Below are 72,089 nucleotides of genomic sequence, written 5' to 3' on the forward strand. Positions count from 1 at the left end.
CACAAGACGAGAAAATGAATCCACAAGTGAATCGACTCGATCGTGCACTGCATGATTCGCAACAGGAATCGTGACATGAGTCGGCCTCGAGCACACCCGCGACCAGATCTAACAGTGGATCCATAGACCTCACGTGCCGATTACCGTATTTATTCTAATTATCGCCCATATTCTAATAATCGTCCAGTGTGTGTTAGCGATGACATAAATAAAAAACATTGATACCTCTAACTATTGCCCATGCTGCTAAAAATTCCCCCCAAAACTTACGTTTTCCTCCGTGACAGCATGCCGACGTCATTGTGCAAGTTTAAATATGAGATTTGACAGCACGTCGAATGTCCCTTTTAAATTGTTTTTCTCCATAAACTATGATACAATTACACTCGTCACTCCGCTACAATATCCTCACACAATTACGTTATCGGGCCGTGCGCTCAAACAAGACGATCGCGATAACATGACGTGGCAACATGTGATGTGCAACGGTAACGTGTCGCATCGATGGCGCGTCAATTGACGCACCCTGCTGTTAGAGGTAGATCAAAACAGCCACTGTTCTAGTGTTAAGAACACCAGTGAGATGCAGGTATTGCATACTACATAAGGAAATTATACATATTATCGCCCATTTTAGTGCCCTGGGCGATAATTACAATAAATACGGTAGCTTGAGAATCCTTTAAAGATGGAATCGCGGTCCACCGGATGGGACGAGATGAGCCACTTCATTATCTGGTGGATCAGAGGATTGACCAAAACTACAAATGGCAACTCGATGAGCTACTCAACTCAACGAATCGTCAACAAATTGTCAAGGATCTTTTTTACCTGCCGGCCGAGTAAAAACACCTGTGACTCAAGCCAAAGTGTGGCAGGGCTTTCAGGCACTGGATCTGCATTTGACACTGCTAAAGAATCACTCACGAGAGATCTGCTTGGTGAATTGGGCAATCCGCCACAGACAGCGTGTTGTGCGTGTTTTGTGTATGTGCGCGCAAAGGGTGAAAAGACAACAAGTGTTTTCGTGGTGTGCGTTTCTGGTGCAGCGGAAAGCGAGGAACGCGCTATGCGTGAGACGCCTCGCGGTAATTGTCCCTTCCTTTGTTTTTGCCGCTTTGTTGTCTTGCGTGCGTCTGTTGAGTGCCATCAACAGACGGACGGAGGGAGGGAGGGACGTCGCCCGCCGCCATCTCCTCGCCGCCGCGTTCTGTTTCCTAAACTGTTTCCCATCACGCCGACATGTTTGTCATTCAACACGCCGACAGGAAGCGGCCGTGGCATTACCGCGGCAACCACGTCACCATCCCGCAATGTGCATGACAGAGAGAGAGTAAATGTGTGTGAGAGTATGTGTGTGTATGTTTCTGTGCATATGTGTGAGAGGGAGGGGATGTGTGAGTGAGAAAGTGGGGGACAGGAAGGTGAGTGTGTCTCTGTGTTTGTTTGAGAGCGTGTTTGTGTGCGTGTGTAATTGTTCTGTGCATATGTGTGAAAGTGTCTGTGTGAGAGCGTGTGAGATCATTGTATGTACGCGTCCAATATTCTGCACCGAGAAAACTCCAGAGTAAGCATTTTTTTTAAGAAGAGTTTCATTGTAGGTTCAAATGATTTTCATATTGATCATGTTTCCATACCTCATTCTGCTCGCTGTCCAAGGGCACTGGCAAAACTCTTCCAAGCAGCAACTCGCTTGCCTTAGCCTGGCAGCTAGCTTGCCTCAGACTAGCAGCTAGCTTGCCTTAGCCTGGTGCACACATCACAATAAAGTAAAATAATGCAGTGAATCCCAGTGCCGAAACTTTCACACACGGAAGAAGCTGCATGGTGAGTGTGCTTTTCTGGCCATAAGTACTTGCCGAAGCCAAGCAACCCGCAAAAGAAAAGAGCAGAAGATGACGAAAGGCGCGCTTCCAACATACGAGCAAAGACGACAAGGTGGCAGTGCAGGACCACACCGTCCCCTCCACGCGTACAAACAAACTATGGCGGGAAGAAAAGGTGAATGTGACGATAAACCCTCGACCCGAAAATGGAACACATCCAAACGAATCACAGGTTGCTAGAATGGATTGTGCTCCATATGATAAACAATTTAAATCTGATGGCGGGAAGACGGCGGCAATTTACAGCGTCTTCGACAACAAACTAGTCGGCGGCAGCTGCTGCTCCTTGAAATCTCCTACGAAAAATACAACATCCTACGTTCAGAAGAGCAAATATTAAAGATGCAATAAAATCTAAAAAAGAAATAATTGCAATTGGAAACTATTACCAAGTTTAAAAACATGATGTCCATCCAAAGATATCACCCCAAATATTCACAGAAAATAGCTTATCTTATCTTATATAACTGGCTTGAAAACAAAAATGACTGCAGAAGGCAACATTTGAAAGAAAGAAAGAAGGAAAGAAAGAAAGAAAGAAAGAAAGAAAGAAAGAAAGAAAGAAAGAAAGAAAGAAAGAAAGAAAGAAAGAAAGAAAGAAAGAAAGAAAGAAAGAAAGAAAGAAAGAAAGAAAGAAAGAAAGAAGGAAAGAAAGAAAGAAGGAAAGAAGGAAAGAGAGAGAAAGGCCTTCGCAGAACGATGCATGCACGTTTCTAAAAACGCAAAGAGCAGAGCAACAACAAGCAGAAGCGAAGCAAAGCATAGCATAGCATGTCCATCTTGCAAGTAACATTCTGCCCCCCACCGCCTTGCCATCCCTCCCATCCCCATTTTGTGAAAGTCCTTCTCGTTCTTTCTAGAAAGTAGTCGCTGTTGTCCGGTGTTAATGTTTTTTTTTTTAATGTTCGTGCACCCGATAGTGCAAAATGGATTTGCTCACTAACAGACATTCACAACGTCTTCTTATTTCATATGAACGAGAGGTGGCAATCACCGTATATTAGTAAACAGACAATGTTTTGTTTCAGGCATAAAAAATAAAAATAAAAATAATAATAATAAAACTGAAAAGATAAATAAATATATCTTGAATTCAAACAATATTTTCCCGATATCATTAATAATAACAACTTTAAACATCAGTTTAAAAATGTTTTTCGTACATCACGTTATTAGGGAATATTTTGATGCCCAGTAAAAAAAAAAAAAAAGGTGCTCGGTGATGTGTGCAAACGTTGGCTGGTTGCCTAAGATCAAATATCTCAATATTTGGCTCCATTTTTAGTTGTTTTCCTGAGCACGCAAATCGGGAGCTATTGGGAAAAACAATTCATCACTTGCGTGACGATATATCGACGCGAATCAAAAATCAAAACAAGGATGAGGGAAAAATGCTTGATTGTACAAGCAATCACAAATCCTGTACACAAAAAAGGAAACAAAACCTCGATGGTCTTCTCATTGACCGCTTGAAGGACAACAAATTTATCATAGCCAAAGTCTAATGGAGGAACACTGCATGCAGCAAATTGTGGGTTTCTTTTTTGCTCCAGTACGTCAAAGTGTTTGAGCCGAATTTGCCCACCACTGTCGCTATTATGAAGCATCTATTTCAATTATTGCAATTGATTATGTTAAAGTATGACGATACGTTTTGGAAGCATCAAAATCATTTTACGGGCGTGGGCGTAATAGCGTCTTAGGGCGCGCGTGCGCGTTCGTCACGTTGCGTGGTTATTTTTTTGTTTTGGTCTCGAGTTAACGAAAGATGAATTCGTTGAAGTGCGCTCGCTTTTTTTGCTTTCTAATGGTCTTAAATTACATTTTTTTTAATCGCCCATGAGTGTGTCTGTGTTCATTTTCTGTTTGGTCTCACGCACGTGTTGTTATCTGTGCTTTCCTAAATCCGTGTGTGTGCGTGTGTACGTGTGTGTGCGCGCGCTAACCCTGCCCCATCCCATGCAACAAGCAAGACGGTTAGTGTTGCACACACGCGTACGCGCGCATACAAGCGCACACGCACGCTCGCAAGGACGCAAGCGTAAAGCAGTGGCTTCTCTCAGGCCGCCATCTAGTGGCAGTGAACGTCAAAACGTGTGGTCCAAACAGTGAGGACATACGTTTTATTAATTGTACTACGGGTATTTGTGATACTTCAAAAAATGTTAAATACAATTTTTACCACAATGATCATAAATTGTGGGAAACCCGAAACATTTTGCGTTTTGCGTTCTTATTTTGTTTTGTCTACTTATTTTATTCAAGGACTTTGTAACTCCGTGTTGAATTCTGAACGTTTTCACTTGCTAGCAATACTTTAATAAGTTCATTTATTTCATAGTTTTTTTTCAAAAAAAAATTACTCTCATTTTAAATGTTGATGAATCCAAGAAGAAACATTTGTTTGTGTAGAATAACATAAATAGGAAGAATCAAATGTAAATGTGTACTGTCGAGCTCATTCAGAGACCGACTCTCCGTTTAAAGGGTTTCTTTTCATTAGTATAAATCAGCTAATTTAGTTACAGCAGTACAAACAACGTCATGATCGTTTTTGACTTGGTTTCGAGTTAGAATTTCGTTTCTTGGAGAGGTGTCTTACTTGGACTTTTGGTCTTGTCACAACCTTGTTTTGATTTGGACGTTTCCACGGTGATCCTGCTAGGTTGTTTTTTTTCGGCAATTAATGCTTTAGTGTAGGGGTGGGGGGAGCAACAACAATGGACAGGTCGCAAGTGCACCCAGGCACTTATAAAAAATGGAGTGGTTGCCAATCCTAAAACAAATGACAGAATAACTAATGACAGAATAACTAATAATTTATCTGATTACACGCAAGCACAAATTTTAAAAATGTATTTATTCACTCAAATCATTCACACACTCCTGATAAACAATGAATGACGTTGTGGTAGTCAGACCATTGGCAAATTGCTACAGTGATCCCTCGTTACTTCGCGTTTCGTTTATCGCGGCCTCGCTACATCGCGGATTTTTTTTCCAAATTAAAAAAACAATTTCAAAGTCAAAATAAAACTTCTAAATTGAGGAAACCTGTGTCTAACCTTTAGGACAATGTAGTATTGCTCCAAATGTTTGTTTACATTCCTTTATTAGTCCGTTTTCACGTGTTAGCACGCTCGCGAATTAGCATATTTCCGCTAACTCGTTAGCCTGCTCAGTACTTTCGGATTTCACTTATCGCCGGTGTTTTTCGGACCAATTATCCGCGATAAACGAGGGATTACTGTAATCCAGTGCTTCTCAAATAGTGGGGCGCGCCCCCCTTGGGGGGCGCGGTGCTATTCCTGGGGGGGCGCGTGTGACCCTGGGGAACAGGCTTTTTTTTTGGCAGTACTAGAATAAAGTGTAATTGCGCGTTTACTACAGCAGGGGGCAGTGGCGCTCTCATTGTTACTTCTGTCACGTTTGCGACAGTGCAACATTTTACGACTTACAAGACAAGTTAGGATAGTCACGGTGGGGAGGGGGGGCGCGAATAGTTTTCTTCTTGCTAGGGGGGGGCGTAACAGAAAATAATTGAGAAGCACTGCTGTAATCTGTTAGGACATCTTTTCAACAAAGTTTTGTTGTCGTTTCATCCGGTTTGTCATTTTAGTGCTAACGCCTAGCGGATTACTGTGACAAGCAGCGATACGCTTTTGCTTTAGTTGGAATGAAACGTGACTGCATGCCATAAGGTGGATGCTAACAAAAGACGAAGAGAAACGAGAAAGGCACCGTTAGCATAGGATGCCAACAGTGCTAGCACATGGGTGTTTGATGGCAGAGAGTCAACAAAGTTTATCTTACAAACACATCGAGACAAGCTGCTACCAGTCGCTTGCTTGTGTCGAAATCAAGTGGTACAAGAAAGAAAAGGCGGCTGCTTGGCACGACACTTGCTGTCCGTTTTGTCCCAACTTCCTGTCTGTCCCCATCAATCTTTTGTTTATAGTATTTCTATTTTCTGTTTGTTTCCATCTACTTCTTGTTTTTGCATCAACTTCCTGTTTTTCCCCATCCGTTTCCTGTTGTTTTTGCGCCAACTTCCTGTTTGTTCCCTTCCATTTTCTGTGTTTTCTTCCTGTTGCTTTCAGAGTTCGCTGACACGCTCGCTCAGCGTCTCCAGCTCGTCCCCGCGGGCCAGGTAGAGTGGCGCCCCCTGCTGAAAGGCGTGCGCGTGGACTCCGGTGAGCCTGGCATGCTGATGCCAGCGCAGGTCGTCGCTCTCGTGCGTCACGTAGCGCTCGTCCACGCGCCTCTCCAGGCTGCGCAGGTCCAGCCACATTTGGTAGTCCTGCAAAGCAGCGCAAGCAGCCTTGGCTTCTTTCACTTGCTCATTCCTCCATCCGCTCACATTCACTAACTCACTCATCCTGCACGCATTGTCACTCTGGCGCGCTCAAGCATTCACTCACCCTTTGTGCATTGGCACATGTCATCACACTCACGCTTTCACTCATTTATTCACACTACATAGCTCATGCTATGTAGCTCACCCATTCAAATATTTCTTCAGGTTTCGTCACTCGCTCGCTCAGTGGTCTGACCTGCAGCCATGCGTGACTGAGTGTTTTGTCAACGCTGTAACGTTTCCTCATCTTCACCTGCAGTAGATTGTTGATCAGGTCGATGGCTGAAAAAGGAGAATGGTGGGGGGAGTAGAGACTGGTGGGACAAAGGGGCGCTGTAGCCCTATCATAAATCTGCACTCTTTAGTCCCACCCAGCATTTTAATTGATATTGTAAAATATATTCTTCAAGAAAGCCCCCTTCAGCTTCGTGAAGGACGCCATCTTGGAGCTATGAATGCAGAGGATGCGGGGGCCCCCTCCCCATGCACGCTCCTTCACCCCACCCGAGTGAGGGTCAGCAGAGGCTAATGAGCTAAGCTAACATGATGTTAACATTTCTTCAGGGGTCATCGGTCTGAGCGGCTCCAGCAGCGCAGGGCCCCGAGTTGGGGAGGCGGCGGGGTCCAGTCACAGGAAGGAGGGGAAGCGGTGGGGCGGGGTGGGCGAGGCTCCATCGCTTGGCATTATGCACATGAATGCACCCCTGCTTCAATAGAGTGCCCCCTGCAACTGCACGCATTTTTCTGTGCTGTGAGGGACAAGCACACTTCTTTTTTTTTTTTCATTCTCAGCGCCACATTACTGCTGACATCTGCCGCATCAATATCTCTTTGAAACTTCTTGCTATGGAATAAACAAAAACACCACCATTGTCTAGTTTGCTAACTGACTGACTGACTAACGCAGGTCCGATCAAAGGCACCCGAAAGACAAGTTGAACCCAAGCGGAGGTCTTCATGGCCGCCTAAACAAAAGCAAAGAAAGTCGTCTCAGCGGGACCAAGACAGAGATGAAGGCGTGAGCGTAATGGCCATCGACAGGCCGCGTGAAATGGGCTAGCGCACTAACGCCAACCGCGCTAGATGTGAAAGTTGCTCATTAAAGCCAGCGGGAGGGAGGCGGGCTTACAGGAAAGTCTCAAGCGTCTCGCAGTCGACGCTTCCATTCACATTTCATTCCTTTGCTGACTCAAACGTTGTGCGTGATTAGCTTAGCATCTCAGCAACAAACAAAAGCACTAGCGCGAGTCGCCATGTCAAAAGCTACATACCAACACGGGAGGTCAAAATAGCGCAACGCACGAAACATGGCAGGAATCCAAATGCTGCATTCTGGAAAATAATTAGAAAGGGGGACAAAGTGCACATACCTTCGGGGGAGACGTTTTTCCAGGGGTGCGGCGGGTACATGAAGTCGGCGTTCTGGATTTGATCGTTGATGTCTTCGTCTTCGTTGAACGGGAACGTTCCGCTGAGACTGAAGACAGTCAAAGACGACACGCAATATGAACAGCAGCACCAAAGACCGGCCTCGAAACAAATCCAAAAGAGCATTAATCCGACTGTGCCGCTGGCAATTAGTGCAAGAACGACCCAACGACACTAGCAATCGAACATACAATGCCCCTAAATGACCATTATTCCATAGCAAGAAGTTTCAAAGAAAGAAAGAAACCAAGTCAGAAAATGAGCAAACGGACAAAGTAACGAAAGCGATGAAAGAAAGCAGGCGACTAAGCGAGCTAGCGTTGCGGTGGACGTACCTAACGTAAACAATGACGCCAACCGACCACATGTCCAACGAGCGGTTGTAGCCTTTGTTGCGCAGTACCTCTGGCGCCAGGTACGCCGGCGTGCCCACTACCGAGCGGCGGAACGATTTCTCGCCGATGATGCGCGCAAATCCAAAGTCGCACAGTTTCACCTGTGCCGGCAAATAAAAGCAAAAAAAAGCAGAGGATGAGTCACCAGCATCTTTCCCCTGCGGGCCGAATTTGTTCTTCACCTGCGGGAGCGGATCGGCAGACGCCAGCAGGACGTTTTCGGGTTTCAGGTCACAGTGGACGATGTTCTTGAAGTGGAGGTGACGCAGAGCCACCAGGATCTGAAGACCACATATCAGAATCCAAAAGGGGCCAAATTCAACGGCTGGAAAAGGAAGACGTATGGCGGCAGTGGCAGCCTGCACCTGCGTGACGAGGAACTTGGTGATGCGCTCGGGCAGGAGCCCTTTCTCGCTGGAGAGGATCATCTCCAGCATGTCCCCGTGGAGCTTCTCCATCAAGACAAAAACGCGCTCAGGAGTCTCAAACATGCAGTCCAGGTTGACCACGCCGGGGTGGTGCAGGTTCTGCCGCAAAAAGGGGACAGGCAGACGTTTCCTCAGACAGTCCTTTGCTTCCGTAACAGCGCCGTACTTGCCCAAACCGTCCCGCGTACCTGCAATATAGCCACCTCGTTTCTGAGCTGACTCTCCTGTTTGGTTGGGAAGCGAAGCTTGTCGATGATCTTGATAGCCACATCGCGGCCCGACTTCCTGTGTTTTCCTGGGAATGCAAAGATTGAATTGCAACTTTCCGTCGGTAGCCGCCGACTCTCCACCTCGACGCAGTTCAGGCCAGACTTGTGCAGGCTGGCCTGTCCGCCAACTGAGTTCTGACACTATTTGTGAGTTGACAAAACCCAGAGAAGCCATCTTGTCCCGAGGCTGTGGCATTCACCAAATGGTCTTGTCTGAGATCGCCACTCGCATCCCATTTTACCTCCGTAGACGATTCCAAACTGTCCCGAGCCAAGAACTTCGTCTGGAAAGATCTGATAGATGGAGTTGATGTCCTGAAAGAGCCAGAAAGACGTTTGAATGGAGACATTCAACGAGTGCTTAGCCCGCGTTTACGGTCACGTTGTGTGCATGAAATGTTGTCACATCAGCTGGTGCACGTGTGCGCTAGCTGACAGGCTAATATCACACCTCGCTCAGGACTGAGCGCACAAAGAAGACAATATTGGTGACTGTCTAATTGCCACACGTCGCCATGGCGACGCACGCTCAGCCTCACTGATAATGGCAATCATCTCCAGCCGAGGTGGCATGCGGAGCGGGAGCAGGCGGCTGAGCGCGCACTTTGTTAGCATCGTGCGCACACGCACACACACGCACACGCGCACACGCACACACACACACACACACACACACACACACACGCACACACACACGCACACACACACACACACACACACACACACGCACACACACACACACACACACACCAAGGCCAAGGGAGCACTTTGCACAAACACTTGGGGATAACATTGCTCAACGAGCTACAGCTGCGCGCGTGCATCCTCACCACATTCTCCTGGATGTGACGATTGGAAACAGAAATGCTGATGGAGATCTCCTCTGTGACAAAACACAAAGAGAAAAAAGCCATCAAATTTTGCCACCGGACACAAGAAGAAAAAGTTGGAATTTGCCATTGAAGGAGCCCACGCCCGCCAGTCAAGCAAAGAGTGTTCGCATTAGTGACAGACTCACTGTGCCCGTCGCCGTGGCAACCATAGGAGACGCCCGAGGAGACGGCAGGCATGAGTGCGTGTCGGATGGCCATCTCCCACACGCGGGCCACGTCCTGACCCATGCCGCTCACCTGCATGGGAGGAATTGACATTGTCGCCGTCACTCACAGACGTGCGCATGCACGGAACACTTTAATAGGGACATCCAATTGGTCGAGCAATGTTGGCAGTTTCACATACAGGTTCAGGGCCTTAACCCACGCGGGAAGTCTTTGTTTTTTGAAGTTTTGAGCACCCATACCGGGTTTGACCAAGCGATATGAAATCACCAGTCGAGTCTACTGTGACTGTTGGAAGAGGCTCGTGTTGGCTGTTTTGACGCGTCTAGCGAGAGGCTTATGGGTTTTGTCGGCTTACAACCAAATTGGAACCGAGACAAACTGATCCTTCTCAAAATTCGGCCAGAGATACTTTAGTCGTGAGGTGCGTGGTGTCCCTAATGTTGCGAGCACACAAGCACGGTTTTGGTTGTTGTGGTGCTTGGAGCGTCACCAGCACGTTGGCGCCCGCGGCGCCGCGGCCGCCGCACGAGTCCTCGCCCACAAAGTAAACCAGCGCGGCCGTGGTGGTGATTTCGAAGCAGTGCGTGTTGGCGCCGTCCGGGAGACGTGAAAAGTTCCGAGCAGCCTCCAGCGACAAGATCTCCGACAGCGGAATCTCCTGAATGACGCACAAGCACTTGAAAGCATTTTAAATCTCCCAAACCCCATGTTGTGGTCATTTGGTTGACATTGTAAATTACCTTATAATATTTGCTTCCTGTGTCATTCTGGTACAGCGTGATGCATTTACTGTCCAGGCGCCAGTAATGTCTCTTCCTCTGAAACGCAACATATAGCTTCTATTAGAGAAATTGAAGAGCTTTCTTTGAATAAATGTAGTGCTTTGGCACTATCCAGAAAGACGTTGGCAAGGCACTGAAATGAGTTGAGGCGATTCAGTTTCCACAAAAGTAGTGCTTTGGCGTCATCTTCGTGCCAAGGAACTATGTTGCGAGTTGAGGTGCTCCATTTCAACCAAAGTAGTGCTTTGGCACCATCTGACGCCATCTTGCTATCAACTTCTCTAGAGGAGGGGCATCATTGACACGCAGTGCTAGGAGCTAAGCTACATGCTATGTTGGATGCTATGCTACATGCAATACCAATTGCAATGTTAGGTGTCAGGATTACCAGAGTGTCCTTGCTCGTGTAGTGGACCATCCAGCCTTCTTTCATGACATTGCTGTTCTTCCTCTTGGTGTGTTTGACAGACTGGACGACTCTCATGAGGGGGATGTTGCTACTGGTTGATGGGCTGCGGGGGGGACAAACACAAGATTGGTTGTCCGCTGACAAGCTCTGTGTTGGAACGAAGCTTGGCGGACCTCAGGTCTCTGATATGTCGAAATATACATCAGCTTGGTGCAAGACTAAAACAGGAATGCCACTAATCATTGCTTCAAAGCACATTTTGAAGTCCTCGCCCTCTGCTTCACATCTAATTGCAGTGCTGAACTTGACACTCGAATTTGAAAGCCTTTCACGCCTTGCGTTTGATAGCGCTAACCCTTGCTGGAACTCCAAATTCCATTGCAGAACTCCAAACTATAATTTGAAACAAGCACCCTGGCTTGAGACCCCAATTGGGAACCCAACTCCTTGCAGACGTGCACCTGATGGCTCGATTGGACTCATCTCCATCCAGGTCTTGGGAGTCTCCCAGGTCTCCGGTCCCCACCTCCGTCGTCATGGCAATGGTCATGTCATCTGTCGTAGCGGCCATGTCGTCTGCGTCTTCCGTCAGGCTGCCGCCCCTCTCCTGATCGTCAAGGCAACCGTCCACCGTGCCGACGTCAGATTCCGGCCCAGGACTTAACAACTCTGCGGGATCAGGCATCAAAATGTATGTGCGCGCGTGTGTGCATGTGCGCGCATGTGTGCATGATCACCTCCATTTCTCGAAACTTCTCCCAAGCAGTTGTTCGGAACTTTTGGAGCACAACGCTTGTGACAGTTGAACCGACAATCTGAAGAAGAAGAAGAAAAGCAAGAGGTGACTAGTGAATACGAGCAGTGAAGACAGGAAACTGCCCCCACCCCCAACTAAGTTCCTTGTGAAGCAAATAGTTGACATGTATCTAGTGAAGCACATGTTGATAGTAAGTCGAATTTCTGAAGAACGCCAGTCGTGCAAGAAGAAGTGTCGCCTTGTAGTGGGCAGAAGTGGTCGTGGGAATTTTGGCGCCCCTCGTCAGATTCAGGGAGCTTCTCGTGCGGGATGGGACGCCTTACCGCTAGTTCAACCCGGTGGAGTGACTCAAAGTTGTTCGATGAGGTTGAGTAGCAAAGCGGTTGCCCAAAACGTGCGTGAGGAGTGCAAAAGTCAAGTGAACAGTTAAGACAACACACGGCGGTGTTACCTTTGCACTGCAGGCCCTGCCTGAAGAGGCCCTTGAGGAGTTTCTTGCAGTGCTGGCAGACGGTGGGCCGCGTGTACGAGTGGATGAGGAAGCTGTGAGGAACCTTCACCTTGGACAGCAACAGCTTGTCCAGCTGGACAGGTCGGCCCACGTACGACTGGCAGCTGGCGCGCCGCTCGCGACCCCACCACGCCTCCGCCGACCATTTCTGCCAAGCGCAAGGCCGCCGCGGCATCCCTGTCAGTGTCCTCCGTGCAGAAGCCGAGGCCGGCTCCTCGCAAAGCTTCTGTCTCATTTGGGTCAGGCTCGAAAGTCTCGAGCCCATCTGTTCTGTAAGTCCCTGATTTGAAGCCGGAACTCTGGTTCAAAAGCCTGATTTGCAAATGTAACCCCGATTTGTAACGTCCGCTTCTTTGAAGCCCCAAGCCAGACTCAAAAGCCCAATCTGAAACCCAAAGACCCTGCTTTGAAGCCGTGAGTCTCGTTTGAAGGGCAACGTTGTGGGCCTCACCTCCATGTTGGGACTGACGGGAGACTGCAAGGCAAAAGAGGAAAGAGGAAGTGAGCTAGGCGGCGCACAAGCGCGAGGCCTGCAGGCAAGGCGCGCAACGACGCTGACCAGCAGGGCCTCGTCGGCGTAGAGTGGCGGCGAGGGCTCAGTGGAGAGGGGGCGCCCCCCCGTGTTGGCCGACACCCCCGTCAGGGACACGTTGGACGGGCGCCGTCTCCTCATGCCGCTGCAGTTGTTGGGGATCTTAAAGGCGCAGCGCTTGTGGTAGTTCAAACCGCAGCCTCCAAATAATTAAAAAATAAAAAACAATTTCAGCCTCAATGGCCTCAGCGGCCATCAAAACCAAGGGAGAGATTTGATTCCAACAAAGTGCATTTTTTTGTTTTGCTGATTTTGGGGGGACAGTTTAACGTTTTTCTTTTGTGTCCCGTTTATTTTGGGTGTACGTCCACTGACGACCACTTGAGGGCGCCAACCTGTTTGGTTTGGCACCGCAAACTTAAAAGAAGAAGCGTAAAACCGGCTCGTGTGTTGAAGATGCTCCAATGTCAGATACTCTTCAAGCCCGCTTTTGACGCCAACGCTAAGTCTCGAGAGAGAAGACCGCCATCTTATTTACTTGTTTGTTTGTTTGTTTGTTTTCTTTTACCCTCGCATTTGAGGCCCTGGCGCACCAGCCCCCACAGCATCTCGCCGCAGTGGTCGCAAAAGGCGGGCGCCCGGTATGAGTGCACGAACAGGCAATGCGGTCGGATCTGGAAGTCCTCCACCGTGGCCGAAGCTGAACACATGCAAACACAAAACACATAATAAATCAAACATGGAAAAGTTTTTGACGTATTCGCGGCAGGGCTCGGCCACAAAAATGTCAAAAAATAAATAATCGTCGCCCAAAAGGCTGCACGTTAGGTCACCCGAGAGGACAGCCTCCACCAGATCTCCATCCTGAATCTGCGAAGCCGAGCGGAGCAGCTGCAGAACGTTGTCCGACGCCGAGTCGTGGCGGAAGAGCAGGATCTTGTCATACATGCCGTAAAAGCCGCACTCGGGAATCTGAATGAAGTCGCACGGGAACGTTAGCTTAGCAACATTAGCTTATGAGGACGCACGTCAGACGCAAGCTGGATGAGGCGGCCGCAAAGGGGCGATCGGCTTAAGTTCTGATGAGGTCACTTTTGCCTTCTTGCAAAAGTGCAGAAAAACACGCGTTTGAAGGAAGAACCGGGGAGCTGTCTGCTATGCGAGATACCAGGAGGTGGCACCTCCAATAAAGTAATTTGGGCAACCTGAAGGGCCTTTGGGAGTGACAGCGTGGCCGCGTCACCGTGCGATGGGGTCATCGGGGACCACACGAGGGTGACGCACTGTCCTGCGTCAGACCTCTTCACTTCCTTTATCTCTTTTGCTGCCGAAGCTTGTCGCCACGGTAACCCCACTCAGTTGGCATGGCAGCAGCCGCCGCTCAAGGCTGCTTCCTCTTCGACCACACGCGCGTGCGTGATGGCCAGCGGCCCTGAAAGTTGTTGTCCTGTCTTCAGTGTGGCTTGCGCACGCACGCACGCACACACACGTGTACACACACAAATTAGCATGATGAGTAACGTGTGGCCTCAAAATGAAGTGTGGAGGAGACAAACACTCTGCACATATACACAGACACACTCACGCACAAACACGCACGCAACACTGCGTGCGTGCATGCATCTAAAAGCCATAATGGCAGGAGGACACTTCACAGGCGCAATCATCACTATCATCATCTTCAGTTGCCTGGCAACAGCAGGAAAAAAAATGCAACTGACACAAACGACTTTTCTCGAACTGTCGGCCACAATGTGCACGTTCGGGTGCGCGCGCAAGAATGTGGGTGCGTGTGTGTGGAATCAGTTTTGTGTCGCCACCCTTTACGCAGCCTAATAGTTTCCCTTTCTCTCTGTTTTTTTGTATGATTCACTCTTCAAAGGTTTTATTCCAATTTTTGTACCGAGATATAAAAAAACAAAATATGCAAGTCCATTGGTTTCTGGATCCTGTAATGCAGGGGTGGGCAAACTTTTTGAGCTCGCGAGCTACTTTTGAAATGACCAAGTCACAAAGATCTACCCACTAAAAAAAAAAAATTTTTTATACGAATATATATACACAGTATATATATATATGTGTCATCGTGAAAAAAAAGTCCTACTCCCATTCCCTATGAAAGTGATACTTCTTACTATGGCCAGCTGCCCCACTCATTTTCATACCCTTTCTTAAGTTTAAGAGAAAAAACAGGGTTCTGACAATTGGAGGGAACTCGCGAGCTAGCGTGTTTGTGTTGTTAGCGCCGTTGTTTGTACACGCGTCAAGTGCGAAAAAAAAAATACAATTTATATCACGCGATCGACCAACAGTGGCTTGGCGATCGTATTGCGCACCCCTGCTGTAATGCATTTAACACATAAGCACTATGTAACTAGGGGTGTAAATCGTGGGTTTTGCCACGATACGATATAATATCGATATAAAGAACTACGATACGATATTTGCCGATATCTTAAAGCCTGCTGCGATTCATTCACGATATATCGCGATATAGTGCTCTACGATCGATTTTTTTTTTTTTTAATAAAAAATATAGAACAATATCCTGATTTACAACAATTCATACGCAAAATCAACAAGGTACTGCAAACTCTTTATTTAGGAAATTACAAGAGTATTGTAGTATACAAATTGCTTACTTTAACACTGAACTTTGATGTCGTGTTTTTTCTTTAAATGTGCGGCGAGATTTGTGCTCCCTGAATATTTGATCACCGCATGGCAGGATTTACAAACTGCACGTGTCTTGTCCGTTGAGCCATCTTTTCTTTGGAATCCAAAGTGCTTCCAAACGAATGACTTGAAGCCTAAAGGGGAGCAAATTTCCTCGTCTTTTTGGAAACTAGCCATAGCACCAGCCCAGGAGCCGCGTGCTAGTTGTCGACTCCCCTTTCACGTGCAGCAACGCCGCGCACTGCTCCCTGCTCCCGGAAAGAGGAAGCAAGCAACAATGAACTGGATTTCAAAATAAAGTCGCGTCTAATGTCCGAGGTCAAACACGGCGATATAAATCGATGTTTACCTTTAGCATCGATGCCAATAAATCGTAGAGCATTATATCGATTAATCGATGTGTATCGATGTATCATTACACCCCTATATGTAACACATCCTGTCAAAATAAAACCACAGCGTGTCTCAGCTGCCAATCAACAATCGCATAACTTTCGAGTGTGACACCGTCGGGCCAGAGAAACGTTTGTTATCCCTCTGAGCTTTTATGTTGAAGGCCCGATTTTTGACAGGACATTCTGGAACACAAAAAATGAGGTCCTACTCCATTTTGGTTGTAAGAAAGTCAAACATGTGCTAATTTCTGTTAGCCCGTCTACGATGTTCCCCATTGTATGTTAGCATTAGGCTAGTGCACTTCAGTTAGGCGATAAACTCTATTGTGCTTTGTTATGTCATCGCTAGATATTTCTCACACGGTTGGGGGCATTTTGAATTTTTATAGAACCTCATTTCGGAGCAGTCTCACGCACAAACACATGTGCACGCTAATCAGTTCATTTGTGGGAATGTGTTAAGTGTGGCATGCTATCATGCAGGTGTTGAGGTCACCTGCTGCTCTAGCAAACGTACGCGCTCCCGAACTCTGTTAGCATTGTCGCTAACGGTTCAGGTGCAAAAGAGTCACCTGAAGTGTGATAATTAGAGCAACTTAATGGACACGTCACTTTATACGCACGTGGGTCTGTGTTTGGGAGTGAATGTACATATGTATGCGTGTGCGCGTGCTTGTTGCCAAACGTGTGTTTGTGTCTATATTAGGGGTGTAAATCGCGGGTTTTGTCACGATACGATATAATATCGATACAAAGAACTACGATACGATATTTGCCGATATCTTAAAGCCTGCTGCGATTCATTCACGATATATCGCGATATAGTGCTCTACGATCGATTTTTTTTTTTTTAATAAAAAATATAGAACAATAACCTGATTTATAACAATTCTTACGCAAATTCAACAAGGGACTGCAAACTCTTTATTTAGGAAATTACAAGAGTATTGTAGTATACAAAGTGCTTATTTTAACACTGAACTTTCATGCCGTGTTTTTTCTTTAAATGTGCGGCGAGATTTGTGCTCCCTGAATATTTGATCACCGCATGGCAGGATTTACAAACTGCACGTGTCTTGTCCGTTGAGCCATCTTTTCTTTGGAATCCAAAGTGCTTCCAAACGAATGACTTGAAGCCTAAAGGGGAGCAAATGTCCTCGTCTTTTTGGACACTAGCCATAGCACCAGCCCAGGAGCCGCGTACTAGTTGTCGACTCCCCTTTCACGTGCCTGCTCTGCTCACAACACAACAACGCCCCGGCGCGCACTGCTCCCGGAAAGAGGAAGCAAGCAACAATGAACTGGATTTCAAAATAAAGTTGCGTCTAATGTCCGAGGTCAAACACTGCGATATAAATCGATGTTTACGTTTAGCATCAATGCCAATAAATTGATTAATCGATGTGTATCGATGTATCGTTACACCCCTAGTCTATATGGATGTGCAAACACACACACACACACAGATGTATGTATGTAAATGTTTGTGTGTGCGCAATTTGTTTTTGTGTATATACGTTGCTGTAGACACCGGCCGGTGTGTGTGCGTGTGTGTGTGTGAGTGTGTTTAATTATTTTTTCAACTCTCTTTGTTACTATCTGACCAATTTTACCGCATGTACAGCACTTTGGGTGCAGCAATGGCTGTTTTCAAACGCTTTATAAACAAAGAGTTGAGTTGTTATAAGCGTGTTTGCGAGAGGCTTCTTCACTGGAGGCTACAAAATTAACAGAGGTAGGATGCTTCTGATCTCCAACAAGAAGAGTCAACATGCAAACATGATCACACATACACACACATACGCACGCACACACACACACACACACACACACACACACACACACACACACATACGCACACACACACACACACCATGAAAATGATGTCTGTCTGCAGCGAGAACAAAAGTATGACTTTTGGACCACGTGTGTTGGATGAGCCATACAGGAAGTCAACGCCAGTCACCCCCCCTACCAAGATGGCCCCTGGCACATTTAGATGAGCAAAGAGGCAAATATTTACCATAAATTCCGGACTATAAGCCACGACTTTTTTCCAAAATTTTGAACCCTGCGGCTTATAGTCAGGTGCGGCTTGTATAAGGATTTTTTTTTCGTGATTTTTGTGATGACTTGATCACTTTTATACACTGCGGTATCTTAAAGAAAAAAACAACAACAAAAATACTATTTTTGCGGCTTATAAAAGAAAAAAACTAAAATATCCCCCAATTTTAGCTGGTGCGGCTTATAGTCCGGTGCGGTTTATAGTCCGGAATTTACGGTAAATGAGAGCGCTTCCTGCACTCCGAAGCGATCGCACTCACGTGAAACTGACTGACATCATGTGACCCAGAGGGGGCGAGGTTTAAACACTACTGACGGTTACCCTGGAGCGTTTCACATGATCTCTGCATGACCTGCATTTTCCCTTATACCACACACATACACACACACGCACACACACACGCGCGCGCACACACACACACGCGCGCGCACACGCACACATACACACACACACACACACACACACACACACAAATGGCCACAAATTGTATTAGCTAGCTATTAACTTTGTTGACATTTGAAAGGTGAAAGAGTCAGTTTGCTCGTAACCATTGCTTTGAGAACACCCGGAATTGAAATGAAGTATTTTGGTGATTCATCATTGACTCGCTGTTCATTAGCATGTCTGCTGGCCAATATTTTTTCTTTGACATGCTAATATTTGCTTATTTAATGAGCTTTGACGAGCATGTATGCTAAGGGAATAATGTTCGGGAGGCAAAGTCTGATTTTTCTTGCCTTTTGTCCTGTTGAGCCAAATGTTTTTGGCATGTACGCTAACTGAATTTCTTGAATAGCGTCTGTGCAATCATTGGTTGACATGATTATTAGTGTGTATGTTCTCGATAGTTAAAAGATAAAATTACATTGTATGTGCTAGCACGAGTCAAAATGCAGACTTTTTTTTACATTTGTTTAGTAAGAATCGAAATAACAACTTATAAAGTGGTACATTCATTTTAAACTCTTGTGGAAAAATTAGCCCGCCGGCTGTCACAAGTTGAGCGGTTGCGAGCTGCTAGCTACCAGCTGTTAGTGGCAACTGGTGCGTCATTATGCTATTTAATTGAATAACAGCATAGTTGATGACTTTGCTATTTCTTAGCGCTCAAGCTAGCTTGTGTGCATACTTTGAATATTTAATCACATTTGTTCCATCCTTGATCAGAGTTTATTAGCATACGCTGCTTTTTCGCTACATGTTTCTTTGCATGTGTGCTCACTACCATGAAAGGTTTATTTGTTTCTTAGCATGTCTACTGTCTAATGTCCTAAAAGGTTTACTGAGCATTTATACTTGAAATGTTTGCTAGCAACTGTTCTGTCACTGAGCTCTTTGAAAAGTTGCTAATGGTGGAGGCTGCAATCCTGCCATGCATTTATTAGCATGCTGTTGCGTATGTTGCTGCTGATGATTTTGAGGACTATGGTTAAGATGCTTATTGCGATGATTATCGAAACGCTTCCAGTCCTACCTTCTGGTCAACGATGGAGCAGGCCACCTCGCGCACCTGAGACAGACTCGCATTTGCCGAGTCCAGCAGGACCGGCTCTCGGCTCAGACCGATCTGGATGTGAAAGGAGAGCACGCCTACTCCGCCGCTGCCTCCTCCGCCGCTGCCGCCGCCGCCACCTCCTCCTCCTCTTTCTCCTCCCCCTGCCTGCCCTCCAGGGAAGGAGAGCGGGCTGGGAGTGCGAAGGACCGGAGGTGCACTCATGCCAGCAAAAGCGTGAAAAGATCCAGTCCAGATGGGTGACGGCCACGGAGGGGGAAGTGGAAGAGCGAGAGGAAGAGAAGGAGGTGGAGGAGGAGAGGAAGGAGGAGGAAGAGGTGAGGTTTGGACGTCAGAAGTTCCAAAAAGGTAAAAGAACACGCAAGGTGGAAAGCAGGAAGAGGGACTTGAGCAAGAGACACTCCACCGGACTCTGGCGCTACTGTGAAGGGAAAGGAGATGGAAGAGAAGGAGGGGAGCAAGGGATGAGGAGGGAGGAGGGGGAAGAGGTAGAATCATCATCCTCGTCTTCATCCTGACGATGATGATGATCATGTGACATGCTTATGCGTAGAAAGCACGCACAAGTCACAAGTTTGCTGAAAACACAAAGTTATCAAGGTTGCCGTGGCGACGCAGCGGGCTGCCCGCGTGCCGCTCCCATTTGACCAACATGCTCATGTGACAGAGAGGGGCAGCCAATCACAAGAGGCAATTCACAGGCTTAGCAACAGACCGGCTAGCTTGGTGATTGTCTCATCTAAACAATAAGAGTCCATTCAGCATGACGTCATTTTCTTTTTGGTATTAATGAAAGCGGCAAAACAAACTAATTTCAGGGGCAAAAAATTTCTTTTTTCCAACGAAACAAGTTGTAACAATACTGAAGCTGTAATAAAGTTGTATTTTTGTCGCAACAAATAGAATTTTCCAGCTGAGAAAAGACTTTATAACACAACAATTGTACTTTACTTTTCCAAAAAGGGTTCATTTTATACAATATTCCCTCAGAGTCTCTAAGAGAGTGAGCGCTCACAGGCAGACTCTTAAAAAGGTGTCTTTGTGACTGACTGGTTAACTTGTTTAACTTACTACTCACTAATTTACTAAGAGAGAAGCTCTCCTGCTGGCTATCTGAGGTGCTTCCCAAATGACCTTAAAATAAACTATGAAACAAACAAAACAACTGACTGAAAAAAAAGCCAAAATTAAAACCATCTTGGAAACTTAATAACTAGCTAACTAACTAACTGGCAAGGTTGACAGGGACTAAACTAAGAGATAACAAAGAACTGACTAACTTACGCCCCCTCCTATTCATCTGCTACCTATTCCCCCTTGGTTATGTCATCGGCAAACTCAACCTGGACATCCACTGTTACGCTGATGACACCCAGATCTACATACACACCACACCCACCCGAAACCCTCCCTTCACCCACCTTGAAACCTGCATCTCTACAATAAAAACATGGCTGACCCATAACTTCCTCAACAGTGACAAAACAGAGCTCCTCTTCATAGCCACTAAATCCTCCCTCAATAAAACTGCACCCATCTCACTCACCATTGACTTCTCGATCATCACTCCCTCCCCTTTGGCATGCAACCTCAGCGCTATCCTGGACCCCACCCTGTTAGCTCCGTTGTCAAGACCTCCTACTTCCACCTGCGCTGCATCGCCAAAATTCGACATTCCCGCTCTCCCTGCCGCCGATTCTACTGCAACTCCCTTCTCACTGGCATCACTGCTCGCTCACTCCGTAGACTTCAACTAGTCCACAACTCTGCTCCCCGCCTCCTTACCCACACCCGGTCCCGCGAACACATCACTCCCATTCTCCACTCTCTCCACTGGCTCCCCATCAAACAGCGCATCATCTTCAAGATACTCCTCCTCACCTTCAAAGCCCTTCACCTCCTGGCCCCCCCTTACCTAGCTGACATCCTCATCTCCTATCGCCCCACCCGTTCTCTCCGATCCGCCACAAATTCACGCCTGACATTCCCAAAATCCAAACTCAAATCCTTCAGTGACAGAGCCTTCTACCGCACAGCACCCAGACTCTGGAACTCTCCCCCTCAATCTGTCTGCGACTCACCCTCACTCCCCATGTTTAATTCCCGTCTAAAAACAAACCTCTTTTCTCAAGCCTACAGGTCCCCTACCCATAACCGGTGTCCTAACTTTATCTTAATGGCTCAACCCCATCCCCCCCTTAACGTCCTCACCTTGTTTCCCTGTAAGCGTCTTTGGGTCCTTGAAAAGTGCTATATAAATTGAATGAATTATAATTATTATATTATATACATATATATGTATAATATATACATATATATACATATTAGGGGTGTAAATCGCGGCTTTTCTCACAATACGATATAATATCGATACAAAGAACTACGATACGATATTTGCCGATATCTTAAAGCCTGCTGCGATTCATTCACGATATATCGCGATATAGTGCTCTACGATCGATTTTTTTTTTTTTTAATAAAAAATATAAATTTCCTCGTCTTTTTAGACACTAGCCATAGCACCAGCCCAGGAGCTGCGCACTAGTTGTCGACTCCCCTTTCACGTGCCTGCTCTGCTCACAACACAATGCCGCGCACTGCTCCCTGCTCCCGGAAAGAGGAAGCAAGCAACAATGAACTGGATTTCAAAATAAAGTCGCGTCTAATGTCCGAAGTCAAACACGGCGATATAAATCGATGTTTACGTTTAGCATCGATGCCAATAAATCGTAGAGCATTATATTAGGGGTGTAAATCGCGGGTTTTGTCACGATACGATATAATATCGATATAAAGAACGACGATACGATATTTGCCGATATCTTAAAGCCTGCTGCGATTCATTCACGATATATCGCTATATAGTGCTCTACGATCGATTTTTTTTTTTTTTTAATAAAAAATAGAGAACAATATCCTGATTTATAACAATTCATACGCAAAATCAACAAGGTACTGCAAACTCTTTATTTAGGAAATTACAAGAGTATTGTAGTATACAAATTGCTTACTTTAACACTGAACTTTGATGTCGTGTTTTTTCTTTAAATGTGCGGCGAGATTTGTGCTCCCTGAATATTTGATCACCGCATGGCAGGATTTACAAACTGCACGTGTCTTGTCGGTTGAGCCATCTTTTCTTTGGAATCCAAAGTGCTTCCAAACGAATGACTTGAAGCCTAAAGGGGAGCAAATTTCCTCGTCTTTTTGGACACTAGCCATAGCACCAGCCCAGGAGCCGCGTACTAGTTGTCGCCTCCCCTTTCACGTGCGTGCTCTGCTCACAACACAACGCCGCGCACTGCTCCATGCTTCCGGAAAGAGGAAGCAAGCAACAATGAACTGGATTTCAAAATAAAGTCGCGTCTAATGTCCGAGGTCAAACACGGCGATATAAATCGATGTTTACCTTTAGCATCGATGCCAATAAATCGTAGAGCATTATATCGATTAATCGATGTGTATCGATGTATCGTTACACCCCTACATTATATCGATTAATCGATGTATATCGATGTATCGTTACACCCCTACTATATTTATATTCAAAGAAAAAACACGACATCAAAGTTCAGTGTTGAAATAAGCACTTTGTATACTACAATACTCTTGTACCGTTTTTTTCCGTGTATAGTGCGCAAAATATAACGAATTTATTGTCCTAAAATCTGGGGTGCGCATTATACATGGGTACAAAAATTTTTTAATTTTTTTTTTTAAATTATTTTAATTTTTTTTTTTTTTAGAAAACAAAACCAACAACATGACTGACCGACAAAGTCGTGGAACAAAAAGACAGGGTGACATTACCAAAGACAGGAACAGAAACCAAACAGACATCATGACAGTAACACATGCAATGATCCGACGGTGAGCGAGGGGCAGACAGGACTTAAATACAAAACACGTTACATCGATTGAGGTGACACAGGAAGAGAGGGGCGACGCGAACAGAAACTATGGCAACCTAGACACATAGCAAAACTGGGGACGAGACGTGACAAATGTCCCTCGAAATGAAACTTGAAATCACCAAGTTTCGGTTTCCAAGGGTGTTTTTATTCCTCTTCAACGTCTCTCCCATACAGAGCCGCCTTTTTCACGTCCGCACGCCTCTTTCCCGTGCGCGCACAGAGCGCGGTGGTGCGTTTATGGGCAGTCGGAGAAATCAACGCCAACAAAAAAAATTACATCCAGCCTAGTTAAGACCATACCAAAGACTATAAAAATGGGACCCATTGCCTCCCTGCGTGTGTGACGATCATTGGGTCTTAAAAAAAAAAAAAAAAAAAAGATTTCATAAAAAAAAAATTCATAAAAATTGGGTGCGTATTATACATGGGTACAGGCTTTTTTTCAGCATCAGCATGCCATTTTTAGGGTGCGTATTATACATGGGGGCGCACTATACACGGAAAAAAACGGTCATTTCCTAAATAAATAATTTGCAGTACCTTGTTGATTTTGCGTATGAATTGTTATAAATCAGGATATTGTTCAAGGCTGTGGACTCGGTTCGGACTCGGTCATTTTTGCCGGACTCGGACTCAGTGCTGATTTTGACCGAGTCCACCGAGTCCGACAATAAAAAAAAGAGGCAAGACGCAGCCAGAGAGTGTCAGGTTACAGTCAGCGCGGTAGGAGTTGGAAGAAGCAGTAAAAACTCCACCAAACTCGTCGTAATGACCCGTGATATATGTTACATCCTTACTATTTTCCAGGTTCTTAGATAGCAAGAATAGGTCGGACAACGACGTGAATGATAACTGCTTTATTCCTTACTCACAGTGCGTTCACAGGGCGTACCACAACAACACAGAATGCGCCCATCCCACTTACGGGGGTTTTCTACTACGGAATTTGAGTTAGCCCAAAATACACAACATCGCTTCCCCTCTAATGAACGTGCTATACGTGCACCTATAATTTGACATCTTCAAGATCTATCAATAACTACCATTAAACAATTATCATATATGTTCCAGACAATTATGACAATAATATTCCCATGAAACCTTAACTTTGGGTGAGTTTGGACTACTGTCAGGTTTATTTCGCTGACAGGTTTATTTCGCTGACTGAATAAGTGAATAGAAGAGCAACAGCAGACAAACCACAAGTGAGACAGAATATTAAGTCTTTTCTCGTGAGGAGTGCAGTACAGATAGCTTGAGACAATCTCTACACACTGAATATCTGTAGGCACTCCCGCTCTTTTTATTTGGATTTGCCCTACCCACAGTGTGAGACATAACCACTAAAGGGGGGAGGAAAGCATGTGGGCTTTGTCTCGTAAGCAAAAATCACTAGGTGTTTACATACTGATAAGAACATCTGGGAAGAGGAGTTTGAGTGGACTGGATACAGGAGAAAAAAAAGTCAAAGTCAAAGTCAGCTTTATTGTCAATCTCTCCACATGTCACAACACACAAAGAGACCCAAATTACGTTTTTCTCTATCCCACGGTGACGAGACACATAACACGATAGACATACAAGTACGCAACACAATATAAAAACAAGAAGGCAAAAATTCAAACAATCAATAGTAAGAGTGATGAATAAATAATAAACAGATAACACAATAAATAAGAGGAGCAAAACGGAGCCAGCAAGCATAGCGCAAAAGTAAAAAACATCATAAACAAAAAGGCACAAACAATAAAAAATAAGAGTAATAATAAATAATAAATAAACAGATAACACAACAAATAAGAGCCAGTGTGCATACAGACAGTACAGACAGTAAAAGTACAGGACGCTACGCAGAACGGGGGAGCGAGTTCAGGATCCTAACAGCCTGGAGTATGAAGCTGTTTGAGAGTCTGGTGGTGCGGGAGCGCAGGCTTCTGTACCTCTTCCCAGAGGGCAGAAGCTCGAACAAAGAGTGAGCGGGGTGACTCACATCACTCACAATCGTGATCGCCTTGCGGGTGAGATGGGAGGTGTAAATGTCCTTCAAGGAGGGGAGCGAAGCACCAGCAATCTTACCAGCCGTGTTCACTATGCGCTGCAGGGCCTTCAAGTTGTAGTCAGTGCAGCCGCCACCCCAAACAGCAATACAGCTGGAGAGGACGCTCTCAATGGTGCCGCGGTAAAATGCAGTCATGACGGCCGGAGGAGCGCTCGCTCGCCTGAGTTTCCGCAGGAAGTACAGGCGGCGCTGGGCTTTCTTTGCCAGTGATGCGGTGTTGGTGGACCAGGAGAGATCCTCACTGATGTGCACCCCCAGGAACTTGGCGCTGCTCACTCTCTCCACCACAGCACCGTCGATGGTCAGCGGCAGGTGTTGGGTGTGACCCTTCCGGAAGTCCACAACAATCTCCTTGGTCTTGTCGACGTTCAGCAGGAGGTTGCTGTCCCTGCACCACGTGGTCAGAAGGTCAACCTCCAGCCTGTATTGAGTCTCGTCTCCCTTGGTGATGAGACCCACCAGAGTCGTGTCGTCAGCAAACTTCACGATACGGTTGTCGCTGTAGGTTGCAGTGCAGTCATGCGCCAGGAGGGTGAAGAGCAGCGGACTGAGCACGCAGCCTTGGGGGGCCCCCGTGCTCAGCGTGATGCTGGCGGAGATTTTGTCGCCAACACGTACTACCTGTGGCCTCTGACAGAGGAAGTCCAGTAGCCAGTTGCAGAGGTAGGTACTGAGGACCAGCGCGTCAAGTTTGCTGATGAGGCGTTGTGGCACAATGGTGTTGAAGGCAGAACTGAAGTCCACAAACAGCAATCTCACATACGAGTCCCTCCTCTCCAGGTGGGTGAGGGCCGAGTGGAGGGCAGAGCAGATGGCATCCTCAGAAGACCGTTTGGCTCGGTACGCAAACTGGAAGGGGTCAATGGTGGGGGGGAGAACGGATCGGATGTGCTCCATGACAAGCCGCTCAAAGCACTTCATGATGATGGCCGTAAGTGCCACGGGGCGGTAGTCATTGAAGCAGGACGGAGCGGGTTTCTTCGGCACAGGTACGATGGTGGCAGCTTTGAAACACGACGGGACGATGGCCTGCTGCAGGGAAGTGTTAAAGATGTCCGTGAAGACATCCGTCAGCTCACCAGCGCAGTCCTTCAGGGCCCGACCCGGGATGTTGTCAGGGCCCGCCGCCTTACGGATGTTGATAGCGGCAAGCGCCCTCCTCACGCTGTCGGCGGAGAGGCACAGGGGCAGCTCGTGTGAAGGGGGAGTGGCCTTCAGCGGGCAAGTGCTGTTCTGAGCGTCGTAGCGAGCAAAGAAGCGGTTGAGGTCATTGAGCAGACGGACGTCGCCTTCACAGCTCTGCGGCGCGGGCTTGTAATCCGTGATGGTCTGAATGCCCTGCCAAAGGCTCCGTGCGTCCCTGCTGTCCTTGAAGTTAAAAGTTTGACCTCTAGTTAAAACATAGCAAGGGAAGTTTTACGACATTGTGTAGGATGCAACAAGCTAAGTTATTTATTACTGGTTATATACATTCCAACCTAATCCTACAATCAAGATAGTTGGGAAACCCTGACTTTAATGGTCACTTGGAGGTTCATCTGGGGTGCAGGACAGCAATGAGGCATGTTGTCTAACAAAGTGGTCTTTGTTAGAAAGGAACTGTCCTTCTGTGGTACATCATAAAAACAGAAAGGCCAAACAGCAAGCATATATTGCAGTAATATTGCAGTAAGGCATTGATTAGAGAACGCATGATAACATATATATACATTTTTCTAACAATTCCCTCCTGTTTATCATAAGTTCTCAGAGACCATCTTATCACCTAAAAGCGGCCATTTCAAAAAGATTTTCAGCCGTAGGATCACAATTCATAAGAACAAATTTAAACCCGGGAGGAGATCGAACCTTAATAATCAATGTCAGAGTCGGGAAACAAATCGGACAGGTTTACCACAGGAGCTTCACAGATGGGGCCATCGCCAGAGCGACAACCCTCGTCAGTCGCAAAGTCTTCTCCTTGGAGCAACGGAAAAGTCTCAGCTGCTGGAGAGATAGCAGTTGTAATTAACCTGTTAATTAGAGACCGTAGACACGGAATACAACAACATCCACACAAGGTCAAAACAGCAGAAAAAAACGGCAAGGGAGACTAGGACCGAGGACACCAGGGTACGGTACTTTCCGAACACGTTTAGTTCCAAACCTCTGTGTTCACTCCACTGTGTTCCTTCATTTTCCCATTCAACGTCCTCAGGCCCTCAAGGGCCTGGGACAGGCTTCCATCAGCGGCAGTACCATTTGGAATAAATGTGCAGCATTGCTCACCAAACATGGCGCAGACACCACCCTCTTTTGAGAGTAGCATGTCAAGGGCCATTCGGTTCTGGAAAGCCATGAGGGAAGTAGCGGCCAGTTGGGAGTGGACCGCCCTGAAACCCGCCTCGGTCCAATTTCCAAGCCTCTGCACGTTGTAATGGATGTAGTTGATCCTGTCGACATTTTTGTTAAGAGTACACCACCAACACAGGGTGGATTCAAAACCAGCTGCTATCTGATTCACCAGCTTACACTTATCCGGCACTCCTCCGGGAACACCAATTGCATCAATTTCGGTCAGATCATCATCGGCTGTCAAATTCAAAGATATTTTGTTTTTTACCAACTTTTTTTTTTTTCTTTTCTTTTTTTCAGATCTTGGGATGTTGGTACATATACAATTTAGCTTGACTACATTCTCTGAAAGCAATGGCTTCTTTTTTCTTTCTTCAATGGATATTACTATATAGAATGCTCTGTCACACATCTTACAATCCAATCGACGTGATAGACTTCACACGATCTTTGATCAATGGTGACGGTAGAACATAAAGCAACGGTCGCAAACCCATACACATGACATATTCAATTGTCTTTACAGCTTGTTTTGCCATTAGCAATCAATTGTTTCGTTTAGCAGTTTATTCTTATACGAGTTACCTGAAACAAATTATCCACATTCACTTTAGATATATTCATCCCATTCTTTAACATCTACAGCGGTTGTTGACAAAGTATACATATAAACATCATACTCTCATGGCAGTCCAGATCTGACACAGCAGATCATCCTGCAAAGGTCAAATTGATCTTTTAAATTGCTACAATGCAGCATAATTAAAAAAATTTTTTTGGAGTGATCAATATAAGTTGTTCACTCATCTCTCCCCTACTCATTATGACTTAGTTCCCACAAATACCATATTGCTGAAGTTAACAAAGTGGCAACAAAGATAGCCACCTTACATGCAATAACGTCATTGTTCCATTTTCTTGTTCCCGGCATTTCTCTAAGAGGTAAGGCTCCCTTTGGGTCACGTTTTCCCGATTGAACGTTACCTCAAAAGAAATTACCCTTTTGTAATTTGCAAGGACTACCTCAACTGACCTTTCTGCTATTTTAATGGCAGTTGATGTAATTATCAATATTCAATGTGGCCCTTCCCCCTTGGAAGAACACCAGCGTTTTGTTTTCAATGCTCTTAATGAGAACGTGCTTTGTTCTTTTTGCCTTTAAAATATTAATTATAAATATAAAATGTAAATGCCAAATTTGAATCATCCTTAGTTTCCCACTTGGTTTTAAAACATGGTAATCTATATTGTCGCCCAAACAATTTTTCATACGGGGTTAAACCCACAGTACTTGTAATATTTATGTACAGTTTGACCAGGTCTAAACATTTTGTCCATGATCTTCCATTTTTCCCATGCACATTTTCACAAAATCCCATATCTCGGTATTATTATTATTATTATTATTATTATTATTATTACATAACGTTTTTGCCACTGTTAAGGCATACGGTGTTTTTGTTTCAACCAAATCAAACCATTTTGAGAATGCATCTATTATGACCAGGCATTATAACCCTGTGGATTGTGTTTAGCACATGTTAAACAAGCTCTACAATTTTTTTATTTTATTTTTTATTTTTTTGAAAATGTTTTGAATATGAATCAAATCCGTATGTTGTATAAAGCTGACTGACCTGCCCCACTATCCCTCTTCTTGAGCCATGTGACACGCACTATGGCTCAATATTGCTGCCAATTGGTATAGGTTCTTTGGTAGGATAGGTCTGTCTTCTGGTCATTTATAGATGCCATTCTCTACTCTTGCCCCTCTTTTTGTCCATGATTGAATTTCAATCTATGGACTTTGTCGCTGCACATCTTTAAAAATGTTTCAGTAATTCAATCCGCTTCTTGTGTGTATGAAATTTGAAGCGTCTTTTGCACTGCAGCTATGCGGTTCCGTCTGCAAGCTTGTTACCTCTTGACACCTTATCAGTCTCGTGCGTGCCCTGCACACGTGCACATAGCTATTTGTCGTGGCAATTGGACTGCTTCCACAACTAGCTTAGTTGTAGTTTCTTGTAGTTTCTTTTCAATCAGTTTCTCATCGTTTATCACAAGAATCTTAGTAATTTGAACGAAAGTCAAAAAGTATGTGTAGCCCGGTGATTACCAGACTAATAGTTATTTAATTATTTCTGTTACCGTAATTGTCATAATATTCATTATTATGATAGCATATAAATCCTATTTTTTATTTAAATATAGGTCACCCAAACTTAAAAGTAAACTGTCTGTTTAAGCAAGTTAGGTTGTGTTTGTGTTCATACCATTTCATTGGTCAATTAAACAAATTGGCATTGCATGGTCAAATGTGATTGGCTGTTGTTGGAGAGAGGTTTTTTTTCCCCCCCGGGAAAAAGAAAGGAGAAGTGAGAAAAAGACTGAGCGGAACGGACGTATGCGGTATCCTTCCGAAGCAATTGACGGTGTTGTTGGTCAATAATTGGCTAAGACTACAGCGGTATGTGTGAAGATACGTACTGACTCTCTTAGTTTTGCCGAGTCGGGAAAGTTTTGTTTGTAGCAAGAGGAGCGAGCTTGGAACCGGAACTTAGCAAGGCCGTAGCAACCGCGGTTAACGTCTGAGCTACGTTGCCATCTCGTTGCCACGCACTCAAGCTACTCGACGACCGAGACCATCTCGTTGCCACGCACTCAAGCTACGGACAACCGAGACTGTTTGTTGCCACGTACTCAAGCTGCAAAAAACCGACGAGGAATTTTAGCTTTGCTGAGTAGTGAGCAAGGCGGGGAACAGGCCTGCAACGGGGTGGTGCGGACTGAGTCGTGAGTACGGAGTGTGCGTGTGTGTGTGAGTGGGCCCACTACACTACAATTCTGAGCGTGTGTGTATCCGTGTGCGCGTGTGAAAAGAAGTTTGTCTTTTGCCATTGTTCTATGTGGATTTATTTTCGTTTTGTGTATTAAAATATGGCTCGTTCTAATTTCGCCAATACGTTATAGTTGCTCTGGGTCTCATTTTAGCTAGTGTTTGGTTGGTTGGTAGTTTTCACCGACCTCACTTAATTAGGTGAACCTTCGTGGTATCCACCTGAGGGCAAACCGGACCCAAGCACCCACCATTCTCTGGTAAGTTCTACACTGAGTGGTTTAAAAGGGTGCTACATAAAATGGAGGCACCGCTGGGATGATTTAGCTCTAAAATAGTTATAAAATAGCACTACATTTAACTAAATTTAGTTTGACCCAGAGAAGTGTAGGTTTAATAGTAATAATAAGAAAATAAAATAATTCTGTATTCTTTACCCTTAAGTTAGAGTCACCTTAACGAAGCCTTAGTTTTCCCCTTGAAATTTAAATGCTACTTGTAAAAACTAAAGCCTGCCAAATTTAGTCCTGACAAGTGATCCAAGTAACTGCACAACCAGGGAAGATGGCTCAGCTGAAGAACTGGTGTATTGGAGAAGGCATAGACCTGGCCAACGCTTTGCTGTTGAAAGACGTTCCTGCAGAGGCTGAAACAAATACCATTGAAGAAACATTGCAGACAATCAAAGCACTTGGAAGAGTCAAAGTGAGAGGAAGGATGTTTGACCCACATTCTCAAAGCCTAACTGTGCTGTGTGAGTGCAAAGAGAAGGTCAATACCAGCGCAATTCCTGTTGATGTATTTCCCGAATGTTCTGTTGGGCCATGGAGGATCTTTGTAGTTTCTGCACTAGAGAATGAGGCAGCCAGTGATGGTCCAAGTGTGCCACAAACCCATCCTAGTTTGATTCCACCACTGCAAGCGTCCTCTCCTGAGGCTATCATCAAAGCTGTTGGTGAAATCTTGAAACAGACACAACAGCCCACCAGCAGTGACATCAGCCCATTCAGGAGACTGCGGACCTTCTCAGGGGTTACGCCCACACCATCGGGAGAAGAACAGTTAGAAAATTGGATTGAACAAGCCAGACTCATGATTGAGGAATGTGAACGTCCGGAAAGAGAAAAGAGGATGAGGATTATGGAAAGTGTAAAAGGTCCTGCGCTAGAGGTCCTGCAAGCTGTCCGGTTCAATGACCCCAGCGCAACGTCCACTGAATTCCTGGACATCCTCGAAAATACATTTGGTACACCAGAGAGCGGAGAAGAACTTTATTTTACCTACAGAATGCTGTGCCAACACCCAAGTGAGAAACTATCCGAGTTTTTGAGGCGCATGGAGCGAGTCCTGAATAAAGTCGTCCAAAAAGGGGGCATAAGGGTAGATCACACAGATCGCGCTCGCATCGACCAGCTCATCAAAGGAGCCACCAGATCTGATTTTATGATCCTGAACCTCCGACTGAGAGAACGACGTGACAATCCGCCCACTTTCCTGCAGCTACTCACTGAGATACGTCAGGAAGAGGAGCATGAAGCTTCACGCCGCAGACTACAACCGTCCAAAGCAGTTTATGCAAAAAGTGCCATGTTAACCTCAGACACTGAGATCACAGGGTTAAAGGCAGAAATAGACCAACTCAAAACGCAAGTATGTGAGCTCACTACGTCCTCATCAATGCCATGTGGGAATATGACAAGTTTTTTCCCGTCTGTCGATATAAAATCAGAGAGCTCAGAAGATAAAAACGTACAAGCCCTAAAGAAAGAGGTGGTAAAGCTCAGAAAACAAGTCTCAGCAATGTCAATTAAGCCCAAGTACAGTTCCGCCTCTGAGAACCGTCAAAGAGAAACTCCGTCTAAGCCCCAGCAGCAAAGAACTTTCACTTCCAGAAACTCAAGTGATTTCTTTTGTTACCGGTGTGGCGAAGATGGGCACATTGCAACTAAATGTATTGCTCCAGAGAACTACCCCAAAGTAATACAGAAACTCCTACAAGCTCAAAGAAAGTCCACGCAAGGTCAAAGACCTGAAGAGGCAAGAGAAAATAATACAAATGCAAATGTGAAGAGGAGTTCTGTCCACATGCAGACCTACAGTTTGCCAGAAGGTCTCGTTGGACCTCCTTCTACTGCCCAAGTAACTATTAATGGCAACTCCTGTACGGCACTTATGGATAGCGGCTCCCAAGTTACCATCATTTTTGACAGCTGGTACAGTGAAAATCTGTCACATATCCCGCTGAACCCGGTGACTGGTCTGTCCATATGGGGCCTGAGTGACTCAAAAGATAGTTACCCCTATAAAGGCTATGTCCAAGTTGAGTTGGAGCTGCCAGACAAGTCAAAATGGAACAAAGCCAAGGCTGTGTCTGTTCTGGCTTTGGTGTGTCCTGACCCTCGTTGTTCCGAGACAATACCCGTTCTTATTGGCACCAATGTCAAGGGTGTTCGGCCTTTTCAGTCAAACTCTACTCAGAAAGTCCTGGAAGATGTAAAGTCCGTTAAAGTTCAAGTGCACAAAGAAAACTACTCACCTTCTTCTGAAAAAAAAGTCCCGAAGACGACACCAACTTACCTGTTGCTGATGTAAAATGGACAGGTCCTGGTCCTCTCATCATAGCCCCTGGCACAGAACACATTGCCATTTGTCGAGTCAAAGAAAGGAAAACCCTTGGAGACAGTATACTCCTCACTGAACGTGCTCACTCACCTTCTCTTCCTCCAAGTGTCCTAGTCCAACCAACGGTGTTATTCTCTAAGATGTTAGACCCCAACAAGTTTCTGGTGCTTCTGCGAAATGAGTCTCTAAAGTCAACTGCTATCCCTATGGGGACTGTGATTGCACATTTGCATGTCGCTGATGTTGTGACTGATACACCAAGCTCCCATGCCAATATTGTTCCAGCTATGGACCCCTGCGTGTTTAACTTTGGTGATTCAGACATCAGCGAAGAATGGAAAGAAAGACTCAGTACAAAGCTAGCTCAGCATCCCAATGTGTTTTCTACAGAGGAGTGGGATGTGGGTTTGGCAAAAGGAGTAGTGCATAACATACGGGTAAACAATAACACTCCTTTCAGAGAACGGTCTCTGCGCATTGCACCTGCTGACTTGGATGATCTCCGGCGTCATCTACAAGGTCTGCTGGCTGCTGGAATCATAAAGGAATCAAGGAGTCCATACGCATCCCCGATTGTCCTGGCACGTAAAAAGAATGGCCAACTTCGCATGTGTGTCGACTACCGCACCTTGAACCGCAGAACCATTCCCGATCAGTATGCCGTGCCTCGCATTGACGGCGCCCTTGACTGTTTGTCCGGCAGCAAGTGGTTTTCGGTGTTGGATTTGCGCAGCGGCTACTACCAAATCCCAATGGCCGACGAGGACAAAGAAAAAACAGCATTTATATGTCCTCTGGGTTTTTTTCAGTTTGAGCGGATGCCACAGGGAATTACTGGTGCCCCTGCAACGTTCCAGAGACTGATGGAGAAGACTGTTGGGGACATGCACATGCTAGAAGTTATTGTTTATCTGGATGACCTGATTGTGTTTGGCAGAACATTAGAGGAACACGAACAAAGACTTCTCAAAGTCATTAACCGCCTTGAAGAAGCTGGGCTCAAGCTGTCTCTGGATAAGTGTCAGTTTTGTCGCCCCCAAGTGAACTATGTTGGGCACATCGTCTCGGAGCATGGAATTGCCACAGACCCCGCCAAAGTTGAATCTGTGACCAAGTGGACGCAACCTACAGACCTCACATCTCTCCAGTCTTTCTTGGGGTTTTGTGGTTATTACCGTAGATTCATCAAAAACTTTTCCACCATCGTTCGTCCGTTAACCGAGCTATGCACGGGTTATCCTCCAACACAAAAGAAGAAAAAATCCAATCCTTCACCAGACAAGAACTATTACAAAAAAGAAGAGCCTTTCGGTGATCGGTGGGACAAGTCCTGTTCAGAGGCTTTCCAAAGGATCATCCACTGCCTCACAAGTGCTCCTGTGCTGGCATTCGCTGACCCGAACAAACCTTACATGCTTCACATCGATGCAAGTTATCAAGGTTTGGGTGCCGTTCTAAATCAGGAGTACCCAGAAGGGTTAAGACCAGTCGCTTTCGCCAGCCGCAAGCTAAGTACATCTGAAAAGAACTATCCAGTACACCAGCTGGAGTTTTTGGCACTCAAGTGGGCTGTAGTCGACAAATTCCACGATTATTTATATGGAGCTCAGTTTACTGTGAGAACAGACAACAACCCGCTCACCTACATTCTCACGACTGCCAAACTCAACGCAACAGGACATCGTTGGCTCTCCGCCTTGTCCACTTACAATTTTACCCTGCAGTATAGACCAGGCCGGAACAATATAGATGCTGATTCACTCTCGCGAAACCCCGTTTCCGATACCAAACAAGAATGGCAAAGTGTGTCTCTGGAGTGTGTCAAAGCTCTCTGCCAACAAATTACTTGCAGAGAAACCCATAAAGAGTCCACAACCGTCGCAGAATCGCTCGGAGTGTCCCCAGACGCCATTCCCGAGTCCTTCGTCTACCCAGTTCGGCTGGATCTTGGTTCATTAACACAGTTCAGTCGTAACGATCTCATCCAAGACCAAGACCATGACCCTAATATTGCCCCAGTCAAACAGTCACTGAGTGGTGGTACACCATTTGCCATTTTTGAAAACCCGATTTCCACACTGTTGAATAAAGAAGCAAGCAAGCTTATAATAAGAGAAAACCTGCTCTACAGAAATGTGCAAAGAAATGGGTCCCCAGTGCACCAGCTAGTTCTACCCAAAGAGTATGTCACCATGGTTCTGAAATCCCTACACGATGAGTCTGGTCACCTAGGCATAGACAAGACACTTGAACTTATCAGAGATCGATTTTACTGGCCCAAGATGGGTGCCGAAGTGGAGCAGTATGTAAAAAACTGTGGCCATTGCATCACCCGCAAAGCCCTGCCCCAAAAAGCTGCTCCTTTGAATCAGATAACCAGCCAAGGGCCTTTAGACCTCGTGTGTATCGATTTCCTGTCACTTGAACCAGACTCTCAAGGTTATGCTAACATCCTGGTAGTGACTGATCATTTTACCCGCTACGCTCAAGCCTTTCCAGCCAAAGACCAGAAAGCCATGACTGTAGCCAAGATTCTGTGTGAACGGTTCTTTGTACATTATGGTCTCCCTGCCCGCATACATTCCGACCAAGGGCGGGATTTTGAAAGCAAGTTGATCCAAGATCTCCTGAGGATGTTAGGCATTCGAAAATCCAGAACATCTCCTTACCATCCTCAGGGGGATCCTCAACCGGAGAGATTCAACCGTACGCTTTTGTCAATGCTAGGCACTCTTGATACCAAGCAGAAGCAAAAGTGGAGTCAAAAGATCAGTCAACTGGTTCACGCCTACAATTGCTCACAGAATGAAGCCACTGGTTACTCACCTTATCTGTTGATGTTTGGCCGAGAAGCTCGTCTACCAGTTGATGTTTGTTTTGACGTGGCCGATACCAGTCCAAAAGGCAAGGCTTATCACCAGTATGTAGCCAATCTCAAGAGGGACCTCCAAAGAGCCTACACACTAGCTACAGAGACATCGGACAAAAACCACCAAAGAAACAAGAGAGCACATGACAAGCATGTCAAAGAACAAGTTCTGGACAAAGGTGACCGAGTTCTAATGAGAAATTTTGGAGTTCAAGGCAAACAAAAACTGAGATGTAAATGGAGACCCTCACCGTATGTGGTGGTGGAAAAACTGTCGAACCTACCAGTCTACAAGATTAAGCCTGAGAGAGGCATGGGAGTGGAGAAGACCATCCATCGTAATCATCTGTTAGCCATCGGTTACCTCGTGAGACTCCCTGTGGACGAGGGTGATGAGCAGCCACAACGGAGGCATGTAACCAGATCCCAACAAAAGACAAAAGAACAGCCACAGTCACCCAACCACGAGGAAGGGCTGTCCTCTGAGTCTGATTACGAGGAGGAACAGTGGTCAAACTACTGGAAGATTGACTGGGACAAGTTACCGACACATCCCGGGTTGCCAATAAGCCAATCTCTACCAGTCTACGACATGCCAAGACCAGCTCAAGATGAGGCTGATGCACAGTCAATTGTCAGTGAGAGTCTAAGCCTGCCTCCCAATGCTGACCCGGAAGTCAACGATTTAGAGGGGGAAACAGAGCTCAACTCAAGTCAGAGAACTGAAGTGGAAATTCAGAAAGTGGAACGTTCTAAGAGAGTCACTCGTCCAGTGGTCAGGCTGAGTTATGATGAACTTGGAGAACCCTCTGACCATCCAGTTATTGTTTTAAGCCACGGAGTGTTGGTGGGAAGTGGGCTTTACAGCAACTCCAGAAGAAGCTCATGTCAAACCCTCTGGTGCCACCCCCTGGCGTTGTGTTTCACTTGTTCAAATTCGGCCGTTTCCCTTTAAACTTGCAGACTATATTATATCTGTAAGTCCCTTTTTTGATGAGGACATCAAAACCTTTTAGAAGGGGGAGAGTGTAGCCCGGTGATTACCAGACTAATAGTTATTTAATTATTTCTGTTACCGTAATTGTCATAATATTCATTATTATGATAGCATATAAATCCTATTTTTTATTTAAATATAGGTCACCCAAACTTAAAAGTAAACTGTCTGTTTAAGCAAGTTAGGTTGTGTTTGTGTTCATACCATTTCATTGGTCAATTAAACAAATTGGCATTGCATGGTCAAATGTGATTGGCTGTTGTTGGAGAGAGGTTTTTTTTCCCCCCCGGGAAAAAGAAAGGAGAAGTGAGAAAAAGACTGAGCGGAACGGACGTATGCGGTATCCTTCCGAAGGAATTGACGGTGTTGTTGGTCAATAATTGGCTAAGACTACAGCGGTATGTGTGAAGATACGTACTGACTCTCTTAGTTTTGCCGAGTCGGGAAAGTTTTGTTTGTAGCAAGAGGAGCGAGCTTGGAACCGGAACTTAGCAAGGCCGTAGCAACCGCGGTTAACGTCTGAGCTACGTTGCCATCTCGTTGCGACGCACTCAAGCTACTCGACGACCGAGACCATCTCGTTGCCACGCACTCAAGCTACGGACAACCGAGACTGTTTGTTGCCACGTACTCAAGCTGCAAAAAACCGACGAGGAATTTTAGCTTTGCTGAGTAGTGAGCAAGGCGGGGAACAGGCCTGCAACGGGGTGGTGCGGACTGAGTCGTGAGTACGGAGTGTGCGTGTGTGTGTGAGTGGGCCCACTACACTAAAATTCTGAGCGTGTGTGTATCCGTGTGCGCGTGTGAAAAGAAGTTTGTCTTTTGCCATTGTTCTATGTGGATTTATTTTCGTTTTGTGTATTAAAATATGGCTCGTTCTAATTTCGCCAATACGTTATAGTTGCTCTGGGTCTCATTTTAGCTAGTGTTTGGTTGGTTGGTAGTTTTCACCGACCTCACTTAATTAGGTGAACCTTCGTGGTATCCACCTGAGGGCAAACCGGACCCAAGCACCCACCATTCTCTGGTAAGTTCTACACTGAGTGGTTTAAAAGGGTGCTACATATGCTTTATTTTACTCAATTGTACGATTTAGAGAATCCATATGTAGTAAAGCGTTGTATTACTACATATGATTTCATCTTCATTTAATTTTGACACACCTTTCAAAATGCTTCTCAGTGTCCCAGTGCACACATGTTTTGCGTGTGTAACTGGTTGTCTCAACCCGTGTCCCACATCCTAATCTTCCCTCCCTCCAGGTGTCAAACCAATCAAGATAAAGATAAAAACTAACAAAATAACCACCAGTAAATTAATATAATAGACAATTCTTGTTGTTTCTTAACTTTAACTAACTCAATCACTCTCTTATCCTCAAATGTAAAAACTTGTGTAGTCTTTACACAACCAATCGACTATTTCTTCTAAATTTAGCTTTGAAATGTTGTTATTTAATAATTTTGCTTCATCCAATTCCAGAAAGCAAGTTCTTTCCATCTCTCAAATTTTGTTTCATCAGGGATAGGCATTAATGCAGTGTGGACCAGTTCCTGCCCACAAAAAAATTGCTTGCCTTTCTTTTCTTATTATTTTCACAAAATTGCTTTTGTTTTGCGGTGCAAATCATATAGACTACAATCTAGCAAATCCTTTTGTGCACCTACATTAGCCAATTTTAACACATAACACTGACAGCACACAGACAACACAAAAACCTACAGCAGAGACACAGCTCACAAACAATACAAACAAACAACGCTGCGCAAACGTCATCCTCTGTTTTGACGTTTTGGTTATACTTTTGTTTTCTCATCAGTGCCTTTTATCCTTCATGCAAATATTGTCACATCTTCCTTAAGCATCACCCTGCTTCAAATATTCAAACGTTCTCTGAGAAACTCACACTTTCCCTGTTTCGCCTGCAGCCACAGCACCCCTCGTGCGAGGGGTGGGGGCGCAGCATCAATGTTGATTGGTCACAGGCTGGCCATTTCCTGCAACAACCATGATGCCGGCCCACCGCCCACACGAGCATAGCAAAGGCCCACGCGGACAGCCCCGCCCCGTGACAACGCGCGAGCGCAGGCACGCTTATCAGTTTCACCTTCTCAAAGGGCAGGCCAACTTTGCCGTTGCCCCCTTCATCATGTTCACCTTCAACATCTTTCAGTCTTCTACACAACATTTGCTGTCTCATTCTCGTCCTATCAAGCCACCATTCTAGTCACTGTCTGCCACACACGTCTTATTTTCTCTACTGCCACACACTGCTCATCTTAGTTTCTCCAACCAACTTAAACACATCATCGTCCACTTCTCAATTTCCCTATTATTGCTCAACAGCCTCCAGAACATTCTCCATTACTGATTTCTTCCATAGGACACACATCTCATTCGCACTCATACACACACCCATTCATGAGGATCCTCTGCGCGCACACGCACACACACACCAGCACAAAAGGATGACGCACAACATATAAAAACACATAGAACGCACTAAGAACACTTTTTTGCTCGTATTACTTGTCAGATTTATTCTCTATTTTACTTTTAGAAGCTATTTGTAATTCCTTTCCATTTATTTTGCAAATTTTAACTTCAGTGTTACTTTATATTACTTTATCCTTTTAACATAAATATCTCCTTATATTTAAGCTAATTTCTCCTTAATTTTGGCAGCCAGGTTCCCACTTCATTACATGGAAACCTGATCTGATTTGATTTTGGCCTAGTCATAGTGTTTTCTGTTAATTTGTGCAGTCACGTGCCATGTAACCGTTTTCTCCGCAATTCCAGCATTTTATTGGAGGTTGCACAACTCCTCTTCCTCGGCCTCTAAAGCCTCCTTTAGACATTGCTCGCCCTCTCTGGCCTTTCTGTCCTCTGCCTGCATTTTGGTAAAAAGTGTCACTATCCTGGTCTACCAGAAAAGTGTGTTTTGAAGCTTTCATTTGTTTTCGTTTTTGTTTGTCTATTACTACTCTTTCTGCATGGAGGGCGTGATTTATGTATTCCTCCCGCTATGATCTTTAGTTTTGAATTTGTAGCATGTGTTTCCTCTACGTGCTTCTCTACTTTCTCTAGACTTCTCCCTTCTTCTCTAACTCTGTAAATTTTGGTTTTCTCTTGCCTGCCTACTGTTAGACCCAGTCTCATCATCTTCCTACCTGCAATACAGTGCTTTCTGAGCTCTCTCTCTTTCTCTCTCTCTCTTTCTCTCTCTCTTTCTCTCTCTCTTTCTCTCTGGCTTTCTCTCTCTCTCCCAAAACACTACATAATCAGATGCCTTCTTTAATTTCTTTAAGATTTATTTATGTTGTTTCGTTTAAGGCACCTCTCAGTCCTAATAATTTGGTTGTCCCTCAAATTTATATTTTTTAACCCATTTATCGAAATCTTTTTTTAATCGGTTGGGATCCTGCCTTTCAATTATTTTCCAATTTTTGCATTTTAGTTCATGTCGGGGTAGGGACTTTCGCTTACTATTTAAGAGGAGTGCTCAAATGAGATCACTCTCAGTCAAACCGTTCACAAGCATACCACGCGCGTTTTTTAATAACAGAGGAGTCCGCCCCTCCTGCTGCGGAATTTAACTAACATAAAACGTTAGGGGGCTCCACATCCGCCCCTGCGGAATTTAACTGTTTCTAATTGTACTTGATAGGGTCTAGAATTCTCAAGGTTTTTTTTTTTTTAATGTTTAAGTGAATAACAGAGGAGTCCGCCCCTCCTGCTGCGGAATTTAACTAGCTTGAAAGCTAGGGGGCTCCACATCTGCCCCTGCAGAATTTAATTGTTTCTATTTAGTAGAATTAATATTCCTACTCACGGTCTGCTGATTCTCTTCCTCGGAAGATCTCGTCAACCCTCCCGGTGTCCAGCCGGACTGATCGAGACAGTCCCGTCAAAGGGCTTTTGTTTACCTCGGCCGAGGATTGTCACCTGCGTCGAAGAGCCCGCTGGAACCGTTCAGGGCGTGTTGAGATCCCGGACGAGCCCCCAATTTCTGTCAGGTTTATTTCGCTGACTGAATAAGTGAATAGAAGAGCAACAGCAAACAAACCACAAGTGAGACAGAATATTAAGTCTTTTCTTGCGAGGAGTGCAGTACAGATAGCTTGAGACAATCTCTACACACTGAATATCTGTAGGCACTCCCGCTCTTTTTATTTGGATTTGCCCTACCCACAGTGTGAGACATAACCACTAAAGGGGGGAGGAAAGCATGTGGGCTTTGTCTCGTAAGCAAAAATCACTAGGTGTTTACATACTGATAAGAACATCTGAGAAGAGGAGTTTGAGTGGACTGGATACAGGAGAAAAAACCTTTGACCTCTAGTTAAAACAGCAAGGGAAGTTTTACGACATTGTGTAGGATGCAACAAGCTAAGTTATTTATTACTGGTTATATACATTCCAACCTAATCCTACAATCAAGATAGTTGGGAAACCCTGACTTTAATGGTCACTTGGAGGTTCATCTGGGGTGCAGGACAACAATGAGGCATGTTCTCTAACAAAGTGGTCTTTGTTAGAAAGGAACTGTCCTTCTGTGGTACATCATAAAAACAGCAAGGCCAAACAGCAAGCATATATTGCAGTAATATTGCAGTAAGGCATTGATTAGAGAACGCATGATAACATATATATACATTTTTCTAACAATTACGTCGAATTATACCGAATTATAGCGAAAACCCGATGTTGTACGGCGTCAGCACTATGTTGTTTTCAATAAAAACATGAAGAACTCACGTTTGCGTCAGTCAATTTTAATTTTTATAAAGGATTATTCTCATTTGATGTCTTTAAATTCATCCGCGTTCTGCCATTGAAGCGGGGTGCATTCAAAAACCAGTCGTACAGACGGAAACATTTTGTGATCAAATCTTTCATAACGAGAATGATTTGAGTGAATTGATTTGAATGAATAATTGAGACGAAATTTCAGTTTTGAAGGCTCCTTTTGTCCCAAGCAAAGTGACAGATGGTGGGGAGGGGGGATAAAAATTGTAAAACCAATTCACTCAAATCATTCTCGTTATGAAAGATTTGATCACAAAACGTGTGTGGCTTTTTCTTAAATGAACACGTTTGACATTGCTATCGTGTCAGCTTTTAATTATATTGCGCTGTCATGTTAAAGCAAATCAATAAATGCAACAATATTAATTTGCTTTGAAAATACCTGAGTAATAAAATAAAATGGATGGATGGATGAATGATGATCACAATTAAGTAGAAAGTCTCCTTTGTAATATATACTCCTTGTAGCCTGTACCCAAAAAGAGGAGTTTCTTTGCATCGAGGTTTATGCAAAGAGCTCACGTAATTATATTGTTGCGTTTTGGTGAAGTGAATGAGTGTTCCGTCTGTACGACTGGTCTTTGAATGCACCCCGCTTCAATGGCAGAACGCGGATGGCATCAAATGAGAATAATCCTTTATAAAAATTTAAATTGACTGACGCAAACGTGAGTGCTTCATGTTTTTATTGAAAACAACATAGTGCTGACGCCGTACGACATGGGTTTTTCGCTTTCCAAATAAGGGGTCGTCACTAATTATTTGTGTTTAGATAAATGTCTGAGCTATAATGGTGTAATTAATGATTCAAACTTGAAAGTATCTGTTTATTGTATTCGTTTATATGTTTAATAAAGACAAAGCCATCACAAAACTGTTGTAATTATTTAGATTTTGATCTAAATTAGCCTTGAATAAAGACTAAGCAGTCACATGAATTAACAGAAAAAATGGACAGCCGGACTCGGACTCATGGCCAAGAGGCCGGACTCGGACTCGGTGCAAAAATCCGGCCGAGTCCACAGCCCTGATATTGTTCTATATTTTTTATTTAAAAAAAAAAAAAAAAAATCGATCGAAGAGCACTATATCGCGATGTATTGTGGATGAATCACAGCAGGCTTTAAGATATCGGCAAATACCGTATCGTGTTTCTTTGTATCGATATGATATCGTATCGTGACAAAACCCGCGATTTACACCCCCTAATATATATATATATACATATATATATATATATATATATATATATATATATATATATATATATATATATATTAAGGGTGTAACGATTCATCAATATTTTAATATTTAATATATATATTTAATATATTAAATATTTATCAAATATTTCCTTTTTCCCTTCTCATTTCTACATTTTTCAACCGATTCAACCCATTCCAACTTTCAACTGTTCATCATTTTTCTACCTATTCCACAACTTCCCACTTACCAAAAACTTCACATCTTTTATTTTGAAATTCACACCCAATTCTCCAATATTTCCTTTTTCCCTTCTCATTTCTACATTTTTCAACCGATTCAACCCATTCCAACTTTCAACTGTTCATCATTTTTCTACCTATTCCACAACTTACCAAAAACTTCACATCTTTTATTTTGAAAATCGCACCCAATTCTCCAATATTTCCTTTTTCCCTTCTCATTTCTACATTTTTCAACCTTCAACCCATTCCAACTTTCAACTGTTCATCATTTTTCGACCTATTCCACAACTTCCCACTTACCAAAAACTTCACATCTTTTGTTTTGAAATTCGCACCCAATTCTCCAATCTTTCCTTTTTCCCTTCTCATTTCTACATTTTTCAACCGATTCAACCCATTCCAACTTTCAACTGTTCATCATTTTTCTACCTACTCCACAACTTCCCACTCACCAAAAATTTCACATCTTTCATTTTGAGATTCACACCCAATTCTCCAATATTTCCTTTTCCCTTCTCATTTCTACATTTTTCAACCGATTCAACCCATTCCAACTTTCAACTGTTCATCATTTTTCTACCTATTCCACAACTTCCCACTTACCAAAAACTTCACATCTTTTATTTTGAAATTCACACCCAATTCTCCAATATTTCCTTTTCCCCTTCTCATTTCTACATTTTTCAACCGATTCAACCCATTCCAACTTTCAACTGTTCATCATTTTTCTACCTATTCCACAACTTACCAAAAACTTCACATCTTTTATTTTGAAAATCGCACCCAATTCTCCAATATTTCCTTTTTCCCTTCTCATTTCTACATTTTTCAACCTTCAACCCATTCCAACTTTCAACTGTTCATCATTTTTCGACCTATTCCACAACTTCCCACTTACCAAAAACTTCACATCTTTTGTTTTGAAATTCGCACCCAATTCTCCAATCTTTCCTTTTTCCCTTCTCATTTCTACATTTTTCAACCGATTCAACCCATTCCAACTTTCAACTGTTCATCATTTTTCTACCTACCGTTTTTTTCCATGTATAGTGCGCCCCCATGTATAGTACGCACCCCTAACAATGGCATGCTGATGCTGGAAAAAAGCTTGTACCCATGTATAATACGCACCCAATTTTTATGAATTTTTTTTAATTTTTTTTTTTTTTTTTTTTTTTTTTTAAGTCCCAAAGATCGTCACACACGCAGGGAGGCAATGGGTCCCATTTTTAAAGTCTTTGGTATGGTCTTAACTAGGCTGGATGTCATTTTTTTTGTTGGCGTTGATTTCTCCGACTGCCCCTAAACGCACCACCGCGCTCCGTGCGCACACGGCGGCTCTGTATGGGAGAGACGTTGAAGAGGAATAAAAACACCCTTGGAAACCAAAACTTGCCCCTCGTCGTGACTCGGAGCCGCAACAAATGTTTCGGATTTGTGTAGGGTACATTGTGAGACAGCAAACGAGCAGGTGATCGAGCAAGCCTTGTCTGATACGAGAGCATTGCGGTCGTATGGAGCGTGTTTGAAATGAACAGCAGAGACGAAAGGAACAAGGCAAAGTGTTGTGAAATAAAATATTACCTGTAATACGCATTTTGTTATTTGCTGATTGAAACTGCTAATTAAACTGTGAATTGAAACTAATAGGTGGAGAACTGAACTCTCGCTCTTTATATAGCTGACGTGTCTTGCGCAACCGTTCTGCGCATCTGTAATGGCGGCCTCCGTATGACGTCCGGTCCGCGATGGAGATTAAAAAACAAACAATATTTGACAATAACACACCATCGAGGATTGCACCATCGCATCAAACGATGTGTCGTCAATTATGAATTTTACTAAGTGTGTTGGGCAGGATGGCTGAATGCGATGCGCGATTGACAACAAACAAGAAGAAAGGTGAGTTTTATTTCGGGGGAGATTTGTCATGTCTCGTCCCCAGTTTTGCTATGTGTCTTGGTTGCCATAGTTTCTGTTCGTGTCACCCCGCTCTTCCTGTGTCACCTCAATCGATGTAACGTGTTTTGTATTTAAGTCCTGTCTGCCCCTCGCTCACCGTTGGATCATTGCATGTGTTACTGTCATTCTGTTCCTGTCTTTGGTAATGTCACCCTGTCTTTTTGTTCCACGACTTTGTCGGTCAGTCCTGCTGTTGGTTTTGTTGTACCATGACTTTATTTAAAAAAAAAAAAAAAAAAAAATTTAAAAAAAAAAAAAAAAAAATTTTTTTCTTTGTACCCATGTATAATACGCACCCCAGATTTTAGGACAATAAATTAGTAAAATAATGCGCACTATACACGGAAAAAAACGGTACTCCACAACTTCCCACTCACCAAAAATTTCACATCTTTCATTTTGAAATTCACACCCAATTCTCCAATATTTCCTTTTCCCTTCTCATTTCTACATTTTTCAACCGATTCAACCCATTCCAACTTTCAACTGTTCATCATTTTTCTACCTATTCCACAACTTCCCACTTACCAAAAACTTCACATCTTTTATTTTGAAATTCACACCCAATTCTCCAATCTTTCCTTTTTCCCTTCTCATTTCTACATTTTTAGACCGATCCAATCCATTCCAACTTTCAACTGTTCATCATTTTTCTACCTATTCCACAACTTACCAAAAACTTCACATCTTTTATTTTGAAATTCACACCCAATTCTCCAATCTTTCTTTTTTCCCTTCTCATTTCTACATTTTTCAACCGATTCAACCCATTCCAACTTTCAAATGTTCTTCTTTTTTCTACCTTATCCACAACTTACCAAAAACTTCACATCTTTTATTTTGAAATTCACCACAGATTCTCCAGATTTTCTACATTTCTCAAGTAATTCAACACGTTTCAACATCGTTCGGCAGCATTCCCCGAAGAAGTTATTCATACATTTCGCCTTCACACGCAATTTCTCCAGAAATTGCAAAATTCTAGTTTTATATGACACTGCTTAAAAAAATTAAAGGAACACTTTGAAAACACATCAGATTTCAATGGTGAATTTTTTTGGGGGGATATCGACACTGATATGGACATTTTAATGCCTCAGGAACAAAAGGATGCTGCATCTTTTGATGGAAACAAAAGTTTTCAGCCTACAGAGGGCTCAGTATACAGACACCCCGAAAATCAAAGTGAAAAAATGATATGGCAGGCTCGTCCTTTTTGCCTAAATTCAATTTCTGCAACTCAAAATTCTTTTCAATATCTTGTGTGGCCCCCACGAGCTTGTATGCATGCTTGACAACGTCGCGGCATGCTCCTAATGAGTCGACGGATGGTGTCTTGTGAGATGTCCTCCCAGATCTGTCTAAGGGCATTAGTGAGCTCCTGTAAAGTCTGAGGAGCAACCTGGCGGCGTATGATGGACCGAAACATTATGCCCCAGCGGTGTTCTATCGGGTTTAGATCAGGTGATCGTGAGGGCCATTCAATTGTGTCAATTCCTTCACCCTGCAGATGCTGTCTGCATACTCTTGCCACAATAGGCCGGGCATTGTTGTGGATTAGGAGGGACCCAGGACCTACTGCACCAGCGTAGGGTCTGACCATGGGTGCAAGGATTTCAACCCGATACCTAATGGCAGTCAGACTGCCGTTCTCTAGCCTGTAGAGGTCTGTTCGTCCCTCCATGGAAATGCCTCCCCAGATCATCACTGATCCACCACCAAACCGGTCATGCTGAATGATGTTGCAGGCAGCATAGCGCTCTCCTTGGCTTCTCCAGACCCTTTCACGTCTATCACAGGTGCTCAGGGTAAACCTGCTCTCATCTGTGTAAAGCACAGGGCGCCAGTAGCAGACTTGCCAATTCTGGTGTTCTATGGCAAATGCCAATCGAGCTCCACGGTGCTGAGCAATGAGCACAGGAAACACTACAGGACGTCGTGCCCTGAGGCCACCCTCGTGAAGTCTGTTTCTGACTGTTTGGGCAGAGACATTCACACCAGTAGCCTGCTGGAAGTCATTTTGTCGGGCTCGGGCAGTGTTCAACCTGTTCCTCCTTGCACCAAGCAGCAGATATCGGTCCTGCTGATGGAATGAGAACCGTCTACGGCCCTGTCCAGCTCTCCTAGAGTAACTGCCTGTCTCCTGGAATCTCCTCCATGCTCTGGAGATTGTACTGGGAGACACATCAAATCTTCTTGCAACAGCACGCATGGATGTGCCATCCTGGAGGAGTTGGACAATCTGCGCAACTTCAGGAGGGTTAAGAAATTGCCTTATGCTACCAGTTGTGATAATGACTCTAGCTAAAGCCAACACTTGTGGAAAAACAGTTAAAAAAGATCAGGAGGGAGGAACTCCACCTGCAAAATCAGTCCTGTTTTGGGGACCATCTCGTTGTTGACCCTAACCCTAACCCTCTACTGCACCTGTTGTTAATTCCATCAACACCAATGCAGCTGAAACTAATTAACAACCCCCTCTGCCACGTACCTGACCAAAACCTTATCAGAAAAGTCTAATTGAATTCATGCCATACCCTGATAAAAAAAACTGTTTTTGAGCAGTGTATGTGTTGTATGTGCCCTCTCCGCATCCATTGCAGCCTGGTCATCTTGGAAGGGGGATCCTCCCATCTGTGGTCTCTTATCAGGGTACTTCATTTTTCCCCCAGTAGTTTTTTTTTTAGTTTTTTCTTGCCCTCCTGGGAGGTTAAGATCAAGGGATGTTTGAGAATAATTGTCAATTTTTGTACATGTGAAGCCCTTTGAGACTTGCTTGTGATTTATATAAATAAATTTGACTTGACTTATTGTTATTATTACAAAAAATAAATAACTGCTTACCAAATAAACTCAAAAAGTTGCCAACCTAACAAACACCTCCGTGACTAACTTACAAATGAAAATAAAAGAAGCAAATTTACGAGCTTGTTTACTATCAGGCGGCACGGTGGTGCACTGGTTAGCACGTCCGCCTCACAGGTCAGTTGGGATAGGCTCCAGGACCCCCGTGACCCCTGTGGGGACAAAGCTGCGCAGAAAATGGATGGATGGGTGTTTACTATCAACAAAGTAACAAACCATGACAAAGGAATGTGTCAGACTAATTTACAAATAACCTAAAAACTAAGCGAATTAACGATCTAAATGAAAGAGCCATTTATCGACAAACTCACTTGAAATCAAAATCACTCTCCTGTCAAATGACAAGAATGGAATTCCCACAATTTAGCTCTCAGCGCATCTTGCATCCACATTTCGCTTTGTGTGCTAGCACCAAGCTAATGGATGCTAGCATAGCGGATGAAGCGGATGTGACCTCCCGCCGCTCTTGTACGTCAACTTGCGAGCGGCGTTGGCAAACTATGCCTCCAAACATTTGCACAACAATGCACAAGTTTAGTTAGTGCGTCGCCTTTTTAGCACTTTCAAACACGTGTGTACACACACAGACACACGCACACACATGCTAGTGATAGAAATAGCACCCATGAAGTGAAGGGGGGGTGAAGGGTGTCAAATCTGTCACTGTGTGTGTGCGTGTGCGTGTGCGCGTGTGCGTGCGTGTGTGTGTGTGCGTGTGTGTGTGTGCGTGAGTGTGTGTGCGTGCACGCGGTTTTAGCATTACGTGTGTGTTTTGCGGATTCTGTTGCGGCGCACAGACAGCGTCAGAGAGGAGCGAGAGGCGTTACTCTGATGTGACAAACCCGACCCAAGAAAGTCCTCACGAGTGTGCTTTGGCGTGTGTGTTTGGAAGCTTTGTATTGTTGCGTTTGTGAGTTTCTGACTTGTGGGACCTCACGAGAGGAAGTGAAGTTGCTGCGCAAGTTTACAAATGTCCTCTCAAACAACAACAAAACCAAAGCTGCCAAATGTGCGCATGTGTGATGCCATGAGTCTGAGCATGATGACATGCATGTGTGTGTGCGCTGCCATGAATTTGTATTTTAAAGTGTGTTGCATTTAAATTTTAGACATTGGTCACGCACAGATATTTATATCTTTGCTTTTCTTGCGCTCACTACTAATAAATTGCCCAAATTCTGTGCCTGCACGTGTACTTGTGTGTTTAACCACGGCAGATGCGTGCGCTTCACGTGTGCCCATCTCCGCTTAATTGGCTGCAGGTTTAGCTTGTTAAGTCTCGACAAACAATACCTTTGCATGGTCTCGATGTGTGCGAGTGGGCGTGACTTCATTCGAGACTGCGCACATTAAGTGTTTGCCATTCTCAAATCGTCCGTCTTGGATCTCGCGCAAATGCTAACGCGGAAACAGATTACAAATTAGTTATGCCAAAAGTCAGTTAGCATGATTGTTATTTTTTGTATTAGCATGCATGATAGCCAACATGAATAAAACAGTGTTTAAGATGCAAATGAATTAAGTATTTTCATTCCACATTTGTGTCATTTGTCCCCAAGTTTCAAAGTTTGAAAGCAGGCGGTAGTCTGAACAGGTCTTCAATTCCCCAAAAATTCTCTCACCATTTGTCTTTAGTGGCTCGGCCATTTTTGTATCCTCGGCAAGGTGGCCATTGAAAAATGGGAGTCAACTGTCAAGCTTTCATGTCATGCAAGAAATAATGAGTTGCGGGAGACAGCTTGCTTTTGACCCTTGCAAGGAGCTCAATGTTGAAGTGCTGTAGCCGCACCTGGCCAGCGGGTGTCGCACTAAACAAAACAACTATCTGTAATACGAGAAGAGCAGCAAATGCACAACTCGCTTGCATCATCGTTCATCTTGATCACAGCAAGCAAAAAAATTCCATTTTCTTTACTTTCTCTCCAACCATAAAACCAAAAGTGAGGATAGTAAACACAGTTTGCAGTTGTTATTTCGCTTGTTTTATTTTCAACAATATTTTATATTTTCCATTGATCCAATTGCTTCGTTTCTGTGAGCAGATTTTTACTACTGGTTTAATGGTAACCAACTGCCGCCAATAGCGGAGGTCAACTGGATTTGTGGCTTTCCAAATGCTAAAAACACAGATTGCGACCCACTGTCGCTAGCCAAGTTAGCATGTAAGATGGTGATAAGCATGCAACATAAGGGAAGTGACATCACATTCAACACGCCAGCAGAGTATCACAACTCCCCACGGAAGGGTTTGCGATGTGCTGATATAGCGTCTCTGGACATTGATTACCCGTAGCTGGCTTTCTGGCATGTTGCCACTCGCGTTCCGACCCAACGCCATTTTGTCTGTGAGTGCACGTGTGATACTTGTAGAACCCCCCCCCCCCCACACACACACACACACACACTCACTTCTCATTGAGATGGGACAGCTGTGTGTTTTTGGGGGAGTCTCACGGGCCATTAGCAAAGCTTTTGATAGACAGACTCAAGGATGATGTGCTGCAGCTTCCTTAGCACAGGTGCCGGAGTGCGCAAGCGGTTGTGAAAGTCTACGCATGTGTGCGCGCGTGCGTGTATGAGTGTGTCTTTTTCTATGTGCGTGCGCGCACGTGTGCGCGTGCATGTGTGTGCACGTCTAAGTGTGTGCGCGCGTGCATGTATCATTGTGTTTTTGTTCAACATACGTGTTTGTGTGAGTGAGTGCCTGTGTGCCAGAGATGGGACCAAGTCACACATGTGCAAGTCTCAAGTAAGTCTCAAGTCTTAACCTTCAAGTCTCAACTAAGTCCCAAGTCATTTCTTTCTTTGGCAAGTCAAGTCAAGTCCTTAAATAGGTCAAGTCAAGTCCAAGTCAAGTCCTTAAATAGGTCAAGTCCAAGTCAAGTCACCTTATTATTGCAATCTGATCTTAGTAGTGAAAAGACAAGATATCAGTAACTTAAAGTAACCATCATTGTCTGTAACCAATGTGTCTAACCTGTGTAAAATATATGACAATAATTTAGATTTGCACTGTAATTACTGATATTCAGTAAAATACACCATGGAATCGAGCAAAAAAAATTACCTCATACAATGATTTATTGACAGCTCAATCTAAACAAATGAACGTCTGCCGAAGGTGATGACTCGCGGTACCGCTCCCACTGACATGTTTGCGCATGTCTGATATAAAGGGGCGTGATTATCCAATAAACACGTTCGGTAGGTAGAGAGGGCACGACTGATTGATTGATAGGGTAGTGATCTAATCATGACAACGCCATTCTCAGCCTGCGCTCCTACCGTGTTAGATATTTTTTTAAATGTATGATTAATTTTATATTCAAACTGAAAACGTAAACTAAATAACACTGAAGTCATTCAAGTCATCGTATCTCAAATCAAGTCAAGTCCCGAGTCTTTAACTTCCAAGTCGAGTCTCAATTTTATTCATTTTTTGTCAAGTCAAGTCACAAGTCATCAAAACAGCGACTCGAGTCGACTCGAGTACAAGTCAGTGACTCGAGTCCCCATCTCTGATGTGTGCTGAGCTTCCATTTTTGCGCACGCGTGTGTTTGTGTGCTTGTGCGTGTGAACATGGAGCATGTGCATTTGCTGTGCGTGTATGTGCATGTGAAAGTGAGTGAACTGGATTGAAACCTAAGAAAAAAATACAAAATGCTCACCTTATATCAGGGGTGTCAAACTTTTTTTCACGGGGTGCATTGTAGTCATAGCTTCGTTCGGAGGGCCATTATGACTGTCAACCCAAATAAATGTATGAGCACCTCATATTACATATGGTAAAAGCTACAAAACAAACTGACAACTCGTTTTCAAATCAGACGAGTAAAAATTGGTCAAATATTTAAAAAAAAGATATTAAAAGTGAAGACAATTTGCAATTCCAGTAATGACACATGAATTGGATGCACAATTTGTCTTCGCGGGCCAAATAAAATGATGTGACGGGCCGTATCTGGGGCCCTGGGCCTTGAGTTTGACACCTGTGCCTTATATGTTCCTCTCGAACATTTTGACAAGTAAAAGATGTTTTCTGGCCGATAGTGATGAGCCATGTCTGCAGGTTGCTATGGTAACCAGAATCAAGTACGCACACTAAAGTACACAAGGACAAACACACTTTGAATCCACACACGAGCACAGGTCTACAGTACAATACACACACACGTCAATTGCATACAAACACACACATGGTCCGGATAGAAATGTGACATGCATGCACACGCGCAGGGTGTAATTGTTTCCAGGTCCTGTGAGAGGAAAACTCCCAGCGGCTGCAACACATGAAGCCTCGTTAGACTTAATAAGCATAAACGAGTTCACCTGTGTCGAACGTGCCCGTGTGAGTGCACATATGTGTGTGTGTCACCTGTCTGCCAACAACACACGCACACACACACACTCAGGAGCAAATGTTGCCATATTGTGTGTGTGTGCGAGTGCGTGTGTGTGTGTGTGTGTGTGCGCACGTGCATGATAATGAAGCTAACAATGCGAGAGCAATTAAGACGAGAGGCGCCTAAGTTGATTTATTTCTGGACATTTTGCTACAATTTGCGAATTTATCAAAATCTATACATTACAAGTGACAATTCAAGTATGTGTGGGATGGTGTGCTGCGTTTCCATGGTGCGACGCAACGGCCTACACACCATACATAAAATTTGCACGCATTTGACATACCGTTTTTTTTCGTGTATAATGCGCAAAATTTATTGTCCTAAAATCTGGGGGTGTGCATTATACATGGGTACAATTTTCTTTTTTATTTATTTATTTATTTATTTATTTATTTATTTATTTATTTATTTATTTATTTATTTATTTATTTATTTATTTATTTATTTATTTTAAGAAAATCATGGTACAACAAAACCAACAACAGGACTGACCGACAAAGTCGTGGCACAAAAAGACAGGGTGACATTACCAAAGACAGGAACAGAAACCAAACAGACATCATGACAGTAACACATGCAATGATCCGACGGTGAGCGAGGGGCAGACAGGACTTAAATACAAAACACGTTACATTGATTGCGGTGACACAGGAAGGGAGGGGCGACGCGAACAGAAACTATGGCAAACTAGACACATAGCAAAACTGGGGACGAGACATGACAAATCTCCCTCGAAATAAAACTTGAAATCACCTTCTTGTTTGTTGTCAATCGCGCATCGCATTCAGCCATCCTGCCCAACACACTTAGTCAGTAAGATTCATATTTGACGACACATCGTTTGATGCGATGGTGCAATCCTTGATGGTGTGTTATTGTCAAATATTGTTTGTTTTTTAATCTCCATTGCAAACCGGATATCATACGGAGGCCGCCATTACAGATGCACAGAACGGATGCGCAAGACACGTCAGCTATATAAAGAGCGAGAGTTGTTTTCTTCCTATTAGTTTCAATCCACAGTTTAATTAGCAGTTTCAATCAGCAAATAACAAAATGCGTATTACAGGTAATATTTTATTTCACAACACTTTGCCTTGTTCCTTTGGTCTCTGCTGTTCATCCTAAAACACAAAGGCGCTCTTTAAGCAATGCGACAGTGAGCGCCCGGCGCGCTGCGGTTGCGCGACCACACCAAATTAAGCTCCCTGCGCAGTGCGCACTGAGGTCCACTTAAATTTTAGAAAGTACATCAGGGCTTTAAAAATATCTTCTAAATTTCAGCGACGGCTCTGTCACAATAATCGACCAGCGCGGTGCAGTTGGGCGGTCGGCGGCGCACTACGGTTGAGCGTTCTCTCTCGCACTCTCTCTCTCGCTCTCTCTCGCTCTCGCACACACGCGCACACGCAAACCGGATATCATACGGAGGCCGCCATTACAGATGCGCAGAACGGATGCGCAAGACACGTCAGCTATATAAAGAGCGAGAGTTCAGTTCTCTACCTAAATCCGTATTACAGGTAATATTTTATTTCACAAGACTTTGCCTTGTTCCTTTCTTCTCTGCTGTTCACTTCAAACACGCTCCATGCGACCGCAATGCTCTCGTATCAGACGCTTGCTCGATCACCTGCTCGTTTGCTGCCCTGTGCGCGCACGGAGCGCGGTGGTGCGTTTACGGGCAGTCGGAGAAATCAACGCCAACAAAAAAAATTACATCCAGCCTAGTTAAGACCATACCAAAGACTATAAAAATGGGACCCATTGCCTCCCTGCGTGTGTGACGATCATTGGGACTTAAAAAAAATAATAATAATAAATTAAAAAAAAAAAAAAATTCATAAAAATTGGGTGCGTATTATACATGGGTACAGGCTTTTTTCCAGCATCAGCATGCCATTTCTAGGGTGCGTATTATACATGCGGGCGCACTATACACGGAAAAAAACGGTAATCGATGTGTATCGATGAATCGTTACACCCCTACCGTTTACCAAACCCACGTCTTTCCTTGTACTTTGTTAATGCTACAATAATAACAATATAGTTATATACTAGATCTGTGGAATAACGATGAGGCTGACGTCAGGGCCGCACGAGCGGCGTTGTTGACAAAGGACGAGGAATTTGATCGATGGATTTAATGATTTGGAGTGACACAGATGGTTTGATAATATTATTGCTTATATAATAGTTATTTGATATATAATTTATATATCGTTATATGGGCCTGTGGAATATTTTGAAGTGCAAGCGCCGTCAGCGGCACGCACCCATTGTTGACAAAGGATGATCGATGGATTTAATGAATTGGAGTGACACAGATGGTTTTATAAAAGTGTTATTTATGTAATAGTTTTTTGAATAACGCTGAATGTTACGTCAGGCCCGTTCTCAGCTCTTTGTTTGTGTTTATGTCACGTTAGCATACCTATCGTTTAGCCTGTTGTTGCTCGTTCATGTCTGTTCTTGGTGTTGGATTTTGTCGAATAAATTTTCCCCAAAATGCGACTTATACTACGGAGCGACTTATATATGTTTTTTTTCACATTATTGTGCATTTTATGGCTAATCCGACCAATATTCCGGAGCGACTTCTTGTCCGAAAAATACAGTACATACCTGTCTCAGAGTGGCAATGTTTTGTCTCTGGGATCTATTTTCATGACGCTGCTGCCTTTTCTCATCAGTTTTCCTCGGTTTATGCGCAAAAATGGTTGGCACTGCCCAGAGATGCAGACGTTTTTTCTCTTTCAAACCAAGGGTCCTGTCAATCACATTGGCTGCGAAGCAATTCTCTTCAAAATGTTCCTCACAAACCACGGAATTACTGCCAAAAGGGAAAGTTTTCATCGTGTGTTCTGTTCCTAGATTGTGCAACCATTGTTTACAGATCCTTATACGATCATCATTGCTTTGCATTGGCACACGGAAGAAGTGTTTGTCTTTGTTTTTCCGTTGGTTATTATAACATCCGAATGCTTTACTCTGCGCCATGTTGCGTGATCCACAAAACTACTGACACTCACTGAATCCGTGCTCCGTGACCCACCCCAGATTCTCCCGGAGTACACGCTGAGGACGAGCTTTGAGCCAGCCAAGATGCTATCAACTTGCTGACGTCACGCACCTGCCTGATCCGGACCACAAACTAAGCAACATGGATGCTTCCAGTATTTCCATGTCACACTTACTAAAAACCATTTACCGTTTTTTTCCGTGTATAGTGCGCCCCCATGTATAGTACGCACCCCTAAAAATGCCATGCTGATGCTGGAAAAAAGCTTGTACCCATGTATAATACGCACCCAATTTTTATGATTTTTTTAAAAAAAAATTTTTTTTTATTTATTTATTTTTTTTTTTAAGTCCCAATGATCGTCACACACGCAGGGAGGCAATGGGTCCCATTTTTATAGTCTTTGGTATGGTCTTAACTAGGCTGGATGTAATTTTTTTTGTTGGCGTTGATTTTTCCGACTGCCCATAAACGCACCACCGCGCTCCGTGCGCACACGGGAAAGAGGCGGCTCTGTATGGGAGAGACGTTGAAGAGGAATAAAAACACCCTTGGAAACCAAAACTTGCCCCTCGTCGTGACTCGGAGCCGCAACAAATGTTTCGGATTTGTGTAGGGTACATTGTGACAGACAGCAAACTAGCAGGTGATCGAGCGAGCGTCTGATACAAGAGCATTGCGGTCGTATGGAGCGTGTTTGAAGTGAACAGCAGAGACGAAAGGAACAAGGCAAAGTGTTGTGAAATAAAATATTACCTGTAATATGCATTTTGTTATTTGCTGATTGAAACTGCTAATTAAACTGTGAATTGAAACTAATAGGTGGAGAACTCAACTCTCGCTCTTTATATAGCTGACGTGTCTTGCGCATCCGTTCTGCGCATCTGCGCAAAAAAAAAAAAAAAAAAGTTTTTTTTCTTTGTACCCATGTATAATACGCACCCCAGATTTTAGGACAATAAATTAGGTAAATTTTGCGCACTATACACGGAAAAAAACGGTATTTCCTACATGAGTTGCTTTGTTTTAAATAAACTTCAAGGATTTGATTAAGCCATATTCGTAGAATAGAAAAATGTTAATATGGGTAATGACGGGCGGCTTGGTGGCGCACTGGGTAGCACGTCCGCCTCACAGTTAGGAGGGTGCGGGTTCAATTCCACCTCCGGCCCTCCCTGTGTGGAGTTTGCATGTTCTCCCCGTGTCCGCGTGGGTTTTCTCCGGGCACTCCGGTTTCCTCCCACATCCCAAAAACATGCTTGGTAGGCCAATTGAGCACTCCAAATTGCCCCTAGGTGTGAGTGCGAGTGCGGATGGTTGTTCATCTCTGTGTGCCCTGCAATTGTCTGGCAACCAGTTCAGGGTGTCCCCTGCCTACTGCCCGATTGGCTGGGATAGGCTCCAGCACCCCCGTGGGGACAGAGCGGTACAGAAAATGGATGGATGGATGGATGGATGGATGGATGGATGGATGGATGGATGGATGGATGGACAAAGGTACCCTTTAATGAAGATGTGTAATTGTTATTGTCAAATTCAACGCATATCGTCAGGTGCGTGCACGTGCAATATTTGGTCGGGTGAGCGAGCTGCATCATTGTCGGCAAAAAAACAACAACACGGCATGTATAAACACGGGCTGAAGACAACACATCATGGACAAGCGAGTGACAGCACAACAAGATGCCGCTGCCGCTGTTTGTTTGCCATGCACACACAAGTCAAAAAACAAACAGTGTACATGCATGACGTGCCAGGCCGCCATTGGTCGTCTTGCCGTTAAAATGAGAAAAGAATCGTTCCTTGCAGCCTTGTCTAACAACTTTCAATTTCATCGATGGTTTGCAATTGAAACAGAAATCTTGATGAAAAAAAAGTCTAAAAATATCTGGAAAAAACATATTTGCCTATTTTGTCCATTTAGAAATGTGTTCAACATATGTATGGAGAATCCAACACACTGTACGATTTGCTATTATTCGAAAGTTGAAAAACGACATCGTAGAACACAAATCAATGATTTGCAATAAAAAAGAATTATCTTTATTATTTATTTATTCATTTGTATTGTAAGAATTTTTTGTAATTTTCTACTCATTTTCTATTCATTTATTTATGTCATAAGAATTTTTAGTAATTTTCTACCCGATAGATGAGACAGAATATAAACATAAAACATTAACAACAAAACTGCAACGGGTGATGTGAATCTATTGCCCCCCCCCCAGAGAATCCAAATTGTTTGATGATGTGACATAAACAAATGGGTGACACGTGAACTGAAAACATCCATATTCTTAGAATTGCTGTTTAATCTTTTAAAGAGTTTCTATTGTACAGGGTCCGGCAAAATGATATGACACATTTGTAAGTTTAATAAAATGCAAATAAATTAAACAAAAACGTTTTTTTTTTTCCGAAAGGTACCGTTGCGGGTTGTGAGTGATGTCCGTTGTTGAGCCAGGAAAAACAAAGGTGGAGTAACAGTTGGTTCTTAATTGGCAAGAAATTGCCTTGTTTAATGGCGGTCAGTACACATGGCACTACAGCAGATGAAACAATGCCCTCCCTCTCCAGGTCAGATGTTTTTATACTGTCCGGAAAAGTGTCACCTGACCATTTGGTATCTATGAGTGTGGGGGAGTCACCCGTGTGTGTGTGTGTGCGTGCGTGTACGTGTGTGTGTGTGCGTGCGCGCGCGCCTGTGTGTGTGCGCGTGTGTGTGTATGAGTGCGTGTGTGTGTGTGTATTGGGCGGTTTACACAGTTCTGTAGTGTATCCGTGTTTTGATTGAGCAATTATGTTTGTATAAAATAAGATTTGCACACATATGAACATGAAAACGTATAGGAGATTGTCTAACCTAATAGAATATGTACACATTGCTGTTGCTCTCTCTTCAGTACATATAATGCCATTTTGTTTTGTTTCATTTCATTTTCGTTTTGTTTTCAAATAATGTCATTTTGTTTCGTTTCAGTTGTTAACATGAATTGTACCGGTGAGCATCGTGCTTTCATTTTGGAAACGTTTATCAAGAACGAATCTGTAACTGCAACACAACGAGCGTTCCGTTTGCGCTTCAGACTTGGTAGACATGATCTCGTACCTGCTCGAAACACGGTCTTGTTATGGGTTACTAACTTCAGAGCCAGTGCAGCATTGAAACGAAAATCAACCGGCCGACCTCGCACCACCAGAACTCCAGAAAATGTGGCAGCGGTAATAACATTTTTCGAAAACGAAACGAAAATGAAATGAAACGAAACAAACCTAAACAAAATGGCATTATATGTACTTTTCGAAAATAAAATCTTAAAAAATTGTTTCTTTAATTTATTTGCATTTTATTAAACCCACAAATGTGTCCGATCATTTTGCCGGAACCTGTATATGCTGAGCTGGTCTCTTATAGCGCTGCTCACGTAGAAAATATTCCGCTCGGATGTATGCGTGCCAAAAATGATGGCACGGTCTACCCTGGCCTGGCCAGTGGCCACTGTTGCTGTTGACTGATCTCTGCTGCTACCTGCAGGCCACTTGATGGACCTTCAACTCTGGCCACAACCAACTGGAAAACACAGACACAGCGGAAAGTTAAAAATAATAAGAGCAATATGCTTACTGTCTGCTGTATGCACACTGGCTCGGTTTTGCTCCTCTTATTTATTGGGTTATTTGTTTATTATTTATTCATCACTCATATTATTTATTTATTTATTATTTATTGTTTGTACCTTCTTGTTTTTATTTTGTGTCGTCTACTTGTATATCGTGTACTATGTCTCGTCACCGTGGGATAGAGGAAACGGAATTTCGGTTTCTTTGTGTGTCTTGACATATGAAGGGATTGACAATAAAGCTGACTTTGACTTTGATAATGATAACACGCATAAAAAAAATCAGGCAGTAAAACAAAACGACAACAATAATTATTTGTGACCTTTTCCGACTTTACGAGGCCGCTCGTGGCGCATTGACAACCTTTCCCAGCAAGTCTGGCACGTCCCCACGTGTCCATGACCCCATGGCAGGAAAAGCAATCAGAGTGGCCGAGTCAGTCCAAACGAACGCCACTGTGCCATCATATTGGCTGAGTATTTTTGTCAAAATACTCTTCCTGACCAGACTAAAAACTAGCCATGATAGAATCGGCATTCGCTTATCTATTACACCTCCCATCTCACCCGCAAGGCAACCACGATTGTGAGTGATGTGAGTCACCCCGCTCACTCTTTGTTCGAGCTTCTGCCCTCTGGGAAGAGGTACAGAAGCCTGCGCTCCCGCACCACCAGACTCTCAAACAGCTTCATACTCCAGGCTGTCAGGATCCTGAACTCGCTTCGCCGTTCTGCGTAGCGTCCTGTACTTTTACTGTCTGTATGCACAATGGCTCTTATTTGTTGTGTTATCTGTTTATTTATTATTTATTATTACTCTTATTATTTATTGTTTGTGCCTTCTTGTTTTTTATATTGCGTCGTTTACTTGTATGTCTATCGTGTAATATGTCTTGTCACCGTGGCATAGGGAAAATGTAATTTCGATCTCTTTGTGTGTCTCGGCATGTGAAGACGTTGACAATAAAGCAAACTTTGACTTTGACTTTGACTTTACTGCTGGGCTTCTGTCAGATACGAGCCACACAATTAGCGTTGTAATGCAATGTATATGACCAGACGTCCTCTTTTCCCTGGACATGTCCAACTTTTGAGACGTAGAAAAATGTCCGGAGGGAATTTCAAAATTGGCCGGGATTTTATTTTTTGACTGCCGCCGCCTACTCAAGCGCTCTCACCAACAGCACCGCAATAACATCTCATAACATCCTGCGATACACTGATTAACCACCCCCACGCCCCCCCTCCAAAAAAAGGTGTCCTCTTTTTCAGAAACCCAAATTTGGACATGTGCTTAGCAATTACGGAGCGTAAGCTTCACTTTAGTGTGCCACAGAACAGACCTACTCATGGTCGCATCAAATTTCATCAACGCAAGAACACACCTTGACGACTAGCATTAGCTTAAGATTGCCTTAGCAGTAGTTTAACAACACTTGGACTCCGGCCACCATGAGCTTGAACACGCAAACATTGTCAAGCATCGCAATGTGCATGGGCGCGGCCCGCGGCGAAGATGCCGCCGACGGCGAAGCGCTTTGTGTTCTTTTGAAAGAAGGCCGAACAAACGTGCAAAGTTTGAGCAAGCGACAGCTGAATAGGCAACGGTGCCAGCGCCGCCGCCACTAAACAGCGCCGCAGCTAAATGCTAAACGGCACCGCCCGCTACTACCGCAACGGCTGCGTGCCTTTTTCATGAGGCCAAAAGCGCGCCAGTGCCGTCTTCCTCTTCGGATTATAATTCCCCCCAGCGCCGGTGCTTGAGGCCAAATCTAATTTGAGTGGAAAATGGCAATCCAGCTGTTCAGTTGACAGAACGCAAAGCAAAACAGGCACAACACACACGCACACGCACACGCTCACGCGCACACAGAACCCGCAACACACAAAGCGTATGCCCACTTTCACGACGCCATCTTCATCTGCACATCAATGGCAGCGGAGCGGAGCTGAGCAGAGGCCTCATAATTACATCCTCGACGCATGTGCGCTTTTCTGCAGCCCCTGCATGCGCTTATGTGCGCGTGTGTGCGCGGCAGTGCGGGGCTGTGCGTGTCAATGGCGAAGCCGGGATGCCATTGATTAGCGCCATCTTTCTCTCTTGCTCGTCTGCTGCTATCAGGCACGATGGGAGGAACACGCTATTAAATACACACACACACACAGCATATGCACACGTTTTGCAGGCTTGTGTGTACACATCACATTGATGTACACACAAAGGCGTGCAAAAGAACACACATGCACACACAACCGTGCCCACGCAAAACCCACGCACATTTACACAGACATCACACACACACACGCACTCCAGTCAATGCACACACGGGAAAGCACACGCTCGCACACAAATGCACGCACCTATACACATGTACACGGACAGAAATCACAAACATGCACACACACACACGCACACACTCACACACAAACACATGCGCATCTTAGTTATTTCCATGGAGCTAGTGGTTGCCAGGCAACAAGAAAGCCAATGCCAATGAGTTTTTCTGATGGCCAGGTGACGCCATCAAAGTGTGACTTTGGCACACAACCGTTTTTTTCCTCCTTTTGTTTAGCATGGCATGCAATCAACACGATGTGACTGCTTTGTCCCCTCCTAGTGGCAGGACGAGGCCAAGCAGAAAAGGTGGCAGTGGGGGGAGGTTGGCCCGGCGCTTTGAACGTTTGTCTCACTGCGGGTCTTTGTCGCTTAGGCGCCTCATCATCGCTAATTTCGTCAGCCTCCCTCCGCCTTAATGGGCTCAGCGGCCCAATTAGCTCTGGCTGTTAGCACCTGCAATATGTGCACACACACATACACACACGCGTTGTCATACTCACATCTTTGAGCGACGTAGTGGCGAGAGAGTGCGCTGATGAGTTGGAAGCGCTGCGATGAAAAGCCAGAGGTGTAAATGTTTGTCTTTTGTCTCCGCTGAGCGACTGCCAGTCATTTAGCGGCCCCAAATCTGAATGCGGCTTGTTGCCGTGGCGACACCAACCGCGCGCCGCCGATGCTCACGTCGCCGTCGTTGTGTACGTTTATGTGGGAGTGATCCTGCGTGGCACATTCACGGTGAATTTATTTTGCGTCACCATGCCTGAGAAATTGCACGTGATAATATGAATGCGGGGTAATGCAGACTAATAATAATGAGAGTTTTTGTCACACAGACCACATCAGAATGCTATCGGTGACCTCGTCAGTCCAGCACTGCTACGCAGAGGACAAAAACATATGGTACTGTTTTCTGTTTTACCGTCTGCCTATTTGTTGCTCGACTATGAAGAGCAGGTGCTAATTAGCGTTAGCGTTGAGCTCACGGGGCCTTTCCTTTCTTTCCTTTGGCTGTTTGACCCGCACAAGGCAACGTTCTATTTTTGCTATGTTAAGACGTAGAGTACTTGCGGAAACTCCCTCCTGACTGAACATTACCAGTTCAAACGCAGATCCTTGCTGGACGCCAAGGCTGGTCTTGAAACAGATCCTTCGTTAGTGATAGAAACGAGCAGCAAGCGATCCGTCAAAGAGGATTTCGAGCGGCGTTAAGGCCGTTTTCCTTTCATGCCAAAGACTTGTTCTAATCTCTCTATTAGCAGGTGCTGGTCAATTGGGTCAGAGGTCGGGCTGAGGTCAGACCAAGGAAGGAAATCAATTGCCAGAGGCCCTGGACAACTTTTCTGTCTCACGAGAACACACGCTCACATATTAACGCTCCGGCGCGGCGTGCTTGTTTTCTAACAATGCAGAAAGGCTCGAAAATGGCATGTTAAGGACATCTGTGCGACAGGTGAGGGCACGCATATATATTTACAAAAGACACAACCATATCTTAACGCTATTGTGTGCCACTCCTGCTCAAACTCTACAGTGTGTGTGTGTTGTGTATTTCACTCAGGCGGACACAGTTTACAGATTGAATTAAAGCCTGAGGGATTGTTTGTTTGTGACTTTGTTTGACAACACACACACAGGCGCACACACACGCACACACGTATACACGTTTACGCTCATCTCCGCTTGCACTGGTCCAATGACAGCGTCGCCCCGCCCCCCTCCCTCCCTCTCTCCCTCTCTTTCTCGCTCTCCCTCTCTTTCTCTGGTCGTTTCTCCTCCCTGTTGGATTTATGTTCTCCTGTGTGAATGTGTTGGTTTATCTTTTGTTGTGGAAAGATGTTCTTCTTAATTGTCGTTTTATTTTGGAGGTGATTTTGTTTTGTGGTCATGGAAGACTTCACTTCCTGTTCCGGGTTATGTAGCGAAAACTGCATACAAATCGCGATGTGCGAATATGTTCACCCTCCTGTGTTGCGGACAATAAAATAAACGGGCAAAGTAATCAACCAACCAAGTGTGTGCATTATTAAGAGAACATGGCCGAAGAAGAAGAAAACCCTTCGAGCTCAACAGGTTATGGGCCCAGGCGTGACACAACAGGAGGAAGATGGCAGAGGTTAGTGTTCAACGGAGACGAAAACGGTTACGAACTCTGGGAGACAAAGTTGCTAGGCCACATGCGGATAATTGGCCTAAAGGACACTATATTATCGGACACTAATCCAGATGCAGAGAAGAATGCTGAATGCTACGCTGAACTGATTCAGTTCCTTGATGATAAAAGCCTTTCACTGGTAATGAGAGATGCAACTGACGACGGAAGAAAAGCTTTAAAAATACTCCGAGACCACTACGATAGTAAAGGCAAACCTAGAATCATCGCACTGTACACAGAGCTAACGTCTTTACAAAAGAAACCTGAGGAGACAGTGATAGATTATGTTATCCGAGCTGAAAAAGCAGTGACCTCCCTAAGAAATGCAAAAGAAGTCATCAGTGATGGACTTATTATCGCTATGATTTTAAAGGGGCTTCCTGAAGCTTACAAGCCATTTGCTATTCACACAACTCAAAGCAGTGAAGATTTAACATTCACACAGTTCAAAAGCAACCTGCGAAGTTATGAGGAAACCGAGAAATTCGACAACAAAGTAAAAACAGATAATGTGATGAAGGTTAATTTAACCTCAATCGTCTGTCATGGATGTGGAAACCGAGGACATTTTGTAAAAGATTGTCGCCAAAAGGGAACACCTAAATGGTGTAGCTACCATAGAAGCTCGACACACAGTGATGAAACATGTAGAAGAAAAACCAAGTACACAGATGATGCAAAACTAACTGTAGAAAAACAAGAGGACAAGAAAGAAGAGCAGACTTTTGTATTTAAAGTTAGTCAAAGACTTCTGCCTAATGACATAATAAGAGAAGGACTAATGGTGGACTGTGGTGCTACTTCACACATCATTACGGAGAAGAACAAGTTCATAAAGTTTGATGAGACTTTTGATCCTGAGAAACACTACATGGAGCTTGCTGATGGATCCAGGACAAATAACGTCGCACTCAAGAGGGGAGATGCCAACGTCTCTCTACAGGACGTACAAGGACACTATACCACCATCACGTTGAGAGATGCTCTGTTCATCCCATCCTACCCTCAGAGCATATTTTCAGTGAAGGCAGCTACAACCTATGGAGCACAGGTGATCTTCAAGAAGGGACAGAGTGAACTGGTGAACAAAGATGGGACAGTCTTCTACATCGAAGAATACAACAGACTCTACTATTTGAAAACGGTAAATAATGAAACATCATTCAATGACATGATGTCCTGTGACACTGTTAATCTGACTTGTGATGTGAAAACATGGCATGAAATTTTAGGACATTGTAATGTTAGAGATGTGTTAAAGCTACCTGATGTTGTGAAGGGCATGAAAATCACAGGCAGTGACATGTTAGATTGTAATGTGTGCACAGAAGGGAAATTCACTAACGACAGAAACAGAAAAAGTGACCCAAAAGCGAGTGTGCCATTACAGTTGGTGCACACTGATCTAGCCGGCCCCATTGAACCAATTGGCCAAAGTGGTCACAAATATGCTATAATATTCACAGATGATTATTCAGGGGCAGTGTCAGTTTACTTTCTAAAACAGAAAAGTGACACCACAGAGGCCACAGCAAAGTTTCTAGCTGACTGTGCACCATATGGCAATGTTAAATGCATTAGATCTGACAATGGCACTGAATTCACAAGCAGTTCCTTCCAGTCTCTTTTAAGGGAAAAAGGTATAAAGCATGAGACATCTGCACCATATTCTCCTCATCAGAATGGCACAGCTGAGAGACAATGGAGAACTCTCTTTGAAATGGGGAGGTGTCTTTTACTAGAAAAGGGGCTGCCAAAAGAACTATGGCCTTATGCCATTCAAAATGCAGCACACACTCGCAACCGATGCTACAGTAACAGGACTAAAAGTACACCATATCAGATGTTAACAGGGAAAAGACCAGATCTCTCAAAACTATGGATATTTGGGTCAGACTGTTATGCATACATACATGATCACAAGAAACTTGATCCCAGATGTGGAAAAGGAATATTTGTGGGGTATAGTAAAAATAGCCCAGCATACCTGGTTTATTACCCCCACACCGGAAAAGTGTCAAAACACAGACTCGTGAGATTTATCAAAAAGAACACGGTTGAACAACAAACACAGACTGATGAATGTGACACAGAAATTCAGACTTATGAGCATGTAGTGCCTTCAAAGGAAAGTACAGAACAGCAAAATGAAAATGCAGCAGAGAATAGAACTCCTCGAGAGGAAGAAATCAACACAAATGAACCAAACCTTGACACAGAAAGAAATGAGGGTGATGATCAAAACCAAACTGAACGATACCCTAACAGAGAAAGAAAACCTCCTAAATATTTAGAGGATTACATATCTAACTGCAGAGTGCTAGATAATGTAAATTCTTTAAGTGTTGATTATTGTTACAGAGCAACATGTGGAATTCCCCAAACCTATAAAGAGGCACTGATGTCACCAGAGGCAACAAGGTGGAAACAGGCAATGACAGAAGAAATCAAATCTCTGAAAGAGAATGACACATTTGAACTGACTACTTTACCTACTGGTAGAAATACCATTGGAGGAAAATGGGTCTACGCCCTCAAAGAAAATGAACAAGGACAAATATTTAAAGCCAGGTTTGTAGCAAAAGGTTACAACCAAACACAAGGAATAGACTACCAAGAGACATTTGCACCAACAGCAAACATGACATCTGTACGAACCCTAATGCAAATATCAGTCCAGAATGATCTTATTATCCACCAAATGGATGTTAAAACTGCATATTTGCATGCTCCCATTGAGGAAGAAATATACATGGACCAACCAGAAGGTTTTGAGCAAACAGAGTCAGGGAGAAATTGGTACAAACTCTTGAATGACTACCTTGAACAAAATGACTTTGAAAGAAACCTTTCTGATCACTGTGTATACAGGAAAGACATTGACCATGAAACTCTGCTGGTTATCATCTGGGTAGATGACTTGATCATTGCGGCTAGCAATATTAACATGTTGAACATATTCAAAGAAACAATGAGGTCAAAGTTTAACATGAAAGACCTGGGGAAAATATCCAGTTTTCTTGGTATCCAGTTTATACAAAAAGGGGCTGAAATCAGGATGAGTCAGAAGAGGTACATTCAAAGAATGTTGGAACGTTTTGGGATGTCAGAATGTAAACCCAGATCCACACCGTGTGAATTAAAAACTGACACTACTATATGTAGAGGAAGTGATACAAATGGGACAGTTAACCCAAGGGAGTATAGAGAAATAGTGGGCAGTCTGATATATGCCATGACGTGTACGAGACCAGATATAAGCTGGGTTGTTAGCAGACTATCTCAAACACTAGCTCAACCCACGAGAGAGGACTTAGTAACAGCAAAACAAGTCCTCAGATACCTAAAAGGTACAAATGATTTTGAACTGATCTTTAAGAAAAGCAGTGAGGATCTAGATCTAATTGCTTACAGTGACTCTGACTGGGCATCCTCTGTAAAAGATAGACGCAGTACAACAGGGTACTGTTTTGCACTTACTAAAGAGGGACCAGTAATATCCTGGAAGTCAAAGAAACAGCCTACAGTGGCACTCTCGACATGTGAAGCCGAATACATTGGTCTTGCAACCACTACTCAAGAATGCATGTACTTAATCCAACTGTTAAACGGGATGGACAGAAAAAGGTACACGTGTGTCAAACTGTTTGGGGACAACCAAGGGGCCATTGCTTTGAGTAAAAATCCAGTGAACCGACAGAGGTCGAAACACATTGATGTGAAGTATCACTTCATTCGGGAAGCGTTGAATGAAGGAAAAATCCACACTGAATACTGTCCATCAGAAGAAATGGCTGCAGACATACTAACAAAACCAGTTACAAAAGTGAGACTCAAAAAGTTTCAAAAATGGTTCTTTGGAAATGCACAAGATGCTATGGGTTAACAGCATGAGAACAAGGGGGGGTGTTGGATTTATGTTCTCCTGTGTGAATGTGTTGGTTTATCTTTTGTTGTGGAAAGATGTTCTTCTTAATTGTCGTTTTATTTTGGAGGTGATTTTGTTTTGTGGTCATGGAAGACTTCACTTCCTGTTCCGGGTTATGTAGCGAAAACTGCATACAAATCGCGATGTGCGAATATGTTCACCCTCCTGTGTTGCGGACAATAAAATAAACGGGCAAAGTAATCAACCAACCAAGTGTGTGCATTATTAAGAGAACATGGCCGAAGAAGAAGAAAACCCTTCGAGCTCAACACTCCCCCTATCTGCCTCCCTACCCCTTCCCCGGTGCTTGCGTGCTAGCGGCGATGTTGTGCGTGCGGCTGAGTGCGTTGACGTTAACACACTGTGACATGTTACACTCAAACTACTTTAACGATCAATATTCAGTTCACAGCCCAAACACACACACACACAATTGTGCGTGTGCGTGCTTGTTTGGGTTGTGAACTGAATATTACACGTGGGTGGGTGTCTATGCGAGATATCATGTATGTTTGTGCGCGACCTTAAATGTGCATGGAGACAATACAAATCGGGCGCGTGTGTGAGATTAAATGTGCGTGTGTGTGCGCAGAGTCAATTAAATGGCGTGCAATGAAATGTGTGTTTGCGTGTACGGCGAGAATATAACTGCGAGTGTATGTGTGTGCTCATTCATGTGTTCGCGCGTGCGTGTTTGAATTGGAGCGGAGGCAGTGGCGTTTGCTAGCAACAGCGACGAAAACAACGAAAACGTCACGCAAATTACCAGAGGAACCGAAAAAAAGGAAGAGTGGAAGGGAAAATGAAGCAGGGGGAGGAGGAATACAAGGAGGAAGAGAGTGAAGAATCTAGCGAGGAGAGGCAGAAGAGGAGGAGCAAGAAGAAAAAGGAGGAAAAGAAAAATATGCAAAGGAGGGAGAACAGAAAGGAAGAGGAAGAAAAATTGGGGAAGAAGCGAAAATGGAAAAGAGCTAGAGCAAGAAGTCTTGACTTTCTTTATCTCGCTTTTATTTAGAACTCACGCTTGATCGTAAGTGGCTCACATGACTGCATTGAGACACAATTAAAAGCTTTGTTTAACACTTTTTTTGTCACAGTCACATGCGTGTATCGAACTCACGGTGTCGGCACACAAGTGTACCCCTACACTATCAGCGAGTCCCAATTTGTTGAATACGCTTGCGGTCGTTGATATTGAGAAATGTGACGTCATGCCATTGCAGTGCTTGTGATCACTGACGCATGCACGTTGAGCCCTGATGAAAACATTGAGCGAGTGATCACACAACTTGAGCCATTTTTGTTTTCTGTAATTTTGTGTGAAAATATCGTGTTCTTGTTCATATTTAATGTCATTTGACGGTTTTTAAAACATTTCATCTGAGACGATCAAGGATCACGACACACTATTGGGAATTTTCTTTTTTTCTTTTTAATGTACACGATCGTTAACTTATTTGACGTCTTCCATTTGGACCTTATTTCACATAATTACATTTGACGTCCTATAATTTTTTTCCATGGCGTCCCTTCGATGTGGAATGGCATACACACGCACGCACGCGCGCACGCTTCCCATTTTGAGACAGCCACCATTGAAATCTTGACATTGTGGCGCCAAAAGAGACTCGGATGTTTTCCGGCCCCGCTGAGCTGAGCCACGATTGCATTTCTGGCCGTGTCACACGCATGCTCACACACACACACACACACACGCGCGCGCACACACACACACACGCACATACTGCAGGCACACATGCACGCCGGAGGTCTGTCTGCATGCTTGCACGGCGAGGCCGCTCGTGCATGGTAAACGCGGCCTCACATTGTGCACAAACACTCGCTCCAAAGCAAAAGCAAGGACACAATGTGTTGTGTGTTTTGGGTCCCTAAGACACCCAGGAAACAAATAAATTATTCTTCAGAATATGAGTCATATTACTGAGAAATTGGTTTTGGCAAATGCTATTATTATTATTATTATTATTATTAGCCTTCATCTGATGTGGTTTTACATGCTGTGATGAATACATTCATATTCAAAAATATATCATTCTGTTTGTTTGGTTTTGTTTATTTTGCAAGCCTATAACTATAATTTGATGTTTTTCTTCAATCATAAAAAAACATTTGTAAATTTATTTGATGGGGGAAAATACACGGCATGACTGAATATCAAGTAACCTCTTCTATTCCCGTGAAATGTCAATTATTTCCAATAAATGACGTTGATGTGATGGAATATATATATATATATATATATATATATATATATATATATATATATATATATATATATATATATATATATATATATATATATGGATGGATGGATTCTCAAAACATATGGCTAACCTGTTTGGTGTCGCGTGACATTTGTGCGACATTCTCGTGTGATGCGAGACATCGTACATGTACTAACACACACGCACACGTGTGCGTGTGTGCGTGCGTGTGTGCGCGTGTGTGCATGCGTGAGCGTGTGGTCGTGTGTGTGTATGCGTGTGTGTGTTTATATGCTTGAAATATTTTTAATATCCACACAAGATCAATTTTCCATATTACGGTCTGCTTACATGTAATGAATTTACCAACTTGACCTATTTTTAATTTGTCAGTTTTGCATAGTCGTGCATCGTCGTCAAATTTCTTGTTTTATTGCTCTCTTTGGTGTGGATTGTAGCACTATATTTTGTTTTGTTTTGTTTTGTTTTGTTTTGTTTTGTTTTGTTTTGTTTTGTTTTGTTTCAAATGACGATAACATCGTCCATGCAGCATTCAAATTCCGCTGCCTAATTTAGCGCTAACATGCACATTTTCGTGTCGTCTGTTTTGTTTTTCAAATGTATAAATCAAGCTGTGAGGTGTCTAAACACAAAGGCGTCGCGACACTAAAACTGTAAACACGGTAAACCATCATCATCGTCATCTTCATCATCATCTTCATCGTCTTCATCTCTCCTTTTTTGGGATTGACGAGCTGAAGCAATTTAATCAGCTAATTAATCGACCGCTTTAAGTAGCCGAGTATGTGAGAAAGACACACACTGGCATATTATTATTATTCATTCCCGCGGCTCACTGCGACACGCACGCGCGCTAGCGCACCCACACGCACTGACTGGTGTACGCTAACAAAAGAGCGCTCTAATTGGAGTGCGACATCAGGAGCTGCCAATCAAATGTCTTTACAAAGCGCCAATCTCCTCCAAAAGCCATTATGGAGCAGCGCACACTGGGGAGCTGCTCTCACGCGCACGCGCGCACACAGCCTGCGCAGTGGCAAGGCTTGTAATGAGATGTTGGTGCTTTGATCGGACACCTTGAGGCCAAAAGAAAAAAATGTTCTCACAGCTTTCAACCTGGGTGTGTGTGCGCGTGTGTGTTTGGAAGTAGCAACACACACGCACGCGCACGCACGAACACACGCACACACACGAGTGTGTCGTCTTCAAGAGGAAGAGATTTTTCTTGAGTGCGCGCGGGGCGAGGACATAAAGTGTCGACATGATGTTTGAGGGATGATGTTTCCCGTCCAGGTTTAGAATAAACTCATTGACGCAGATGTGACGCGCACGTGCATTGACATATCGAGGCTGCCCTGCTTGGTGGACTGAGATAAGCTCCGTTAACGCATGCACATTCATGTTGAGCAAATTTCAAGGAAAGACACTCGTGTGATGGTTTAAAGGCATGTTGATGAAACTTTGAACACTCTTGTGTGGCGTGGTCGAGAAACACACATTGAAACACATTTGTGCGTGTGTGCGTGCCTATAGTGCCTGTTTGCCGTCTGCTTGGTGTCACGCAACATTTGATCGACATTCTCGTGTGATGTGAGGCGACATGTTTGCGTCGGGGGCGCTAAGCTAGCAGCGGCCGCGGCTTGCAGACGTTTACACGCCATGACACGCATGTGGCCTCCATGATGGACACTAGGTGGATGATGGGCCACGTGTAGGTGTGCGCGCGGCCACCTGTCAATGCGTTTGTGCGTGCGTGCCAGCTCCCCTAGCGCGCAAGCCCACATTAAAACGTCTCAAACTCCTCCCGAAGGAGCAATTGGGTTAATTTCGTTGGCACACAAAAAAGCACGTTTGTCCATATAGCAGGCGGGAGACCAGTGCATTCACAAGCGACCAGTCACGTGCGCTCAGAGGCTTGGCACACATCCGCATCCCGCTTTATGGCGGCGTCAGCTCCCAGCTGGATCTTTTGTCTTCTGTTCTCCTCTCCTCGATCAATTCCTGCCTCAGTCGAGCATGCTGATTGGTCGCTCACTGCAGGAAGGCCAAAGAAGACGGCAGACGGAGACAAAACACTTGCAGGGTGACCAGTGCCATGTTTGCTTCTTTCAACCAGTTTATTTTCCATACATAGTGAAGGAATGGGGTCGAAATACAAAAAGTCCTGCCTAGCTACAAAAACAGATTTGCT

General features: G+C 44.2%; 1 protein-coding gene across 1 annotated transcript; it reads right to left on the reverse strand.

Moving 5' to 3' along the window:
• Positions 1-4,727: 4,727 nt before the first annotated feature.
• Positions 4,728-19,987, reverse strand: prkd1 (protein kinase D1). The gene is made up of 21 exons (XM_061302124.1): positions 19,429-19,987; positions 13,649-13,787; positions 13,384-13,515; positions 12,843-13,015; positions 12,735-12,758; positions 12,224-12,431; positions 11,753-11,830; positions 11,477-11,684; positions 10,995-11,118; positions 10,565-10,642; positions 10,315-10,482; positions 9,782-9,893; positions 9,594-9,646; positions 9,006-9,078; positions 8,683-8,789; positions 8,432-8,593; positions 8,249-8,347; positions 8,007-8,167; positions 7,614-7,720; positions 6,440-6,525; positions 4,728-6,186 (listed from the first exon to the last, which is right to left on the reverse strand). The coding sequence occupies exons 1-21, from the start codon at positions 19,978-19,980 to the stop codon at positions 5,983-5,985; spliced, it is 3,048 nt and encodes a 1,015-aa protein (XP_061158108.1). The 5' UTR covers positions 19,981-19,987; the 3' UTR covers positions 4,728-5,982.
• Positions 19,988-72,089: the final 52,102 nt, after the last annotated feature.

This window comes from Syngnathus typhle, linkage group LG16, assembly GCF_033458585.1.
Source record: "Syngnathus typhle isolate RoL2023-S1 ecotype Sweden linkage group LG16, RoL_Styp_1.0, whole genome shotgun sequence".
NCBI lineage: Eukaryota > Metazoa > Chordata > Actinopteri > Syngnathiformes > Syngnathidae > Syngnathus > Syngnathus typhle.

What these genes read in the sequence shown, in the direction of transcription:
- prkd1 (XM_061302124.1), bottom strand. Translation starts at nt 19,980, where the DNA reads ATGAAGACGAGGATGATGATTCTACCTCTTCCCCCTCCTCCCTCCTCA. An exon ending in ACGAGGTGGCTATATTGCAG is followed by an intron (nt 8,594 to 8,682) that starts GTACGCGGGACG and finishes TTTTTGCGGCAG; the next exon opens with AACCTGCACCACCCCGGCGT. An exon ending in GAAAAACGTCTCCCCCGAAG is followed by an intron (nt 6,526 to 7,613) that starts GTATGTGCACTT and finishes CTCCTTTTTCAG; the next exon opens with CCATCGACCTGATCAACAAT.